The sequence below is a fragment of the Hordeum vulgare genome, chromosome 2H (assembly GCF_904849725.1).
Source record: "Hordeum vulgare subsp. vulgare chromosome 2H, MorexV3_pseudomolecules_assembly, whole genome shotgun sequence".
NCBI classification, from domain to species: domain Eukaryota; kingdom Viridiplantae; phylum Streptophyta; class Magnoliopsida; order Poales; family Poaceae; genus Hordeum; species Hordeum vulgare.
The window spans coordinates 119,947,299-120,019,387 of NC_058519.1; positions in this window are offsets into that span (position 1 = coordinate 119,947,299).

The following is a 72,089-nucleotide window of genomic DNA, read 5'->3' on the forward strand; positions in this document are numbered from 1 at the left end:
TGAGGGCTTTGGTGTAGATGCCATTGGTGCTGAGGGTTTTGGAACTGACGGTTTTGGAACCGAGGGTTTTGGAGCTGAGGGTTTGGTGACGGAAGTCTGTGCAAACTTCTCTTGGGGTTTTGAAGCTTTTGGCTTTGTTGGCACAGACTTTGGTTGAGGAATCTCGGAGCCTGAGGTTTCTGCTGCTGAGGAATGAGCAGCACCGGAGGCAGCAGCTGAGGATTCATGAAATTTCTTCACTGCTATTTCTGCTTGCTTCTTGAGCTTGGCCAGATGCCTTTCTTTTTCATCTGGGTAGTCATCAAGTGTCATTAGACTTGAGGGATGAGCTACTTGATGATCCTCAAGTGGGGCCCTTCTGCCAGGAGGCTTCAAAGCGAATTTCTTCGCATATTTTGGAGTCACAAACCTGTACTCCTTCCACTCCTTTGCCCATCTGCGTTCAATTTTCTGCAGCCTAATCTTTCTTTTAGGCATAGTCTCAGGTTCATCATCAGGCGTGCAATAGTCCAGGTATATGTCATCAGGAATATCAACAGCTGTGTTCTGCTCCAGTTTCTTTTCTCCCTTCTGTTTCCTTTCTTCCTCCATTTTCTTCAGACGAGGAACTTTCTGAGGATTTTGAACTCTTGAGGATTCTGATGAGCCTTGAAGAGTTTCTTCCAGAAACGCTGCAAATGAGTTAATGTGATGAGAACCGAGAGATTCATCAGCTGACATGTGTGTACCTGTGAACAGAGTATAGTTGCGAGGAATTTGGAGAGGTCATATGCGTTCTCAGATTTGAAGAAAATGGAAAAGTTTGACAGTTTGAGGAATATAACCAGTGGTTGAGGAATTTGCTTAAGCATTATGTTCTTGGGTTCCAGAGTTGTACAGATCCAAAAATTCGCACAATTGAGGAATCTCGTGAAAATCTTAGATGCTTAGCTAGTTCATCAATGATTGTGGTGATGGATAGTGTTTGAGAAATCATGTGCGCATCGTATCTTGAGGAAAAACAGATTTCACATGGGAGAGGTAAAATTTCAGATCTAATCTCTTGTAAAATGGGATATAATTACCCTGGAAGGTGCGAACGAAGAACACAAAAAGGTGGTGTTGGAGAGGCTCTTCGGTCAAGTGTCCAATGCACCCTAACTTGGCAGCAGAGGACGTCTACGGCGGCGGCGGACGTAGATGTTCCGACTCCGGCATGATCCTGGCGGCGAGAAGGTTGAGGCAGTGAAGCTCTTCCTTGCCGGCGACAAGACTACCAGCGGTGGCGCTAGGGTTCGGTGTGCTGTGGCAGGAGAGCGATGAGGCGAAGAAGATGATACTGAGGGGGTTAAGGACATATTTATAGCTCGAAAGTTACTGTTTGGCGCGAAAGTTTCGGACCGAATAGCCCTTGCCTCTACGTCTCCGCAGGACACGTGTAGCTCCCGTACGATGCGGTGGAGATAGTGGAGATCGTGGCTATCCAATCGTGGGAAGTGGGGGTTCAGTTACTGTTCCTTTGAAGAAAACAATTTTTCGAAGATTTGAGGATTTTCGTTACAAAATCATCAGCTGACAAGGATGCAGTGAGGATTTTGAACAAAGTTTCAAGTAGAACGCATATGAAGAATTAAATAGACTGGATAAGTATAGCATAGAGGGAAAATAGGGTCCGATCACATTCACTTAGGAGAAACATCAACTTGAAGAAATAGCAATAAGTGAATGCTGTTGAGGACTAGAAATCACAGTCTACCTAGGCAAATGAAAGTCATCAAGTGTTTTTGAAGATTTTGCAATAGATCATCACAATGAAGAACAACTGTTTTGAAGAAAAATGCATTGTGAGGAATTTCATCATTTGAAGAAAATCAACTTGAGGAATTTCACATTGGGCGGTGGCGTTGCCCACCATATAAGAATGTTGATTACAGACGCCGCGTACAATTGTCGTAGGGCCCTGAGAATCAATTTCTTCATTAATTTCTTCACATTCAGAGTGACTTTCTTCATCGGTTGAAGAAAATCGTTTCATCATGTGTTGCACATCTAAGTCATCAACTTTGCATAAGTGTTAGGATGTGTGCATGTTTTTACAAAACATTTGAAGACTCTAAGATATTTAGCTCACACCGCAACTTGCAAAACCTTTTCTCATCCAAGGGCTTAGTGAAGATATCAGCCAGTTGATCATCAGTCTTCACATGGTCGATGAGGATATTGCCCTTGAGGACATGATCCCGAAGAAAATGATGATGAATCTGGATGTGCTTGGTCTTAGAGTGATGTACTGGGTTGTAGGCAATCTTGATAGCACTCTCATTGTCACAGTAGAGAGGCACATTCTTCATGTTGATGCCGTAGTCCTTGAGGGTTTGCTTCATCCATAGTAATTGAGCACAGCAAGAACCAGCAGCAATGTACTCAACTTCGGCAGTGGAGAGTGATACGCAGTTCTGCTTCTTTGAGGACCAGCAAACCAGTGATCTTCCGAGGAAATGGCATGTGCCAGAAGTTGATTTGCGATCCACACGGTCACCAGCATAGTCTGAATCAGAATACCCTACCAGATGAAGATTGGAGCCCTTGGGATACCATAATCCTAGTGTTGGTGTGTGAGCTAGGTATCGAAGAATATGTTTCACAGCCTTATGGTGTGATTCCTTCGGTTTTGCTTGAAAACGTGCACACATGCAAACACTAAGCATTATGTCAGGCCTAGATGCACATAGATACAATAAAGAGCCAATCATAGAACGGTATACCTGCTGATCGAAATCTTTACCATTTTCATCAGTGCCGAGGTGACCGTTGGTAGGCATTGGAGTCTTGGCACCTTTGCATTCATGCATGTCGAATTTCCTCAGAACATCCTTGAGGTATTTCTCCTGTGATATGAAGATTCCATTGCTTTGTTGACGAATTTGAAGACCTAAGAAGAATTTCAGCTCCCCCATCATAGACATCTGATATTCTTCACTCATCATATAGGCAAATTCATCACTGTATCTTTTGTCACTACACCCAAATATGATATCATCAACATATATTTGACATACAAACAACTCATTATCATAAGATTTTGTGAAAAGAGTTGGATCGAGTGAACCAGGTTTGAAGCCTTTCTTTATGAGGAATTCCTTCAATGTATCATACCATGCCCGAGGGGCTTGCTTGAGATCATACAGAGCCTTTTTGAGTCTGAAGACTTTGTCTGGATTCTTTGGATCCTCAAAACCTGGGGGCTGAGCAACATATACTTCTTCCTCAAGCTTACCATTGAGGAATGCACTTTTCACATCCATTTGATATAAGATGATGTTATGATGATTAGCGTAAGCAAGTAGAATTCGAATAGCTTCAAGTCTAGCAACCGGTGCAAAAGTTTCATCGAAATCTATTCCTTCAACCTGGGTGTAGCCTTGGGCTACAAGTCGTGCCTTGTTCCTCACCACTTGACCGTCCTCATCTTGCTCGTTTCGGAAAATCCACTTGGTGCCGATGATGTTATGCTTGCGAGGATCTGGTCGCTTGACGAGCTCCCATACGCCATTCAGCTTGAATTGAAGAAGTTCGTCTTGCATGGCTTGGATCCACTCCGGTTCCAGAAAAGCCTCAGCTACTTTTGAGGGTTCTGTGATGGATACAAAAGAAAAATGTCCACAAAAGTTAACTAAGTGTGAAGCTTTTGAGCGAGTGAGAGGACCTGGCGCGTTGATGTCGTTGAGGATTTTGTCAAGTTCTACTTCATTTGCAATCCTCGGATGAGCTGGTTGAGGATTTTGTCTGGACTGAGGAAGTGGTGCTGTTGCAATTTCCTCAGGAGCATCTTCTTGACTTTCATCAGCGATGGGGATTGTTTCTTCACCAATTTCCTCAGTGGGAACAATGTCTTCAGTAGGCTTAAGATTTATTGCTTCCTCAGGAGACAGCTTATCTGGATTAGAAGGCAATTGCTCTCTTTGCGAGCCATTAGTTTCATCGAACCGCACATCTACAGTCTCAACAACTTTGTTGTGATAGTTGTTGAAGACTCTGTAGGTGTGCGAGTCCTTTCCATAACCGAGCATAAAACCTTCATGTGCCTTAGGTGCGAATTTTGAGCTATGATGAGGATCTCTAATCCAGCATTTTGCACCGAAGACTTTGAAATAACTTACATTGGGTTTCTTGTCAGTGAGGAGTTCATATGAGGTTTTCTTGAGGAATTTGTGAAGATATACCCTGTTGATGATATGACATGCAGTGTTGATTGCTTCAGGCCAGAAGCGACGAGGAGTGTGATATTCTTCAAGCATAGTTCTTGCCATTTCAACCAGAGTCCTGTTCTTTCTTTCGACGACGCCATTCTGCTGAGGAGTATAAGGAGCAGACAATTCGTGAGTAATACCAAGTTCATCAAGATAATCATCAAGACCAGTGTTTTTGAACTCGGTTCCATTATCACTCCTAATATGTTTGATCTTGATGCCGAAGTTCGTCGAGGCCCTTGAAGAAAATCGTTTGAAGATTTCCTGCACTTCAGTTTTATACACTATGATATGCACCCAAGTGTATCTGGAATAATCATCAACTATGACAAAGCCATATAGAGATGCTGCATTGGTTAGTGTTGCATAGTGAGTAGGTCCAAACAAATCCATATGAAGCAATTCAAATGGACGGGTAGTGGTCATGATGGTTTTGGAGGGATGCTTGGATCTGGTCATTTTCCCAGATTCACAAGCACCACATAGATGATCCTTGAGGAATTTGACTGTTTCGATGCCAATGACATGCTTCTTCTTTGCAAGTGTGTGCAAATTCCTCATGTCTGCATGACCTAGTCTTCGATGCCACATCCATCCTTCTAAGGTTTTTGCTAGTAAGCAAGTGGCTGGTTGAGGACCTGTAGAGAAGTCAACAATGTACAAATCCCCTCTTCTTACACCTTCGAAGACTTTGGATCTGTCAGATTCCATGATGACTACACATCTATATCTTTATCAGCATATGTGATTTGCTTCAGAGGTGATGGAGTTAGTGGCATATTCATCAGTAAGCTTTTATCACCAGTCATGTGATGTGTGCAGCCACTATCGAGAACCCACTCAGTATTTTTGGGTTTGTCATCCTGCAGATGAATTAGTGCAGCTTACCATCTCATATGCTTCAAATTTGAAGAATATGATACTAATTTCATCTTAACGGAAATGTAAGGACGTGTGAAATATTTCTATTTCATCAATCATTAGCTTGCGTCCTATCAAGCATTTCCTCAGGTCTCCAGCAAATTCTTCAGATGATGATATTCATCTGGAGACCTGACCTGCAGAAGTGATTAGTTTGATTTCTTCACCACCCACATCTGAAGGGGTGGCAAAGCGTTCATCATCCTGCGAGCACCATATGATAAAGGTGGCATTGAAGCTAATGCACTTCTCTTAACAGTAGGGGGGTTAAAGTACTCATATGAGTATGCAGAGAACTGGTTTGAGGATTTATGAACATAATGATTTGAAGAATAGGGCTCATAATCATATTCCTTGTAGTTTCCCTGCATGTTAGACGCATAAGCACGGGTATGAGCATAATTTTGACCAGTTGAGGATTTTGATCCTCTTGAAGACTTTGGTCCTCCTGAGGGATTTGATCTGGGGTTCAGATTCTTCAGAGGTGATGTCATGAGGACATTTACTTGAAGATTTTCAAGACAACTTTTGGGAACCCAGATTTTCCTCAGAGGAGGGCCATTCCTGCAGTTAGTTCCAACATATCGAGCAAATACTTCACCAGATTGATCTTTGAACAGTTTATAGTTGGAATCAAATGACTCATCCGAGGAATAGGATAATTCACATGAGAAGCCAGTTAGATTAGATGGATCAAAAGGAGCCCCGGTAGCAGCAACCATGAGGTTTTGGGATACTGCTCAGGTTTCCAATAAGATCCATCAGCATTCAATTTCCTCTCAAAGGCAATTCCTTCTTTCCTCGGGTTCCTGTTCAAGATCTGCTTTTTGAGCACATCACAAAGGATTTGATGTCCTTTGAGGCTTTTGTACATGCCTGTCACGTACAATTCCTTCAACCCTGCATTTTCATCAGTGACATTTGTGTTTTCCTCAAGTGAGGAATTAGACACAACAGGTGCAGTTGAAGTATTTGTAGCAGAGGTAGCATTTGAAGATTCTGGTGAAGAATTAGGAGTTTCACAATCAATGCATTTAAGACATGGAGGAATAAATTCAACTTGACTAGCGCTGATCTGTTGAGCTAGTAATGAATCATTTTCCATACGAAGATCATGATAAGACATCCTCACCTTCTCAAGATCAAGCTTCCTTTGAAGAAATTCGTAGGAAAGCTTCTCATGATCAGTGAGTAGTGTATCATAACGATCCTGAAGAATATCAAATCTAGACTGAAGATTTTTCATGTCATCAGCGAGGATTTGATTAAGATTCATTTCATCACTCAACAGATCATCACTTTTGTCTAGCAGTTTTTGAAGCTTTTCCAGAGCAGTTTGTTGTTTAGTGGCAATGATGGCAAGTTTACTGTAACTGGGTTTTTTGTAATCATCATGTTCACAGTCACTTGAATCAGATGAGGAGGTATTATGTGATACCTTTGAACCTTTTGCCATGAAGCAATAGGTTGGAGCGAAGTCATCAGCATAGTCATCAGTATGGATGGTGCACTCATTTTCTTCAAGATTGAAGATTGACTTGCTGACGAAATTGGTTGCTAGTGCAAGACTAGCCTGTCCAGATTCTGAATCTTCTCCAGAGCCTTCTTCATCATCACATTCTTCTGATTCTGCCTCGGAATCCATTTCCTTGCCAATAAGTGCCCGAGCTTTTCTGAAGCTAGTCTTCTTGTGTGAGGAGGACTTTGAAGATGAGGATTTTGAAGATTTCTTCTTCTTCTTTGAGTCATCAGAACTGTCATCCTTGTATTTCTTCTTCTTTGATTCCTTTCCCCAGCGAGGACAATCAGCAATGTAATGACCTGATTTCTTGCACTTGTGACATGTCCGTTTCTTGTAGTCCTCAGATGCAGATTCTGATTTCCTCATGTCTCTTCTTGATGATTTACCAAACTGGCCTCGTCATGTAGATCTCTGGAATTTCCTCACTAGCATTGCAAGTTCCTAACCAAATTCTTCAGGGTCACAGCTGCTGTCATCTGTGTCTTCTTCTTCAGATGAGGAAATTGCTCTTGCCTTCAGTGCACGTGGTCTGGAATAACTTTGTCCATATAGATCTCTCTTTTCTTCTAGCTGGAATTCATGAGTATTTAGCCTTTCGAGGATATCAGCAGGATCTAACATCTTGTAGTCTGGTCTTTCTTGTATCATCAGAACTAAAGTGTCAAATGAAGAATCCAAAGATCTCAGCAGTTTCTTCACAACTTCGTGATTAGTGATGTCTCGAGCTCCCAGTGCTTGCAGTTCATTTGATATGTCAGTGAGGCGATCAAAGGTGTCTTGTCATCTTTCATTATCATGTCTCTTGAAGCGATTGAAGAGATTGCAAAGAATATCAACACGAGAGTCGCGTTGAGTTGATACTCCTTCATTTACCTTGCACAGTCTCTCCCAGATCAGTGTTGCAGAGCCTAAGGCACTTACTCTTCCAAACTGGCCAGGGCTCAGATGACCACAGATGATGTTCTTCGCTTGAGAATCGAGTTGCTTGAATTTCTTCACATCAGCTGCAGTGACACTAGCAGAGATGATGGGGACACCATTTTCCACAATATACCAGAGATCATTGTCTATAGCTTGTAGATGCATTTGCATTTTGTTCTTCCAGAAGGGAAAATTCTTTCCCTCGTAGGTAGGACATGCTGCAGTCACCTTAAACATGCCTGCAGTCGACATAAGTAAAACTTCAGGTGGTTAAACCAAAATCACACAGAACAAGGGAGTACCTTGCTCTGATACCAATTGAAAGTGCGTTATATCGACTAGAGGGGGGGGTGAATAGGAGATTTTTCGAATTTCATCACTGAGGAAATTCCTCACTGATGACTAACTTACAGCGGAAACAGTTAAGGATCAGTCGTGCAATCGTTCACAACAGCAGTATTGCAGAGTGAAGATTATGAAAACAGATTGCACAGTAAGCAGGCACATAGAATACAGATGATGATTAACTCAAGTGAAGAATTTGGGGTTGAGGAAATTCAGAGAAAGTCTTCAGCAAATTCTTCAAACAGTCACAGTGAAAGTCATCAACACATAACACAGAGAAAGTAAAGAGTTGAGGAATTAGAACCCGATTCTTGGTGAAGACTGTTGTTGATGACCCAGTTCCAACTGCTGTGACAGTTGTACATCTGGTTTGGAGCGTCTTGGTATTGAAACCAAAGGACACCCAGTCCCGGGACACACAGTCCCTACCGTATTCTCCTTGAGCTAAGGACACACAGTCCTCGCCCAACACTCGTGGTAAGTCTTCAGGGCAGACTTCCAAACCCTCACAAACTCGGTCACCCGGCGATCCACAATTGACTGCTGGATTGCTCTAGACCATGACGCCTAACCGTCTGGAGGATGCACAGTCCTCAAAGGTAAAAGGCTTCAGTCCCACACATGAACAACTTCTTCAGTGATGCTCAATCACTAGGTTTGGTTTGTGGTTTCGGTGGGTGGTGTATTTCCTCATTGATGATTTACTCTCGAAAGCTCTGAGGAATTTGGGTTGCTCTTATGACAAGTGTCAGTTTCTAACGGAGCAGCCAACCAGCTAGTGGTTGTGGGCGCGGCAATTTATAGCCTGGGAGCATCCCGACATGATTTGACATTAATGCCCTTAAATAATATGACCGTTGGAGTGGATAAGACCAGTGACTTGGCGTGGCTATCGAAACGGTCGGGACCCTCAACTGTGAGAGTCCTCATGTCACTCATATTCCTCACTTGAGGCTTTTGATAGGATTTGGCTTGGGTTGAGCATCATGAGGAAATCCATTCCATAGTGTTACTTTGACCCCCTTTAACAGTACGGTGTTCCTATTCATCAAATGCGAAGAAAGTAAAACAGAAAACGTAAATCTTCATGCTTCAATTTCTTCAGAATGATTTTCTTCAGGATCCACCGATCTTCTCAATATCAATATCTTCATAAGGAATATCAATTTCATCGCAGATTCTTCGCGATTCATTTCTTCAGCTTCAGACCAATTTCTTCAACTGAAGACATATATTTTTAGGGGTCGATATTCTTCAAATATCTCAAACTCCTCAATGACTTATAGATCCTGTGTACACGTATAAACACATTAGATACTTAACCTATAAGTCTTCAAACCACCAAAATCACTAAGGGGCACTAGATGCACTTAGAGTCTATCACACCCGATCATCACGTGGTGTCTCGAAACGACGAACTGTCGCAACGGTGCACAGTCGGGGAGAACACAATTTCATATTGAAATTTTAGTGAGAGATCACCTTATAATGTTATCGTCGTTCTAAGCAAAATAAGGTGCATAAAAGGATTAACATCACATGCAATTCATAAGTGTCATGATATGGCCATCATCTTGTGCTTCTTGATCTCCATCACCTAAGCACCGGCATGATCTACTTGTCACCGGCGCCACACCATGATCTCCATCATCATGCCGCCATCGAGGTTGTCGTGCTATCTATGCTATTACTACTAAAGCTATGACCTAGCAATATAGTAAACCCATCCGCAAACACAAACATTATTTTAAAGACAACCCTATGGCTCCTGCCAGTTGCCGTAGCATTGAAGTGCAAGTCAATATTAACTATTACAACATGATCATATCAGACATCCAATATATCACATCACGTCATTGGCCATATCATATCACAAGCATACCCTGCAAAAACAAGTTAGACGCCCTCTAATTTGTTGTTGCGTGTTTTACGTGGCTGCTATGGGTATCTAGTATGATCGCATCTTACTTACGCAAAACCACAACAGAGATGTGCAAATTTCTATTTAACCTCTCTCCAAGGACCGCCTCGGTCAAAACATATTCAACTAAAGTTGAAGAAACCGACACCCGCTAGTCATCTTTAGGCAACGAGTTGCATGTCGGTCGATGAAACCAGTCTCTCGTAAGCGTACGAGTAATGTCGGTCCGGGCCGCTTCAATCCAACAATACCATCGAATCGAGAAAAGACTAAGGAGAGCAACAAATCAAACATCAACGTCCACAAAACCTTTTGTGTTCTACTCGAGATAACAACTACGCATGAACCTAGCTCATGATGCCACTGTTGAGGAACGTTGCATGGGAAACAAAAAATTTCCTATGCACATTAAGACCTATCATGGTGATGTCCATCTACGAGAGGAGATTAGATCTACGTAGCCTTGTAGATCGCTAAGCGGGAAGCGTTAAGAAACGCGGTTGATGTAGTGGTACAGCTTCGTGATTCAAATCACCATCGTCCCATGATCCGTCCCACGATCCGTTCCGATCTAGTGCCGAACGGACGTCACCTCCGCGTTCAGCACACGTACAGCTCGATGACGATCTCGGCTTTCTTGATCCAGCAAGCAAGACGGAGAAGTAGATGAGTTCTCCGGCAGCGTGACGGCGCTCCGGTGGTGGTGACAATCTACTCCTGCATGGCACCGCCCGAGCTCCGCAGAAATTCGATCTAGAGGTAAAACTGTGTGGAATAGGTTTGAGTTGCACGTGACAAAGTTGTGTCTCAAAAACCCCAAAACCACCAATATATATAGGAGAAGGGGAGGGTCTAGCCTTGGGGCACAAGGGCTCCAAGGGTGCGCCGGCCAAAGGTCGAGGAGGACTCGTCCTCCAATTCGGTTTGGGAAGGAGGAGTCCTCCTCTTCCTTCCCACCTCCCTCTTTCCTTTTTTTTCTTTCCTTTGGTTTTTCTACATGTGGAGCCATAGCCTTCTTGGGATGATTACACCAGCCCACTAAGGGTTGGTGCACCACCCTAAGGCTATGGGCTCACTCCTGGGTGGGTGGGCCCATCCCGGTGAACACCCGGAACCCATGCGTCACTCCCGGTACACTGCCGGAAATGCCCAAAACTTTCCAGTAACCAAATGAAACCATCCTATATATCAATCTTCGTTTCCGGACCATTCCGGAAAACCTCGTGACGTCCGTGATCTCATCTGGGACTCCGAACAACATTAGGTAACCACACATATAACTCAACTATACTAAAACATCATCGAACCTTAAGTGTGCAGACCCTGCGAGTTCGAGAACTATGCAGACATGACCCGAGACACTCCTCGGTAAATATCCAATAGCGGGACCTGGATGCCCATATGGGATTCTACATATTCTCCGAAGATATTATCGGTTGAATCTTAGTGCCAAGGATTCATATAATCCCGTATGTCATTCCCTTTGTCCTTCGGTATGTTACTTGCCCGAGATTCGATCGTCGGTATCCGCATACCTATTTCAATCTCGTTACCGGCAAGTCTCTTTACTCATTCCATAATACAAGATCACGTGACTTACACTTAGTCACATTGCTTGGAAGGCTTGTGTGTGATGTTGTATTACCGAGTGGGCCCTGAGATACCTCTCCATCACACGGAGTGACAAATCCCAGTCTTGATCCATACAAACTCAACGGACACCTTCGGAGATACCTGTAGAGCACCTTTATAGTCACCCACTTACGTTGCGACATTTGATACACACAAGGTATTCCTCCGGTACTAGTGAGTTATATGATCTCATGGTCATAGGAATAAATACTTGACACACAGAAAACAATAGCAATAAAATGAGACGATCAATATGCTACGTTCATAGTTTGGGTCTAGTCCATCACATGATTCTCCTAATGATGTGATCCAGCTATCAAGTGAGAACACTTGCATATAGTCAGAAAACCTTGACTATCCTTGAACAACTGGCTAGGCAACTAGAGGCTTGCTAGGGACATTGTTTTGTCTATGTATCCACACATGTATCTATGTTTTCATTCAATAGAATTATAGCATGGATAATAAACGATTATCTTGAAACAGGAAATATAATAATAACTATTTATCATTGCCTCTAGGGCATATTTCCAACTTCCATGTGATAACATGGGTTCCTTGTTATATCACTAATTAATGCTATTTAAATTAATGCACCTATACACTTGGTAAAAGGTGGAAGGCTCAACCTTTCTAGCCTCGTATTTTGTTCCACCTTTGCCGCCTTAGTTTCGGCTACCGGTGTTATATTCCATAATTGAGCGCTCCTAACACGCTCGGGGTTGTTATGGGGACCCCCTTGATAATTCGTCTTAAATTAAAACTGGTCTGGCAAGGCCCAACTTTGGTACTACATTTGCCTAATAACTAATAAAAATGCATAGGGACCCGCCGGCACCCGTGGAGTAATGAATCAACCCCGGGCCAGTGCTCCTCATGAGTGTTGGCCCAAACTGGGCGATGTCCAGCATCTCGTGGTCACCCGGGGTTTCAGCCAACCCGACGTCTAGCCCATCCGGTCGTGCCCTAAGAACGAGATACGTGGCTCCTATCGAGTCTGTCGGCATGCCGAGCGGCCTTGCTGGATTTGTTTTACCTTTTACGAAATATCTTGTGCATCTGAATTCCGGTGATGCTTTGGGCTATCTAAGAGTTGAAGTTTTCCACTAAGGAATTCGAGGAAATCATGAGTTTCGCGATCGAGGCTTTCTATGAGGCTTGTGGTAATTTGTGATGGACTAGTTGGAGCACCCCTGCAGGGTTAAATCTTTCAGAAAGTCGTGCCCGCAGTTATGTGGCAAACTTGGGAACTTTGTTTAACATTATGTTCTAGATAACTTGAAGTGGACTTAATAAAAAACTTGTCAACTGTGTGCTTAACCATGACCGTCTCTTTGGTGAGCTCCTTCTTCGACTGAGGACACGGTGGGGTTATGTCTGACGTAAGTAGGTGTTCAGGATCATTCATTTGGTCATCATTACTTTGCGTTCGTCATGCGTAGATCACCCCCTCTTATTTCTTGTACTCGTAAGTTAGCCACTCATATAAATGCTTAGTCGCTTGCTGCAGCCTCACCACTTAACCATACCTAACTTATTAAGCTTTGCTAGTCTTGATACCTTCGAAAATAAGATTGCCGAGTCTTCTGTGGCTCATAGATTACTACGACACCAGTTGTAGGTACATGTAAAGTGATATTATGACGTGAGCGCGATGATTGTGCTATTTGGAGTTTCTTCTTCTTCGGTCTAGGATGGGTTCCAGGCCGGCATCCTGGGATAGCAAGGATGGACGTCGTTCTTTTGTCGTTTGTTTTCATCTGTAGTCGGACCCTGCTCTTCTACATGATGATTGAACATGTTTAATGTATTGTTGTGAACTTGTTGTAGCCTATGGTGAGTGTAAGCCAATTCCATATACTCATCTATTCTATACATGTAGTTGTAACGATATCCATTCTTGCAAAACGACAAGATGCGCTTCTATCCCTGTTGAGGCCCTCGTGCCAAAATAAGGATAGGATCGCATCTTGGGCATTACATCGTTGCAAGTCAATCTACGAAAATATATACCAGAGCCCAACAGCGACTAATAGCTTCGTGCGATCATACCTGACTGAGCTTAGATACATCAAGCCATTTCCAACATCTTCGCAAACCTGCAGCCTCGGATAGGCCGGCGCGCTAGATTGCTCCGCCACTAGGTCTTGTGAAAATCAATGTGGATGATGTTGTGGGTAGAGGAGGTTCATATGGAGCTGTTGGGGCTGTTTGTAGGAATAGAGTTTGAGTTTTCCTTAGGGCGTCAGCGTTGGTGTTTCCTACAGTCTCTGATCCAACCACGCTTGAATCACTAGCAATCAGAGAAGTTCTTTCCTTAGCACATGATCTTTATGAGAACAATATTTAGGTGAATTCGGGTAGCAAAGTGGTTGCAGAAGATATCCACATGAACAACCTGACTGACTACGTAGTGATTTTACATGAAATCATACATCGTCAACTTCTTTTTAATACGTGTAATATTAGTCATGAGTTTAGGAGCTCGAATTTTGAAGCTCACAGACTCGCGAGGCATGCTTTATCCCTAGGGGCTCACCGCCATGCTTGGTTAGGTCAGCCCAATGGTCTTTATTTCGTCCGTGTAAACATTATGACGATTGAATAAAAAGCCTCGGAGTTTGTCTAAAAAAACTCATTGAAAAGTACCATTTTAAAGATCATTTCCATCTTCTTAGGTTGTGACATGTGGCGTACTACATGTCTCTCATTTGTCATTTTGAAAACATTTTATAGCATAAACCGCATCTGCAAAAATCGAACCGTTTTTATGGTTGGATTCCTCGTGTCGAAATCTTTAAAACTAGATCTCATGTTGATAGGTTTTGACGAACTTTTTCACGAAAAAACGGACGAAAAAACCATGCCTTTCGCGAAAGGAAAAAACGTGATTCTTTTTTCGTTTCCGGAGAGGCACGACTCTGCCTCTCCTGAAAGCAAACATGTGCCCCTTGCGGAAGCAAAATCGTACCTCTCGCGAATTTTTTATTTTAAAAAATATGTTTTTTATATCCGGGAAGCACGGTCGTGCCTCTTGCGAAAGAAAAAATAAATAAAAAACATGTTTTTTTATTTCCAAGAGGCAAGGTCATGCCTCTCGCGAAAGCAAATCCGTGCCTCTCGCGAAAGCAAAATCGTGCTTCTCGTGAATTTTTTTTTCGAGAGGCACGACCTTGCCTCTCGCGGAAGCAAAACTGTGCATCTCACGAAAGAAAAAACAGAAAACACAGTTTTTTTGTTTCTCGGTCGTGTCTCTCGCAAAAGCAAATTCGTGCCTCCTGCGGAATCAAAATCATGGTTCTCGCAAAAAAAACACGTTTCTTACAAAAAAGTTTTTTTTGTCCAAAAGCTAAGAAAGATCGATGGAAACCGGAACAACAAAAAAGCAATAAAAACACCTAAAAAGCCAAAAATGCATAAAAAAATCTAGAAAACAATCAAAACGTGACACATGATGGCGCTTGAGAATGCATCAAATGACGACGCGTGAAAGTAATCGTTGGAAGGCTTCCGAAGGAGCGCTTGCCAACTAGTTGTTCTCAAAGAAAGGCATTACTTTGTTTTTCGGAGGAAAGAATTGTTTTGACTGCCCTGCGGTCTTCAATGATTTTGCATGGTGATGGTGCTGGCAAAGTTTCTAACCTCCATTGCCTATTCAATCTTATTCTTAAAAAGTATATGTAGTGTACACCTTTCATTTCACAATATAAAAACGTTTTTATACCATATACTATTGTCAAAAATGTTTTATATTATGAAACAGAGATAGTATTTTTAAAGTTCTAGTAGACGACCTGCAAGCAAATGTTCGTTGTAACTTTATCTTTTACATGTGGTTTGTGTCTTGTTGTTCTTGATTGTACTGTCTAGATATTTTTCATGATAAATACTCCGTATCAGATATGAGATGCTCCTTTGGTGTATTTTCTATAAAAAAAATCATCTTGATCTAATGTCCTCCGGATCACTCGTACTATGTTCTTGTACATCCTAAACTTTTCAAAACTAGATTAATGAAGCCCCTATTAGCTTCATGTAACATCATAGGTGATCTTCGCTTGAAGAAGCAGACATGTCTAAATGCTTGGGGCGAGCCCACGTGGGGCGCCCTTTTTTTCTCATTGTTGTTTTTATTTATTCATTTTCTTTTTCCATTTTAAACATTATAGAATGTTCACGAATCCTAAAGTCAGCACAAAATGTTGGGATTTCAGTAAAAGTTCCAGATTTTCAAAAAAGTCCAGGATGTAGAAAATGTTCTAGAGTTTGAAATATGCTCAGGAAATTTGAAGGTTGTTCTTGGATTTAAAAAAATGACCCAAACTCAAAATAAATTTGGATTTTAAAAGGGGCATGCAACACGTACACCTACTGAGATCAACCGGGTCGCAAGCCGTCAGATTTCGTGCATCAAGCAGCCTAGGCGTCGTCCACCATTGCAACACATATCTTATTTCATCATGTTTTTTTTTGCAATAGACGTCTTCATGCATATTGTTTTTGCAACAAAAGTCTTGTTGTAATTCCTTTTCTTTGGAACAAAGGACTTGTTGCAAACACTCGTGTCGTAGTGCTTCACTCCATGGCATACATGCATCAAACTGCGACCGCGACGGATAGCACGCGTGCCGCATCCATAAAATCGCATGAAGTGTTGGTGTGCCCGCATAGAAAACATGGCATACGTGGAAGGTAACACACATGGGTGTTGATTTGAATCGTTTCCATCAATTTAAAACACGAAATTGAAAAATCTTCTTGAATTTTAAAAACATGTTCACATTTAGAATGTAAAGGAAACCGCTAATTTTAAAAATATTCTTGAATTTCAAGAAATGTTCATGAATAGAAAAACATTGCAAATTTCAGAAAAATATTCACAAATTTTAAATGAATATTCCTGGATAAAAAATGCAAATGTGGAAACAATTTAATGAATTTAAAATTATTCCAAATTCAAAATATATTCAGAAATTTGAGAAAATGTACCATAACTAATTTTTTTAAATACACATGGTTTAAAAATGTTTATGAATTTGGAAAATATTCTGATTTAAAAAAATATATGAAATGATAAAACAGAAAAACAAAAAAGTGAAATTTCAAAAGAAAAGAAAATACTAGAGGAATACTTAAAGAAACAGAAGAAAGAAACGAACCAGTTGATCGGGGCGGGAGTGCGCGTTTGATCGCCATACCCTGACTCGGGCGGGGAATTTGATCAGCGAGGCTGGGTACGTGAGGTTATGACTAAGTATTATCGGCCATTGCTTTAGCAGGCCTAGATATCCCGGCCGCATGCCAATAGCCCAACGATCAGGTTGATTATGTTTCATTTTCGTGAGGGCAATAAGACCATATTTGGGCGGCCCAGTTTGCTTAGCCTCCGGTTTTAGAACCTTCTAGAGGTTCCCTGAACCAGTTTTTTATTTTATCGTTTTTTTATCGTTTTTATGTTTCTGTTTCTTTTTTCATTTTTTTCGTTTATTTTCCCCTTTTTTCCCAAGGTTATTTTATCATTTATAAAATAAGATCATGCTCAATATTTGTTTTTAACATTCGTTTATTAAAAACAATGTCGTAAATTTTAAATAGTTGTCATTTTTTAAAAACATTCATAAATTCGAAAAATGTTCGGATATTTTAAAAATCTATGTTATTTTGAAAATTGTTTGGTATTTTCCAAAAATATTTGGTATTCTCAAAAAATGTTCAGTACTTTGAAAAAATGTTCAATTTTACACAAAATTCATGTTCGAAAATTGTTCATAAATTTCAAAAAAGTTCTTACTTTTAAAAAAAGTTTCAAATTTCAAAAAATGCCGTTTTTCAAACATTGTTCATAAATGAAAAACTGCTCTGGATATTCAAAAAAAAATCTCGTTTTTTAAAAATATTATTTTTTTCATAAAAATGTTTTTGCTTTTCAAAAAATGTTATGGCATTGACACATATGTTCATATTTTCAAAAAACAATTCACAAATTGGAGTCCTAAATAATGTTCCCTTTATCACAAAAGTGTTCACATTCACAAATTTGTTCTGGCATTAACAGGATTTTATTTGAAAATCCCGAACATTTTTTGAAGTTATGAATAGTTTTTTTTAGAACACAAACATTCTTTTAACTTTGGGAACACTTTTTGAAAACACAAACACTTTTTCAAATTGGTGAAGATTGTTTGTAAACACTGAACATATTTTCAAAATTTAAAACAATTTTGTAGAGTGATAAATTTTTTCAAACAATTTTGATTTCTGAACTTGTCGAAATGTCGAAAAGGAAACTGAAAAAAATAGAAGAGGTAAAAGCGAGAGTGAAAAGAAAAGAAACATAAATGAAATAAAATGAAAAAGGAAAAACCTGAAAGAAAAAAAATCGCACGCGCGACCCACTAGGCCCGCGAACCCTATCTTCCATGTGCGAAACCTCGACTACGTGACACAGAACGCGTCCGATAGGAGTTCCCAATAAGATGACGTGAGCATGGGAAGAAATCGCCGAAACCCTGAAGTACTACGCAATATGACGTGCATCGTCTGCCTCTTTTTGAAACTACGACGATAGATTTGGATGGACGGCGGGGCAAATCATCTGCGAGTCCAGTTTTGGAGCTCCGGGTCCAGCCTACAAGTGATAGCTCTAGCCCTCAACAAGCACCTCGCCGATGAAGCTCGTAAGAACAACAACAACCACATCTTCTCGTTGTTGTCCGTCTATGCGGCGCTGTTGCTGGTGGCCGTCGGTGCCCACGAGCGCACTCTCACGGAGATGCTTGGCGTCCTCGGCGCACGGTCCCGGGACAACCTCGCCGGGTCAGTGCATGCGCTAGCCGAGTGGGCCCTCGCTGACCTGTGATAGAATGGCGGACCGCATGTCAAGTTCGCATGCACCATGTGGCACCACAAGACAAGGCCTCTCAAGCCCGTCTACGGGCATGTTAGGACCTACTCCACCTCTTAAAATTCAGCTTCGCTCTACAAAATATAAGCCAAATGGGATAGGTGCACTATTTTCCGCTCCAAAAAAACTAGAATCTAGGGTAAAACTTCATATTTTTTGTGAAGCTCTTTAAGAGGTGCCTCAAAAATATATAGAAGCTGGAGTTGACAAGAAATTACCCACCACTGCCGTCACTAAGTGGATACCCCTTCGTTTCACCTTATTCATCCAATCAGATATATCCTTTTCACCAAATTTCTCATTCTTGAAGTTGGAGCTAGATGCATGTCAAACACTTTCTTTGGAAGAATGACAACTTCTGTATGAAACCACTTCAAAGTGGATTTGGTGAAGCGAAACTGAATTTTATGAAGTAAAATAGTCCCAAACAAGCCCTACATTGACTAAGCCGTCACTTCCTACAAAGTGCACACACATGTCGTGGACTTCCACGGGAAGGTCAATATCAACCTCTCCTTTGTCGTACGTCATCCATCTGTATACGGTGCATACACACATATCGATTGATGCTAAGAGCAACCCCACCCACGCCCCCAGGATGCCCCCATGATACCTTTTTAGGTTCGGTATTAGGTTCGTGGGCGCTTTTTGGCTGAAAAATGGCCCAGCCACGCCCCAGCCCCCCAAGGGCGTCAAAATAGCACAAGCATACCCAACCCGACTTGCTGGGGGCTCTTGGGGGCGTTGGCGGAAGTTTCGGCGATTCACATCTTCTCACATGTCTTTTTTTTGACCCACATTTCTTTCACAATTTTTTGATTGGGATGAGGGTGTGGTTAGGAAGATGTACCCATATTATCGTTGGATGAAGCATTTGACCTTTCAAAACATCAACTTTTTTAGTTCGGTGGTACTCTTGAAAGCTCCAACGGCTGGAGATGCTCTATGTTTACGTTGTGCTGCAGTCGGGGGAAGCAGTTGTGAAGATCAACGCATATATGTGTGCGTCAGTGCATGCATATATATGTTTATGTTGTGCTACAGCCGGAGGAAGCAGTGGTGAAGATCAACGCATGTGTGGCATCGTCGAGGAATAAGCTCATCCCCTCAATCGTTGATCCAAGCGATGTGTCCGATCTGACCGACCTCATGGTCGCCAACGCCATCTACTTCAAGGGCAAGTAGGGCGAGCCTTTCGACAGGAGACTCACTATGGAGGAAAAGTTCCATTGACTCGATGACAGCACGGTCGATGTGCCCTTCATGCGAGACGGCAACAAACAGCTCATTTCGTGCCACGACGGGCAGCACCAAGCGCCCCCAAGACGGGTTATGAAGCTCCAGCTTTATTACTAGAGAGGTCAGCCATTGCTCACCCAGCGGCTGGCGCGGAACTTGATGTGCATCTTCCTCCCTGACGCCCGCGACGGATTGTGGCGACTGACTAACAAAGATCTTGAGCAACCCCAACTTTTATGTGAGCACTTGCTGACGAGCACTGTTTTGGTCGGTGACTTGCCTGTGTCTAAGACCTGTGCCAATGCAATTCTCTTAGGTTGGTCGTAATCGTAGTATCATAGGTAGTATCATGCATGCCAACTAGACAGATCCGCCTAAACAGATCCGCCGAACTCGCCCGTGCCTCGAACAGTACGCGACCACCGATGGCGTGTTCCTCAACCTGCCTCGACCTGAACTCGCGTGTGCCTCGACTTTCTCGGCCCCTTGCGCGCCCCTGCTTCTGCCCTTGCGAGCCTCAGTCCGCCCTTGCTCCAAATCCATGGCACACGCGGCAGCACTGCCGCCCCCTAGCCGTTGTCGCTGTTCCGACTGGATCCCTGACCGCGATAGCCGCCGAGCGCGCGCCCGCAACACCACCTTACGCATCCTCGCCTAGCCGCCCGACACGACCCACCGTGAGCCGCCGCGGCCTCTATAGCACCGGATTTGTAAATGCATCTAGTGCCCCTTGGTGATTTTGGTGTATTGAAGATTTATAGGTTAAAAGACTGGTATGTCTGTGAGTGTACACATGTTCTATAAGTCTTCGAGGAGTTTGAATTATTCAATGAATATCAACTCCTAAAAATGTATGTCTTTGGCTGAAGAGTTTGCTATTTTCTGTGAAGGCTTTGAAAGTGAGGAAATTGGTGTGTCCGTGAAGAAATCAATGTGAAGACTATAAAGCGTGAAGATTTACTTTTTTGTTTCATTTTCTTCTTTCTTGAGTCATAGGAACACCGTACTGTTAAAGGGATTGGGGTAATACTAAGGAAAAGTTTCCTCATGATGCTCATCTCAAAGCCTACAAATACCTAATTCTTTGAGTGAAGCATTTGAAAATGTCTCACAGTTTAGTCAAAGTCTTTAGTGACAGAGACGAAGATCTTCTGGTCTCTCAGGAATTTTCTCTAACAAAGGAGTTAGGTCTTCGCAAGTGCGAATCACCTACCTGTGAGGAACATGAGTGACATGAGGACTTTCATAGTTGAAAGGTTCCGATCGTCGTTGTGCTGCGTGCTAGCTGTCCCCAACCTTATCCACCTAACGGTCATATCATTGGGGCATTAATGTCAATTCATGTTGGAATTGCACCCCAACTATAAATAGTCACTCCCCATAACCACTAGTTGGTTGGCTGTGTTGGGGAACGTTGCATGGGAAACAAAAACTTTCCTACGCACACGAAGACCTATCTGTTGGAAATATGCCCTAGAGACAATAATAAATTAGTTATTATTGTATTTCTTTGTCCGTGATAATCGTTTATTATCCATGCTATAATTGTATTGAATGAAAACATAGATACATGTGTGGATCAATAGACAAAACAATATTCCTAGCAAGCCTCTAGTTGGGTGACCAGGTGATCAAGGATAGTCAAGGTTTTCTAACTATGTGCAAAGCTTTGTTGCTTGATAACTGGATCACATCATTAGGAGAACCATGTCATGGACTAGACCCAAACTATGAACGTAGCATATTGATCGTGTCGTTTTATTGCTATTGTTTTCTGCGTGTCAAGTATTTATTCCTATGACCATGAGATCATATAACTCACTGGCACCGGAGGAATACCTTGTGTGCATCAAACATCACAACGTAACTAGGTGACTATAAAGGTGTTCTACAGGTATCTCCGAAGGTGTCCGTTGAGTTAGTATGGATCAAGACTAGGATTTGTCACTCCGTGTGACGGAGAGGTATCTCTGGGCCCACTCGGTAATACAACATCACACACAAGCCTTCCAAGCAATGTGACTAAGTGTAAGTCACGTGATCTTGTATTACATAATGAGTAAAGAGACTTGCCGGTAACGAGATTGAAATAGGTATGTGGATAATGACATACGGGATTATATGAATCCTTGACACTTAGGTTCAACCGATGAGATCTTCGGAGAATATGTAGGATCCAATATGGGCATCCAGGTCCCACTATTGGATATTGACCGAGGAGTGCGTCGGGGCATGTCTAAATAGTTCTCGAACCCGCAGGATCTGCACACTTAAGGTTCGGCGATGTTTTAGTATAGTTGAGTTATATGTGTGGTTACCGAATGTTGTTCGGAGTCCCAGATGAGATCACGGACGTCACGAGGGTTTCCGGAATGGTCCGAAAACGAAGATTGATATATAGGATGGTTTCATTTGGTTACCGGAAAGTTTCGGGCAATTCCGGCAGTGTACCGGGAGTGACGAATGGGTTTCGGAAGTTCACCGGGAGGGGGGCAACCCACCGGGAGGGAGCCCAATGGCTTTCGGGTGGCGCATCAGCCCTTAGTGGGATGGTGGGACAGCCCAAGAAGGCCTTGGCACCAAGAGAAGAAAAACCAAAGAGAAAGAAAAAAAGGGAGGTGAGAAGGAAGAGAAGGACTCCACTTTCCAACCCTAATTGGAGTAGGATTCATCCTCTCCTCCTGGCCGGCGCACCCTTGAGGGCTTGGCCCTCAAGGCAAGCCTCCTCCCCCTCCCTCCTATATATAGTGGTCTTTTCGGGCTGATTGGAGGCAACTTTTGCCACGTGCAACTCAAGCCTAGACCACATAGTTCTACCTCTAGATCAGATTTCTGCGGAGCTCGGGCGGAGTCCTGCATGAGTAGATCATCCCCACCACCGGAGCGCCGTCACACTGCCGGAGAACTCATCTACTTCTCCGTCTTGCTTGTCGGATCAAGAAGGCCGAGATCATCGTCGAGCTGTATGTGTGCTGAACGCGGAGGTGCCGTCCATTCGGCACTAGATCGGGATGGATCGCGAGACGGTTCGTGGGGAGGATCGAGGGACGTGAAGACGTTCCACTACATCAACTGCGTTTCTTAACGCTTCCTGCTGTGCGATCTACAAGGGTAAGTAGATCCAAATCTCCTCTCATAGATGGACATCACCGTGATAGGTATTCGTGTGCGTAGGAAATTTTTTGTTTCCCATGCGACATTCCCCAACAGTGGCATTATGAGCTAGGTTCATGCGTAGATGTTATCTCGAGTAGAACACAAAGGGTTTTGTGGACGGTGATGTTCGATTTGCTGCCCTCCGTAGTCTTTTCTCGATTCGGCGGTATTGTTGGATGGAAGCGGCCCGGACCGACATTATTCATACGCTTACGAAAGACTAGTTTCATCGATTGACATGCAACCTCGTTGCATAAAGATGACTGGCGGGTATCGGTTTCTTCAACTTTAGTTGAATTGGTTTTGACCGAGGCGGTCCTTGCAGAGGTTAAATAGCAATTTGCACATCTCCGTTGTGGTTTTTGCGTAAGTAAGATGCGATCATACTAGATACCCATAACAGCCACGTAAAACATGCAACAACAAATTATAGGACGTCTAACTTGTTTTTGCAGGGTATGCTTGTGATATGATATGGCCAATGACGTGATGTGATATATTGAATGTAGGATATGATCATGTTGTAATAGTTAATATCGACTTGCACGTTGATGGTACGGCAACCGGCAGGAGCCATAGGGTTGTCTCTAAACTAACGTTTGTGTTTGCAGATGCGTTTACTATATTGCTAGGACGTAGCTTTAGTAGCAATAGCATAAGTAGCACGACAACCTCGATGGCAACACATTGATGGAGATCATGGTGTGGCGCCGGTGACAAGAAGATCGTGCCGGTGCTTTGATGATGGAGATCAAGATGCACAAGATGATGGCCATATCATGTCACTTATGAATTGCATGTGATGTTAATCCTTTTATGCACCTTATTTTGCTTAGAACGGCGGTAGCATTATGATGTGATCTCTCACTAAAATTTCAAGACGAAATTGTGTTCTCCCCGACTGTGCACCATTGCCACAGTTCGTCGTTTCGAGATACCACGTGGTGATCGGGTGTGATAGACTCAACGTTCACATACAACGGGTGCAAAAAAGTTGCACACGCAGAACACTCGGGTTAAGCTTGACGAGCCTAGCATGTGCAGACATGGCCTTGGAACACATGAGACCGAAAGGTCGAGCATGAATCGTATAGTTGATATGATTAGCATGGAGATGCTTACCACTGAAGCTATTCTCAACTCACGTGGTGATCGGAGTTGAGTTAGTGAATTTGGATCATGTACCACTCAAATGACTAGAGAGATGTACTTTTTGAGTGGGAGTTTAGCAAGTAATTTGATTAGTTAAACTCCAATTATCAGGAACATAGTCAAAAGGTCTTTGCGAGTTAAGATGTAGCTTGCACTATAGCTCTACTGTTTTATATGTTCCTAGAGAGAATTTAGTTGAAAGATGAAAGTAGCAACTTTGCGGACTCAGTCCGTAAAACTGAGGATTGTCCTCATTGCAGCGCAGAAGGCTTATGTCCTTAATGCACCACTCGGTGTGCTGCACCTCGAGCATCGTCTGTGGATGTTGCGAACATCTGACATACACGTTTTTGATGACTACGTGATAGTTCAGCGCGTAATACTTAAAGGCTTAGAAGCAAGGCGCCGAAGACGTTTTGAAAACGTCGCGGAATATAAGAGATGTTCTAAGAGATGAAATTGAGATCTCATGCTCGTGCCCCTTGTTGAGAGGTATGAGACCTCCAACAAGATTCTTTGTCTACAAAAGTAAAGGAGAAAAGATCAATCATTGAGCATATGCTCAGATTGTCTGAGTACAACAATCGCTTGAATCAAGTGGGAGTTAATCTTCCAGATGAGATAGTGATGGTTCTCCAAAGTCACTGCCACCAAGCTGCTAGAGCTTCGTGATGAACTATAACATATCAAGGATAGATATGATGATCCTTGAGCGATTCACGATGTTTGACACTGCGAAAGTAGAAATCAAGAAGGAGCATCAATTGTTGATGGTTAGTAAAACCACTAGTTTCAAGAAGGGCAAGGGCTAGAAGGGATACTTCATGAAACAACAAACTAGTTGCTGCTCTAATGAAGAAACCCAAGATTGAAGCTGTCGTGGTTTTGTCACGGCAGATGTCCTCGTGAAAGGACTTAAAGATGGAGCCATCACACCTTGGTGGCGACTCAAAGGGGGTGAGCGAAAGCGAGACTCAGATTTACCCAGGTTCGGTCCCTCGTGAGGAGGTAAAAGCCTATGTCCTGTTTTGTGTAGATTGATGATGGTTTCGATTACAAGGAGGGCGTAACTCGCCTAACCTAGATCTCAATTCTCTCTAACTCGCCTGACCTTTCCCTGGGACTCGCCTTTATATACAAGTCGAGGCCCTAGGGTTTACAAAGTCCTGCCATCCTACACTTGGTAGTTTTCCTTATCTCTAAGTCGCCGTGCTCCCCACGACCAAGAGCTTCCTTGACGTTCCATCATCCGCATGATCTTCTTGAACCGCCCCACAACTCCTAGGCCACTAGACACATGGCCAAAGGTGAGTCATCCCTTTGGTGACCCGACCCATTAAGGGAGGGTTACCCACAGGAAACATCCCCAACATTAGGCCCCAGATTGTCATGAATTCATTCGTGTCAATAAACCCTCCTTCAATCTTGGGGGCGACCCTCCTTACTTCCAGCCTTCGACAAACGTTGAGTCGCCATTCGTGGCGCTCTAACCTGAGTCGCCGTACAGTATTAAAGGGTGTCTCCTCATCTCCTCGGTTCCAGTCCCCAAACACTGTAACTGTCAGCGAATCTTTCGCCCATAATTGTTTATCCCGAAAATCTAGGCGCCATCATTGCGTTTACTGAATTGTCGCCTCGATTCCCGCATTGATAGCCTCGTTTCCCCGTTCCTGCTCCTTAAATAGCGAGAGAAATGGGGGAAGGGAAACCTCATCACCTACCCCCACTCTATCTTCGTCTCCGCCTTCGACTCCGCGCACCGTCCCCCCGACACCGTCTTCGAGCTCCAGCGTCCCGACATCATCCTCGGCTCCAGCGCCTGGCATCATCCTTGGCTCCCAGAGTCTTTCTCCATCGACCGCGGCTCTCTCGGTGGCAAGGAACACGAAGGCCCGAGCCTCCGTTCCCGGCGGCGATCCCCTATTGTCAGGTACGCTTCTTCCCTTTCTCAGGTGTAGACCAAGAACTCCATGGCCGTAGCTCTCAACTCCATAGCAGGATGAACACCTCGAGACATGTTAGATCTGCTCCCCGCTGCCATGATTAGCTTTAGATTGCAATAGGCATCGGCCATTTTAATCTCAACCTCCTGCTAGTTCAAACCCATGCTCTGTTGACCAACTCTGTAGTTGCACTATGCGCGCAGTTCATCGCCATTACCTCGGATGATATTTCCTTATTTTTTACCTATCCGTAGATCCATAGCTTTCCGCCTGTCCATAGGAACATGTTTTTTTACCCATTGAGAATATCTCTAAGGACAAGAACATTTCCGAGAGTTGCCTTTTAACTTCAGCCTTCATGGCGACTCAGTTTAATTACTGTAGTCAGGATGCCCCTTTTCTTTCAGTCTGGTGGGCGAGTTACTAAACCCTTTTGTGAACACCATGGACCCGTACCAGCGGGTTAGAATACTTTCCAATCTTTGCTGAGTTGCCTCATACTCCGTGTTTTTTTGTAGTCATGACCATCACGAAGTGTGATTGGTTGCCAACCAAAGTCGATGATGCCACACTCGAGAAATACGTCGAAGCGGGTCTCCTTGATAGTAAAGAGATTATTGGTTGGAGAACCGCCCCGGGAGAGTTGATTCCCAACCCGGGGCCAGGAGAAATGGTGATCTTTACCGACTACCTCGAGCGTGGATTCAAGCCGCCTGGATCAAAGTTCTTCCTAGACGCCCTACACTTCCTCAACCTTCATCCTCAAGACCTAGGACCCAATTCCATCACCAATCTATGCCAATTCCAGGTCTTCTGTGAAGTGTACTTACAGAAAGAACCCTCGATCCCTTTGTTCTGGAACTTCTTCCACTTAAACCACCAGACCGAGTTTTCCAACGGTCCTAACCATGAGCTTGGAGGAGTCAATGTTCAGAGACGCCGCGAGCGTGGATTCCCGGCAGTTCTTTTGCCCAGCCACCCCAAAGGATGGGCCGAGTCATGGTTCTACTGCCAGAACCCTGCTCCACCACGCGAGAACCCTCTTCCGGGTTTCAGAGCAGACCGCTTGCCTATAGTTTCAAATTCCCTGACAAGCTTACTGAAGAAGAAGAGTCGGAGTTCATTCCACTTTTTTTAGATATGAAATTCTTGTACAACAACGGGCTCATCGGGATTGACCTGTTCTGCTGCTGGATAGAGTGGAATATCCTTCCCTTGAGCCGCCGCGACGGGTTGATGTATGACTATGATGGCACCTTAGAGCATCCAGAGCGCGCCAGTCGCCGCCAACTTTCAGAGAGCGAAATCGTCGGAGTTATCAAGAGATTAACCGGTGAGTCACTAGAAGAATGTGCCAAGATCGGCCTTAGAGGCTTTTGCCGTGCCAACCCGGTGCCTCCAGTAAGAATCTAAGCTGCCACTTGTCTTGTTTATACTTAGCAACTTTCATGGTTAAAGATCTGCCTTTGTCTGTCAGAAAACCGATGTGTTTTGGCGGAGGGGTCCCAAAGTCATCCCCCTAAAGTCCACCAAGGCGCCAACCAAGAAGAAGAAGACGGTGAGCAGGAAGAAAACCGCCATCGATGATTCATCTTTTGTTGGCGACTCTCATGCAGACGAGGCAAATTCTGAGGTAAGGCTTTTTCCTTGTCCCTTCTCTATATGTTTCGACTTAAGTTTATTCCATATATCTTTTCATGTAGGGTGATGACGATGAGAGCAAGAACGATGCAGTCGAGGTAATTTCCATTTCTTCCGACTCACCTTCTTCTTCCCCTAGACCAGCCAGGCGGATCTGCGGAAAAGTAACCATGTCTCATCTTCATGCTTATATGGACCCTGATTTCCTTTTGAAGAAAGCAAGATTCACCCCCTCTCGCAAGACCCACAGTCGCTCTGGCGACTTGGTCACTGGACTGCCCGAGAAGACGACCGGCCGCAAACGGACCAGTGAGGTACGCCTGTCTTGTTGTATATTTTGACGTGTGAAATGTAACCCGCCATTTTTGTGACTTTCAAATCTTTGTCCTATCAGACTTCTCCTCCCGCATCTGGTGACTCGGCCATCTCTACTCTCTCGCCGATGGTTCGCGTGCAAGGGTAAGTTTACATTGTTAACCCAAGATTTTTAAACAATAACATGTGCTTTTAACCTTGGCGCTTTACCGCAGGGCACAAGCAAAGAAGAGGAAAACCGACAACTCTCCTTCTGTACGACAAATATCTGATGCCTTAGGCGCGAGCACATCTATTCCTGAGGCTGAAGGGGAGCAAAAGGCGGCTTGCGACATTCCTGCAGGCGACATTCCCGATGCCCGGGATGACTCGACTGTCATTTTGAAAGAAACTGCTGGCCAGAGTAACCTGCCAAGCCCTCTCAAGGCGACTGACGATTCAGACATCGTGGTTACCGGCTTTGGCTACTCCACTCCTCCAACTGCCGTGCTCTCCAAACATACATCAAAGGGAAGTCGCCTTTCCCCTGCCGGCGACTCAGAACACCTCAAACTTCCTCAATACGAGAAGCTGGAATTCGACCAGCTATGCTCCGGCTTCACAACTCACCTGGAGAAGGATTTTGAGCTGAACAAAAGCCTGCTCCGACTTATGAAGACCAAACACGAGGTATGCAGATATATATTCCTATACTCATTAGCCTTCCAAGGGCCGGGTCATATTTTTGAAGATGAGCCGGGTCTTTGCAGTAGAAAACTTCAACCTGTAGCCCCCAAGGTCCGGGTCATCTTTTTAGAAGATGAGCCGGGTCTTGTAATAGAAAACTTCAACCTGTAGCCCCCAAGGGCCAGGTCATTTTTTTTGAAGATGAGCTGGGTCTTGTAATAGAAAACTTCAACCTGTAGCCCCCAAGGGTCGGGTCATCTTTTTTGAAGATGAGCCGGGTCTTGTATGTGGTATGACTTTTTGATAAAGAATCATACATTAGCCCCCAAGTGTCAGGAGTATTGCTTGCAAAAACTCTGAGACTTGTCCCCCCAAATATTATGTGCACGAGTCTATAGCCCAGAGTGAGGCGGCGGTAGCCGACTTAAAGAAGAATTTGACTGGTCAATAGGATGCTTACTCTGGGCTGGAGGCTAAATTCCGCTTGCTGCAGGACGAGTTAGAAAAAATGAAGGCTGACCAGGAGAAGTTCGAGAAGAAAGACAACGCTGACCAGACCGCCATCTTGAAGCGTGCTGAACAAGCAGAAGAAAAACTAAAAGCCGCCCAACAGGAGCTGTCTGGCTTGAAAAAGCATATATCCAACATGACAGTCGCTATGTTTGGTAAGTTTCATCGGTGAACTTCTTTTGACTAACCGGGTTGGGTTCAAAAATCTCCAAATACTTATGCCTCTGTTGCAGGTGCCCGAGCCGTCAAGCTACCAGACGATTGTATGACTAAATTGAGAGCCATATACACCTTTGCTGAGCAGCTATACACGGGAGGCGTGCTATCAATCAAGGCGGTGATGGGCAATAAGGAACCAATAATGACCATCAAGCAAATGCTCGGCTTTTTGTCCACGCTGCCCCCTCAAATTGAAGAATTAAAGAGATCAGCCGCCCGAACAGGTGTGTTGAACACCCTAAGTCGGTGCCTTGCGTATGCCCCAGAGCTCAAAACCGAGGAAATAGTCGCCGGCTACCATGAGCTGAAGGTTGATGGGTCCGAATTCACCGAAGTGGATTATAAGTGGACCATCGTAGAATCTCGCTATGCGGCGACTCAACTGGCGGCGAGTTTTGACCTGAAGAAGTATCAAGCCGCCTATGATGAAGACAAGAAGAAAGTGACGCCTCCTTCTTATCAAATTGCTAGCCTGGTTCCCAGCCGCCCCAGGAATCCTTTCAATCTTGATTTGGACCTGTCTTAGTTCCTGGCTGAGGAAGATGAGTTCATCGCCTTATCCAAGTGTAACTGGAAACTGGGCGATTTACAAATTGAAGGTGGAGAAAGCTCAAGGCAAGGCGACTCGGCGTCGGCTTAACTCGCCCATAGATTCTTCTTTTGCTGGGGAATGATGCCCATTTTGGCCATGAGAGCCATCTAATTATCTTGCTAGTGTGTGTGAAACACCAAACATGCCATATTGTATTTTGGACGGAACCATTTGTAGTCCCTGAACCTTTTCATGACTCGCCTGCAACTTTTTCATGAACCAAGTAATGGCTCCAAATTTGTCCTGGTCTGTTAGGAAAACAATAGCTTTATTTCAGCAAGTGTATGTCCAGGAATAAACTAGCCCCCTGAATAATGGCGAGAGATAAATTAGCCCCTGGGTTAGAAAAACATGAACCAGGGCGAGTTATGATCAAGACCAGTTCAAAAGAAAATTTTATCGACTCAATGAGTTTTGATAGGATAAGACGAGTCTGCATAACTCTAGTGTTACCCTTAGGAAGCTTTTTCAAAAAAGCTTTGTTATTTTAGACCAGCTGATCAGGCGCAAGTCAAGCTTCTGTGAAGCGGGTTCAATGAACCAATGGGTTCTCTATTTTCCATGTGTGACTCTGGCCGGTACCTTTTATGTTTTAACCAAGACGAGTTCAGGGTACAAATAACAGATTGACTCGCCTTGAGTACATAGGTCCATGTGGCGACTTGTTCAACAAATAGTCCAGTATAACCATTTGTAATGCGGTAATTTTTCGCTAGCCAAGAGGGTATTCAGGCTGAACTCAATGAGTGGAAGCCCCCAAGTGACCTACGGTTTAGGAAGAAACCAGGCATAGGATTACAGAAGCGTATACGCTCTTACTGCAAAACGACTTGGGGACTAGTAGCCCCCAAGTAAGCTGGTTTACTTCTCAAAAACCATATAAGGCGCCTATGTTTGAACAGCGCGACATGGCAACTTATGGCTCTGTTTGGCTTACCAGCATCCAGTTTTGAAATAAGTGCAGCATGGCGACTTATGCTCTCTGATGCTGATAGCGTTCATGTTTGGGCGACTTATATAACAATAAAGACTCGTGCTTTCAAAAGCTGAAACGGCAAAGGACCCCGAAATTCATGGGTGCCGGCTTTATTGCTTTCATAATTCATGGATTACAAAAACTTGATAAAAGAGGAAAAGGGAGCTCATGGCTCTATGTGTAATAAGGCCGCAGATGGGCTATGTTCCAGGGGCGAGTTGTCTCAACCTCCGTGGTTGGTCGATCTGGACGAAGATCCATCAAATAGTAGGAGCCGTTCCGGAGATTATTGCTGATGACAAACGGTCCTTCCCATGGCGGTGACAACTTGTGCATACCGGTATGATCTTGAATCAAATGGAGCACTAAGTCACCTTCTTGAAAAGCTTGGCTCTTGACCCGGCGGCTATGATAACGACGTAAATCCTGTTGGTAAATCGCCGACCATGATGCGGCCAAGTCACGTTCCTCCTCCAAGGCGTCCAACGAGTCCTGGCATGCTGACTCATTGTCCTGCTCTACGTAAGCGGCGACTCGCGGAGAATCATGTTTGATGTCGCTTGGTAACACCGCCTCTGCCCCATAGACCAGGAAGAAGGGAGTAAAACCCATGGAGCGGTTTGGAGTCGTCCTGATACTCCACAGAACTGATGGCAATTCCTCAACCCAACATCCCGGTGTGCATTCCAAGGGCACCATGAGTCGGGGCTTAATCCCTCGTAATATTTCCTGATTCACCCTCTCTGCCTGTCCATTAGACTGGGGGTGCGCCACCGCAGAAACATCAAGTCAGATATGCTCTCGTGAGCAGAACTCTTGCATTGAACCTTTGGAAAGGTTGGTACCATTATCTGTAATGATACTATGTGGATATCCAAACCGGAAAATTAGTTTTTTCAAGAATTTGACAGCCGTCTCGGCGTCACAACTGCTAACAGACGAGTCTTTTTATCAACCGCCACCAACATATGAGTCTTTTTATTAGACGACATTTTGAAAGGGCCGACCATATCGAGCCCCCAGACTGCAAACGGCCAAGTGATTGGTATCATCCGCAATTCCTGAGCCGGCACATGCGTTTGTCGCCCAAACTTTTGGCAGCCATCACATCGGCGAACGATTTCCTCCGCGTCTGCGTGAGCCATCAACCAATAGAACCCATGCCTTAAGGCTTTAGAAACCAAGGATCGGGATCCAGCATGATGACCACAGTCGCCCGCATGAATCTCATTGAGGATCATACGACCCTCCTCACAAGAAACACATCTTTGGAATACTCCTGAGGTGCTACGCTTATGTAACTCGCCATTATGTATGACCATAGATTTTCACCGACGGATAACTTGGCGAGCTAGCAACTCATCGGCAGGTCTTCTTCCGAAGGCAGTTTTACTGACGGGTTATATAATATATCCAAAAAGACATTGGGAGGAACCGGCTTACGCTGTGAACCGAGGTGGGAAAGAGCGTCCGCTGCTTCATTAAGCCGTCGATCGATGTGATCCACTTGGTAGCCACTGAAATGACCCGCCACGTCCGACAAAGCTCGTCTGTAAGCCGCCATCAAAGGGTCTCGTGAATCCCAAGTGCCAGAAACCTGATGCGCCACCTGATCGGAATCGCCCAAGCATCTCACTCTCGTGAGGTTCATCTCCTTGGCGAGTCGCAAACCATGAAGCAAAGCTTTGTATTCTACTGCATTGTTAGTACATGGAAACATGAGTCGGAGGACATAGCAGAACTTGTCACCGTGAGGCAAAGTTATCACTACGCCAGCCCCCGAGCCTTCCAACTGTCTGGGCCCGTCAAAGTAGATGGTCCAATATGTAAGATCTGGTCTTTCCTCAGGGATTTGTAACTCGGTCCAATCATTGATGAAGTCCACGAGCGCTTGAGACTTGATAGCCGTCCGAGGTGTATACCGAATCTGATGAGGACCCAGCTCGATGGCCCATTTAGCAATCCGTCCAGTAGCCTCTCGGTTATGTATGATGTCGCCGAGGGGAGCGGAGCTTACTACCGTGACCGGATGTTCCTGAAAGTAATACTTCAACTTTCGACTCGCCATGAGCACCCCAAAAACCAACTTTTGCCAATGTGGGTAACGTTGCTTGGAGAGGGTAAGGACTTCGCTGATGAAATACACCGGCCTTTGAACGGGGTATTCCTTCCCTTCCTCCTTTCGCTCGACAACTATTGCTACGCTGACGGCTGTGGAATTGGCCGCAATGTACAAGAGCATAGGCTCTTTGTCTGTCGGAGCTGATAGCACCGGCGGGTTAGCTAATTGCTGCTTCAAGGCTTCGAAAGCATCGTTGGCCTCATCTGTCCACACGAAACGATCGGTCTTCTTGAGTAGATGATAGAGAGGGATGGCCTTCTCCCCAAGGCGACTTATGAAGCGGCTCAAAGCCGTGATTCGACCCGCCATGCGCTGTACTTGGTTGACATTGGCTGGTTTCCCAAGCGAAGTAATCGCGACAATCTTCTTGGGGTTGGCCTCGATTCCTCATTTTGATACTAAGAAACCCAACAGCTTTCCCGTCGGGACACCAAACACGCACTTGGTGGGGTTAAGCCTCATTTGGTAAACACGCAGGTTGTCGAATGTTTCTTTGAGATCCTCCAACAGCGACTCCTTGCGATGAGATTTGACCATGATGTCGTCCACGTAAGCATGGGCGTTATGACCTATCTAGCTGTGTAGGCAGTTATGGATGCAACGCTGATAAGTTGCCCCGGCGCTCTTAAGCCCAAATGGCATGGACACATAACAAAAAGCTCCGAAAGGGGTTATGAAGGATGTCTTTTCCTGATCCGCCACCGCCATTTTTATCTGGTGGTATCCTGAGTAAGCGTCCAAGAAGCACAGACATTCGCAACCCATCGTCGAGTCAATGATTTGATCAATGCGAGGAAGGGCGAACGAATCCTTTGGGCAGGCTCTATTAAGGTCCGTGTAATCGATGCACATGCGGAAAGTGCCGTTATTCTTGAATACTAAGACCGGGTTAGCCAGCCACTCCGGGTGAAAAACCTTGATGTTGAACCCGACGGTAAGGAGCCGGGCCACTTCTTCTCCAATCACCTTACGACACTCTTCGTTAAACCGACGGAGGTACTGCCGCACCAGCTTAACCTTGGGGTCAGTATTGAGATGGTGCTCAGCGAATTCTCTCGGCACACCCGGCATGTCAGAAGGTTTCCATGCAAAGATGTCCCGATTCTCACGGATGAATTCGATGAGCGCGCTTTCCTATTTGGGGTCAAGACCCGCCCCAATGGTGAACTGCTTGGTTGAATCGCCTGGCGTAAAATCAATGACCTTGGTGTCGTCTGCTGGTTTGAACTTGAGGGGCGGCTCAGAATCGATAGTCGGCTTTTTGAGCGGCGTCATGTCTGCCGGGTCGACGCGGGATTGGTGAAACTTAAGCTCCTCGGCCGCGTAGGCTGACTCGGCATAGGCGGCATCTCCTTCCTCGCATTCTTGGGCTATTTTCCTGTCGCCGTGGACGGTGATGGGACCACTGGGTCCAGGCATCTTGATCTTGAGATAAACATAACATGGGCGGGCCATGAACTTAGCGTAAGCCGGTCGTCCAAACAGCGCATGGTAGGGGCTTTTGATCTTGACCACCTCGAACAAGAGGGACTCGCTCCTGTAGTTTGATTTCGTGCCAAAAGCCACATTAAGTTTGATCCGCCCAATGGGATATGCCGACTTATCAGGCACAATACCGTGGAAAACCGTGGACGATGGCATCAGGTCCTTCTCGAGGAGGTTCATCCGTCGGAAAGTGTCAAAGTATAAGATGTTGATGCTGCTGCCCCCGTCCATAAGCACTTTGGAGAGGGTATATCCTCCAACTTGAGGAGCCACGACCCGGGGCGGATGGTCTTCCCGGCTCCACGTTATGGGTTGCTCTGACCAGTGAAGGTATCGAGGAAGCGCCGTCTTAGCTACGAAAGTTCTATGCTTTACCTTGCGATCCCGTTTACAGGTGTTAGTGGTGAACACGTGGTACTGCCCACTATTCAACTGCTTGGGTTTGTTTTGGAACCCGCCCCGGTCCTCCTGTCGCTGGAGGTCTCCTTGCGGGGGAGGTTGTTGGAATATTCCCGGTGGGTGATATTGCTGGTTGTGAACTTGGTATTGACCGGCATTATGCTGCGATCCGCCGTGTGGTCCTTGGTTGGGGAACCCCCGAATGTGACTTGTCGTGACCCGAACGAGCCGGGTTGCTCCTGCCGCTGACCCTGCTCGCCGCCTTGGCTCCTTTTGAGTGCCTCAGCCGGAACTCTTGCATCACATAGCAATCCTCCCATGAGTGAGTCGCCGGTCCATCAGCTGTGGCGTGCTGTGGGCACGGGCCCTTAAGCATTTCATGGTAGTTACGCGGTTTCTTCCCACTGAAGCCCCGTTTCTTCTGACGCGGGTTTGAATTGCCAGTATTAGTATTAGCCACAAATTCCACAGGACCCTCCTGCTGCCGCTTCTTGCCATGCCCGCCATGGTGGTTATTTCCCCGGTTCTGGAACTGGGATTGGCCCTTTTGTAACTCGCCCTTGCGGGTAGCTCTGGTTTTATCGTCGCCCTCCCCGAGATACTTAGTGTCATCCGACTCAGCATATCTGGTAAGGGCGTCCATCAGTTCGCCCATGTCCTGTACCTTTCGCTTGAGTCTCCCTAGTTTCAGCACCAGAGGCTCGTAGTGTCAATTTTTCTCCAAGATCAACACCGCCTGAGCCGCCGAAATACCTTCCGACGAATGAATAACTTCCGCAACTCGCCGGGTCCAGTGGTGGGCCGACTCATCCGGCCGCTGAACACAGTGTTGTAAGTCGACGATGGTCATCGGGCGTTTGCAGGTCCCTCTGAAGTTCTTGATGAAGCGCTCCTTCAGTTCCGCCCAGGTGTTGATAGAGTTGGGCGGCAGATTTTTCAACCAAGTGCGTGCCGTCCCTTCGAGCATCATGGTGAAGTACTTCGCGCAAACCGCCTCGCTAACGTCGAGCATATCCATCTCAGGCTCATAGCTCTTGATCCATGACCCCGGCTCGAGATCTGGCAAGTAATTGGGAACCTTCCTGGGTCCTTTGAAGTCATTTGGCATGCGCTCGTTGCGCAAAGCTGGTGCGAGACACAACACTCCGATGTGCTTGCCTCCACCATCCAGGGGCACGGGCGTCGGTGGTACGTAGGCCGGATAGACCCCACCCGCCATGGCCGTTGGCTCCATGTGCCGCGCGGCTCGTGATGCGTCCACAATATCCTGGGCTCGTGTATCATGCATCCCAAGCAGATCATGTTGGGGGAGCCGCCGCGGCCCGCTGGTCACTGCGGGGAAATCCTCGTGGCGACTTCTGGTGTGACTCGCCTGAGGCGTAGACTGGAGCCGATCAAGGCTATGGGAATACTGCGCGTGCTGGACGATGGCCGTTTTCAGCATCTCGATGGCGTTTCTAGCTTCTATCTCGGCCGGGGTGTTTCCGTAAATCGGAAGAGACTCCAGATGGCGGGTTGCGGCCAACACGTTGTCGACGGGGTTTGAGAAGTGACCCTGCGGTGTCAGGAATCGATTCGCATGAGCGTCCATGGGCTGATCCGGCGACGGATTGGGTGGTGGAATCGTTCCTCCCCTCGGGGCGGCTTGAAGAGGCTGATCAGGACCCGCCCCAGGGGTGCGTGGGGGTGTCAAAGAGGCGAGCTGGGTGTAAGTCGACCGGGACGCGCCCGCCGTGTCTTTTTTGATGGACGGCGTCGGACGTGCGTTGCTGTATCCCGAGACGCCAGCCTTCGGTGTTCAGTCGATCGGTCTCTGCGGTGACCGCAGCTCGCTGTGTCTCGATCGTGGCGGCTTCTGCTTCCATGTCGCGTTGTGCTTTGGCCATTGCCTCCCGCAGCTTGGCCAGCTCAGCATTGACCGACTCTTGATTCTCAGACGTGACCGGGGTTGCCATAAGGTTGGCTATCTCCGTTGCCAGTTCCGTCATGGTTTGCGCCGGAGGTTTGGACGTTCCTCCGGTCTCGTTGTTGCCAGTCGGGTTCTGAGGAGGCTGTGTTGATCCCGCCATGTAGATGGTGATTTGCCGGCGAGATCTCTCAAGGACTTCGGGATCCATCGCCAGCGATAGCCCCCCGAGCTACCCTTCCTCAAGGGGGTGGATCTATGCCATCTCGCCCATGGATGACTCGCCATCGGAATTGACGAGGGTGACGTCCTGGCCCGCCTCTTCGTCTTGCGAGTCGCCTCCCTGCGTAAAGCCGACGAAAACATGGCGGCTCTTATTCCGCCGTGTGACGGGGAGGACGTACCTAGCCGGCTCGACGATGTCGATGGAGGTGTCCGGCTCAGGAACAGGCGTCCCGATCATGCCGATGAAGATGTTGATCTTGCCGAAGGGGACTCGGTAGCCAGATTCAACGGAATCGGTCCGATTTCCATAGTGAGTTGTCGATGTAGTACTTCCCACGGTGACTCTTGGTCATGATGCCAACAGCGTAGCTTTCTAACCCGGATAGGGCTCCCTTAGAGAACTCAACTCCATCGTGCGCTAGCCCCACGGTGGGCGCCAACTGTCGTGGTTTTGTCACGGCAGATGTCCTCGTAAAAGGACTTAAAGATGGAGCCATCGCACCTTGGTGGCGACTCAAAGGGGGTGAGCGAAAGCGAGACTCAAGTTTACCCAGGTTCGGTCCCTCGTGAGGAGGTAAAAGCCTACATCCTGCCTTGTGTAGATTGATGATGGTTTCGGTTACAAGGAGGGCGTAACTCGCCTGACCTAGCTCTCGATTCTCTCTAACTCGCCTGACCTTTCCCTGAGACTCGCCTTTATATACAGGTCGAGGCCCTAGGGTTGACAAAGTCCTTCCATCCTACACTTGGTAGTTTTCCTTATCTCTAAGTCGCCGTGCTCCCCACGACTAAGAGCTTCCTTGACGTTCCATCATCCGCACGATCTTCTTGAACCGCCCCACAACTCCTGGGCCACTAGACACATGGCCAAAGTTGAGTCGCCCCTTTGGTGACCCGGCCCATTAAGGGCGGGTTACCCACAGGCAACATCCCCAACAGAACCCAAACCCGAGACTAAGTGCTTTTGTTATGAGGGGAACGGTCACTGAGGCGGAGCTACCCTAGATACTTGGTAGATAAAAAGGTTTGCAAAGTCGAGATAAGTATATTTGATATACATGATATTGATGTGTACTTTACTAGTACTCCTAGTAGCACGAGGGTATTGGATACCGGTTCAGTTGCTAAGTGACTAGTAACTCGAAATGAAAGCTACGGAATAAACAGAGACTAGCTAAAGGTGAGGTGACGATAGGTGTTGGAAGTATTTCCAAGGTTGATGTGATCAAAAAACATCACACGCTCCCTCTACCATCAGGATTGGTGTTAAACCTAAATAATTGTTATTTGGTGTTTGCGTTGAGCATGAACATGATTGGATCATGTTTATTGCAATACGATTATTCATTTAAGGAGAATAATAGTTATTCTATTTGCTTGAATAATTACCCTCAATGGTTTGTTGAATCTCGATCATAGTGTTACACACGTTCATAATATTGGTGCCAAAAGATACAAAGTAATAATGATAGTACCACTTACTTGTGGCACTGCCGCTTGAGTCCTGACGGTATAAAATGCATGAAGAAGCTCCATGTTGATGGATCTTTGTACTCACTCATTTTTGAAACGTTTGAGACATGCAAACCATACCTGTTGGTATAAACGCATGAAGAAACTTCATGCAGATGGATCCTTTGGACTCACTTGATTTTGAATCACTTGAGACATGCAAAATCATACCACATGGAAAAAGAAAGTAACTTGTTGGATGCAATGCATTTTTGATGTGTGCAGTCCAATGAGTGCCGAGGCACGCAATGGATATCGTTATGTTCTTACTTCACTGACGATTTGAGTAGATACAGGAGTATTTACCTGATGAATCACAAGTCTGAAATATTGAAAGGTTCATAGCTATTTCAGAGTGAAGATCGTCGTGACAAGAGGATAAACTGTCTACGATATGATCATAGAGATGAATATCTGAGTTGCGAGTTTTGGTACACACTTGAGACAATGTGGAAATTGCTTCACAAGTCATGCCACCTGGAACACCACAGACGATGATGGTGTGTGTGAACGTCATAGCCACGCCCTATTTGATATGGTGCATACTAAGATGTCTCTTATCGAATTACCACTATCGTTTATGGGTTATGCATTAGAGACAAACCGCATTCACTTTAAATAGGGCACCGCGTATTTCCGTTGAGATGACACATTATAGACTATGGTTTGGAGAAACCTAAGCTGTCATTTCTTAAAAGTTTGGGGCTGTGATGCTTATGTGAAAAAAGGTTCAGTCTGATAAGCTCGAACCCAAAGCGGATAAATGCATCTTCATAGGATATCCAAAACAGTTGGTACATCTCCTATCTCAGATTAGGAAGCAAAGTGTTTTCTTTCTAGAAACGGGTCCTTTCTCGACGAAAGGTTTCTCTCGAAAGAGTTGAGTGGGAGGGTGGTGGAACTTGATGAGGTTAGTGCACCGTCACTTCAACCAGTGTATAGCAGGGCGCAGGAAGATGTTCCTGTGGCGCCTACACCAATTGAAGTGGAAACTGATGATGGTGATCGTTGAGCTTCGGATCAAATTACTACAAACCTCTTAGGTCGACAAGGTCACGTACTACTGCAGAGTGGTATGGTAACCCTTTCTTGGAGGTCATGTTGTTGAACAAAAATGAACCTACGAGCTATGGAGAAGCGATGGTGGGCCCAGATTCCGACAAATGGCTGGAGGCCATGAAATCCGAGAGAGGATCCATGTATGAAAACAAAGTGTAGACTTTGGAATAACGACTTGATGGTCATAGGACTGTTAAGTAAAGATGTATCTTTAAAAAGAAGACAGACGATGATGGTGACTATTCACCATTAAGAAAAGCTTGACTTATCGCAAAATGTTTCCGACAAGTTCAAAGAGTTGACTATGATGAGACTTTCTCACTCGTAGCGATGCTAAAAGTCAGTTTGAAGGATGTTAGCAGTTGCTGCATTATTTATGAAATATTGCACAAAGGATGTCAAAACATTGTTTCCTCGACGGTTTCCTTGAGGAAAGGTTGTATGCGATACAACCAGAAGGTTTTCTCGATCCTAAGGATGCTAACAAGTATGCAAGCTCTAGCGATCCTTCTATGGACTGGTGCAAGCATCTCGGAGTTGGAATATACGCTTTGATGAGATGAACAAAGCTTTTGAGTTTGTACAAGGTTTATGAGAAACTTGTATTTCCAAAGAAGTGAGTGGGAGCACTATAGAATTTATGATAAGTATATCTGGTTGACATATTGTTGATCGGAAGTAATGTAGAATTTCTGTGAAGCATAAAGGGTTGTTTGAAAGGAGTTTTTCAAAGGAAAACCTGGATAGAGCTATTTGAAAATTGAGCATCAAGATCTATAGAGATAGATCAAAACGCTTAATAGAACTTTCAAATGAAATGCATGCCTTGACAAGTTTTTGAAGGAGTTCAAAATAGATCGGCAAAGAAGGAGTTCTTGGCTGTGTTGTAAGGTGTGAATTTGAGTAAGACTAAAAGCCTGACCACGGCAGAAGAAAGAGAAAGGACGAAGGCCATCCCCTATGCCTTAGCCATAGACTCTAAAGTATGCCAAGCTATGTACAGGACCTGATGTGTGCCTTGCCATGAGTCTGTCAAGGGGTACAAAAGGTGATCCAAGATTGAATCACTAAAATAGTGGTCAAAGTTATCCTTAGTTACTAGTGGACTAAGGATTTTTTCTCGATTATGGAGGTGATTAAAGAGTTCGTCGTAAATGGTTACGTTGATGCAAGCTTTGACACTAATCCGAATAACTCTGAGTAGTAAAACGGTTTCGTATAGTAGAGTAGATATTTGGAGTATTTCCGAATAGCACATAGTAGCAGCATCTATAAGATGACATAAATATTTGTAAAGCACACACGGATCTGAAAGATTCAGAACCATTGACTAAAACCTCTCTCATGAGCAAGGCGTGATCAAACCCCAGAACTATAAGGGTGTTGGATTCGTTAAAATCAGATGGTGATGTGAACTAGATTATTGACTCTAGTGCAAGTGGGAGACTGTTGGAAATATGCCCTAGAGGCAATAATAAATTAGTTATTATTATATTTCTTTGTCCGTGATAATCTTTTATTATCCATTCTATAATTATATTGAATGAAAACATAGATACATGTGTGGATACATAGACAAAACAATGTCCCTAGCAAGCCTCTAGTTGGCTGGCCAGTTGATCAAGGATAGTCAAGGTTTTCTGACTATGTGCAAAGTGTTGTTGCTTCATAACTGGATCACATCATTAGGAGAATCATGTGATGGACTAGACCCAAACTATGAATGTAGCATATTGATTGTGTCGTTTTATTGCTATTGTTTTCTGCGTGTCAAGCATTTATTCCTATGACTATGAGATCATATAACTCACTGGCACCGGAGGAATACCTTGTGTGCATCAAACGTCACAACGTAACTGGGTGACTATAAAGGTGTTCTACAGGTATCTCCGAAGGTGTCCGTTGAGTTAGTATGGATCAAGACTGGGATTTGTCACTCCGTGTGACGGAGAGGTATCTCGGGGCCCACTCGGTAATACAACATCACACACAAGCCGTGCAAGCAATGTAACTAAGTGTAAGTCACGGGATCTTGTATTATAGAACGAGTAAAGAGACTTGCCGGTAACGAGATTGAAATAGGTATGCGGATACCGACGATCGAATCTCGGGCAAGTAACATACCGAAGGACAAAGGGAATGACATATGGGATTATATGAATCCTTGACACTGAGGTTAAACCGATGAGATATTCGGAGAATATGTAGGATCCAATATGGGCATCCAGGTCCCATTATTGGATATTGACCGAGGAGTGCCTTGGGGCATGTCTACATTGTTCTCGAACCTGCAGGGTCTGCACACTTAAGGTTCGACGATGTTTTAATATAGGAGTATCAAGCATAGCACCATCAGGCATAGTATCAAGCATAGCATCATCAGGCATAGCATTATCGTAAGCATCATGGGCAGCAGAAGTAGCATCATCAAGCACATGCGACATATCAATATTTCTAGCAGGAGGTGATGTTGCAAACTTACTCATAACTGAAGGTGAATCAAGTGTAGAGCTAGATGGAAGTTCCTTACCTGTCCTCGTAGTGGAAGGCAAGATTTCAGTTCTTGGATCTCTCAGATTCTTCATAGTGACCAGCAGACATAAATCCCAAGTGACTAAGAGAATATAGCTGTGCTTCCCCGGCAACGGTGCCAGAAAATAGTCTTGATAACCCACAAGTGTAGGGGATCGCAACAGTTTTCGAGGGTAGAGTATTCAACCCAAATTTATTGATTCGACACAAGGGGAAGCGAAAGAATATTCTCAAGTATTAGTAGCTGAGTTTGTCAGTTTCAACCACACCTGAAAGATTAGTGTCTACAAGCAAAGTATCAGTAGCAAAGTAGTATGATAGCAACGGTGCCAGAAAAGGGTCTGTTGACGGCAGGCTATTCCTAACTTGTTGTATCAATGGCGCCTAGCTAGAAAATAGCACGTTGACGGGGGACTATTCTTCCCCGACAATGGCTCTAGAAAAAGTCTTGCAACAGGTAACAACAAAGTATCAAGTAATAACAGTAGTGACAACATCAGCAAGTAACTATAGTAGCAAGGAACAATAGTAACCAGTAGCAGCAGAGTAACAACAGTAGCAACAGTAGTAGCGACAAAGGAACGTAGCAAGGACCAGTAGTAAAAGACTCGTAGGCAGTGGATCGGTGATGGATGAGTATGACGGATGTGATTCATCATGTAACATCTATAACACGGAGAGATATGTAACTAGCTCCCGTTCGTCAATCTAATGTAGGCATGTATTCCGTATGTAGTCATACGTGCTTAGGGAAAAGAACTTGCATGACATCTATTGTCAATCCCTCCCGTGGCAGTGGGGTGCTAATGGAAACTACATGATATTAAGGCTCTCCTTTTAATAAAGAACCGGACCAACGCATTAACACTTGGTGAATACATGAACTCCTCATACTATGGTCATCTCCGGGAGTGGTTCCGGCTATTGTCACTCCGGGGTTGCCGGGTCATAACACATAGTAGGTGACTACAACTTGCAAGATAGGATCTAAAACACACATATATTGGCGACAACATAATAGGGTCAGATCTGAAATCATGGCACTCGGGCCCTAGTGACAAGCATTAAGCATGGCAAAGTAGTAGCAACATTAATCTCAGAACATAGTGGATACTAGGGATCAATCCCCGTCAAAACTAACTCGATTACATGATAGATCTCATCCAACTCATCACCGTCCAGCAAGCCTACGATGAGTTTACTCACGAACGGTGAAGAGCATCATGGAATTGTCGATGGAGGAAGGTTGATGATGACGATGGCGACGATTTCCCCTCTCCGGAGCCCAAAACGGACTCCAGATCTGCCCTCCAGATTAAGAACAGGAGGTGGTGGCGCCTCCGTATCGTAAAACGCTATGAATCCTTCTCTCTGATTTTTTTCCGGGCGAAACGGAATATATAGAGCTGAGTTTGGAGGCTGTGGTGCCACATGGGCCCCACAAGACCTCACGGCGCGGCCAGGGGGGTGGCCGCGGCCCCCAGGCTTGTGGCCCACTGGCACACCTCCTCCGGTGGATCTTTGCGCAGGTATTTTTCATTTATTCCAGAAAAGTTCTCCGTAAATTTTTAGGACATTCCGAGAACTTCTATTTCTGCACAAAAACAACACCATAGAAATTCTGCTAAAAACAGCGTCAGTCCGGGTTAGTTCCATTCAAATCATCAAATTAGAGTCCAAAACAAGGGCAAAAGAGTTCGGAGAAGTAGATACAACGGAGACGTATCAACTGCCCCAAGCTTAAAGCCTTGCTTGTCCTCAAGCAATTCAGTTGGCAAACTAAAAGAGACAAAAGAAAAACTTTGACAAACTCTGTTTGATCTTGTTGTTGCAACTATGTCTAACAACATGAGGTTCTCTCTCATTTGTGCTTTTGTAAGAGGAGGATGACTCAACATGAATATAAATAGTCAGGCCCTTCGCAGAGGGAAGCATTGATTTGCAAAGGTGCCAGAGCTCAAGCTTTGAAAACAGAGATAATAATTTTGGGTGGCATGCTTTCATTGTCAACGCAATGACTAAGAGTTTTCAACATCTTCCACACTACACATGCTATAGGCGGTTCCCAAACAGAAAAGTAAAGTTTTGACTCCCCCACCACCAATCAATCACACTCCACGGCTAGCCGAATCCTCGGGTACCGTCCATACCAACATCAATCCTGGGGGAGTTTTGTTTGCAATTATCTTTTCGATTTGAGCATGGAACTGGGAATTCCAATTACCGGCCCCTTTATCGTTTATGATAGTGAATAAACACATATCGACGATAACACGCGTAGCATGGAAGATACCAATAGCCTCCTGTCACCACATGAGCGGTTCGGGCATGCAAAACAGATTATTTCTTGAAGATTTAGAGAGTGGCACATGCAAATTTACTTGGAACGGCAGGTAGATACCGCACATAGGTAGGTATGGTGGACTTATATGGAACAACTTTGGGTTTATGGAAGTGGATGCATAAGCAGTATTCCCGCTTAATACAAGTGAAGGCGACCAACTAGAGAGCGACACCACTCATCAAAATGCATTGAGATTAACTAACATTGAGTGCAAGCATGAGTAGGACATAAATCACCATGAACATGAACATCATAGAGGCTATGTTGATTTTGTTTCAACTACATGCGTGAACATGCGCCAAGTCAAGCCACTTGAAACATTCAAAGGAGGATACCATCCTATCATACTACATCATAGTCATCTCAACATTCATGTTGGCAACCAAGACAAACCATTATAAGCACCTATCTAAGTAAGCATGACATAAGCAACTATGATATCTAAGTTGTCATTGCAAACATGTTTCTCTCACAACAAAGCTGAATCAGGCATGATGAGCTAGTCATATTTACAAAAACAAAATAGATCGAGTTCATACCAGCTTTTCCAGGCTCAGTCACTTCATCGTATATCGTCATTATTGCCTTTCACTTGCACGACCGAATGATGTGAACAATAATAAGAGTGCTCGTGCATTGGACTAAAGCTGGAATCTGAAGGCAAACACAAAGGAGAAGACAAAGTAATATGGCTCTATGAAAGCTAAACAGGTATGCATGCAAGAGCCACTAAACATTGTAAACATGGTCTTCTACCTTGACCCAAAGAAAAAGAAAACTATCTACACGGGAAAGCTCCCGACAAGCAAAAAAGAAAAGAAAATCTTTTTGGGTTTTTCTCAAACTAGACAGACAAACGAAAAGAAAACGAGAAAAAAATAAACTAGCATGGATGATACACTGGCAAAGTGTGAACACCGACGAACAAAGTGAAAGCATAAGCAAGAATGTAAAGTCGGTGAGAACACGTACCCCCCAAGCTTAGGCTTTTGGCCTAAGTTGGTCTACTCCCAAGGAGGTAAATAACCAGCTCCGGGGTACTCCAGAGTGGACTGAGGATACCACTACTGTGTGAGCTCGTCTGGCTCCCACTGATAAACTGGCGTCTAGTACTCGACTGGCGGCTCGGGCACGGGCACCTGTGGTTGGGCTAAGCCCCAATATGCATAGATGTCCGAGGGCATAATAATGTACGTGCCTGCATGAAGATTGAACAAAGAAGGAGCAGGCAAAGTAATAGTCTCACAAGTAACCTGACTAAATACCAGGTTATAGATCATCCTTCTATTTATATCTCTATCAAGAAAGTCATGGCGAACCATGCTATCGTAATCTAGATATCTCTCGGGAAGAAGAATGTCTTCTTCCTCGTCCAGTCTAATAGGTATCTCAAAATGTCTGGCAAGACGAGTAGCGTAGATACCTCCATAGACAACACCTTTAGAACGGTTCATGTTCAACCGTTGAGCTACTATAGCGCCCAAGCTATAAATTTTATCATTATAAAGGGCTTCGCGCAAGACCGCAAGATCTGGGGAACTAAGTGACCCAGCCTTCCCACGGCCAATCAAACATTTTCCCACAAATAATGAGAAGTACCGAAGCATGGGAAAATGTATGCTAGCAGCTCTAGCGCAAGACACTCCTCTCTCCTCTCCTACAACAATTGTATCGATGAAAGCTTCCAAGTCCCGTGGACGAGGTTCATGAATATCCCCAACAAACGCAATTTGCAAACATTGCAAAAAACCTGGAGTGACATGCGCTGGGGGATATCATAAAGTTTGAACTCAACCATGGGAGGATTTTTCCTCGGATAGAAGTTAAAGCTTTGTATGAAGATATTAGTGAGGAGGAGGTATTGCAGACACTTATCTTCAACGAAGGCGGTAAGGCCTGCGTTCTCCACCAAGTGATAAAAATCCTCATAAAGTCCAGCGGCGCGTAAGAACACATCGCTTGACCATTCGCACACTCGAACTTCCGTGACTCGAGGGACCGGATACTTGGGCTTCTTCTCACTCCCATCATCCTTGGGGTCACGGCTTGATGAGCCTCTTAAGAACCTCCTCATCTTTTCCTTTTCCTATCTCTGAAAATTTCAGAAATTTTTAGTGATTCTAAAGAAAAGTGAATAAGGCTTCAACAAAACTCAGAGCAACTACTCCCACAAGTGCCTAGAGGCCATATTACGCATCAAAACTACTTGGGACCAGCTAAAATTAGCATGCAAAGATCAAGAACAGGGTCACTTCAATCAAAGCAACATGAAGCAGTGCGAACAGATGGTATCTCGCTAGCTCTTTCTGAAACCGCAGAACATAAATGCAGAGCACTTTCAAAGACCAAGGGCTGACTAAACATTGTAATTCATGGCAAAGAAGATCCAGTCACAGTCATACTCAACACAGTTAAAAGCAAAGCATAAAAATGACAGAGGTTCTCTCTAATTGGTGCTTTTGTTAGAGGAGGATGACTCAACATGAATATAAATAGTCAGGCCCTTCGCAGAGGGAAGCATTGATTTGCAGAGGTGCCAGAGCTCAAGCTTTGAAAACAGAGATAATAATTTTGGGTGGCATGCTTTCATTGTCAACGCAATGACTAAGAGTTTTCAACATCTTCCACACTACACATGCTATAGGCGGTTCCCAAACAGAAAAGTAAAGTTTTGACTCCCCCACCACCAATCAATCACACTCCACGGCTAGCCGAATCCTCGGGTACCGTCCATACCAACATCAATCCTGGGGGAGTTTTGTTTGCAATTATCTTTTTGATTTGAGCATGGAACTGGGAATTCCAATTACCGGCCCCTTTCTCGTGAATGATAGTGAATAAACACATATCAACGATAACACGCCTAGCATGGAAGATACCAATAGCCTCCTCTCACCACATGAGCGGTTCGGGCATGCAAAACAGATTATTTCTTGAAGATTTAGAGAGTGGCACATGAAAATTTACTTGGAACGGCAGGTAGATACCGCACATAGGTAGGTATGGTGGACTCATATGGAACAACTTTGGGTTTATGGAAGTGGATGCATAAGCAGTATTCCCGCTTAATACAAGTGAAGGCGACCAACTAGAGAGCGACACCACTCATCAAAATGCATTGAGATTAACTAACATTGAGTGCAAGCATGAGTAGGACATAAATCACCATGAACATGAACATCATAGAGCTATGTTGATTTTGTTTCAACTACATGCGTGAACATGCGCCAAGTCAAGCCACTTGAAACATTCAAAGGAGGATACCATATACTACATCATAGTCATCTCAACATTCATGTTGGCAACCAAGACAAACCATTATAAGCACCTATCTAAGTAAGCATGACATAAGCAACTATGATATCTAAGTTGTCATTGCAAAAATGTTTCTCTCACAACAAAGCTGAATCAGGCATGATGAGCTAGTCATATTTACAAAAACAAAATAGATCGAGTTCATACCAGCTTTTCCAGGCTCAGTCACTTCATCGTATATCGTCATTATTGCCTTTCACTTGCACGACCGAATGATGTGAACAATAATAAGAGTGCTCGTGCATTGGACTAAAGCTGGAATCTGAAGGCAAACACAAAGGAGAAGACAAAGTAATATGGCTCTATGAAAGCTAAACAGGTATGCATGCAAGAGCCACTAAACATTGTAAACATGGTCTTCTACCTTGACCCAAAGAAAAAGAAAACTATCTACACGGGAAAGCTCCCGACAAGCAAAAAAGAAAATCTTTTTGGGTTTTTCTCAAACTAGACAGACAAACGAAAAGAAAACGAGAAAAAAAATAAACTAGCATGGATGATACAGTGGCAAAGTGTGAACACCGACGAACAAAGTGAAAGCATAAGCAAGAATGTAAAGTCGGTGAGAACACGTACCCCCCAAGCTTAGGCTTTTGGCCTAAGTTGGTCTACTCCCAAGGAGGTAAATAACCAGCTCCGGGGTACTCCAGAGTGGACTGAGGATGCCACTATTGTGTGAGCTCCTCTGGCTCCCACTGATAAACTGGCGTCTAGTACTCGACTGGCGGCTCGGGCACGGGCACCTGTGGTTGGGCTAAGCCCCAATATGCGTAGATGTCCGAGGGCATAATAATGTACGTGCCTGCATGAAGATTGAACAAAGAAGGAGCAGGCAAATTAATAGTCTCACGAGTAACCTGACTAAATACCAGGTTATAGATCATCCTTCTATTTATATCTCTATCAAGAAAGTCATGGCGAACCATGCTATCGTAATCTAGATATCTCTTGGGAAGAAGAATCTCTTCTTCCTCGTCCAGTCTAATAGGTATCTCAAAATATCTTGCAAGACGAGTAGCGTATATACCTCCATAGACAACACCTTTAGAACGGTTCATGTTCAACCGTTGAGCTACTATAGCGCCCAAGCTATAAATTTTATCATTATAAAGGGCTTCGCGCAAGACCGCAAGATCTGGGGAACTAAGTGACCCAGCCTTCCCACGGCCAATCAAACATTTTCCCACAAATAATGAGAAGTAGCGAAGCACGGGAAAATGTATGCTAGCAGCTCTAGCGTAAGACACTCCTCTCTCCTCTCCTACAACAATTGTATCGATGAAAGCTTCCAAGTCCCGTGGACGAGGTTCATGAATATCCCCAACAAACGGCAATCTGCAAACATTGCAAAAAACCTGGAGTGACATGCGCTGGGGGATATCATAAAGTTTGAACTCAACCATGGGAGGATTCTTCGGATAGAGGTTAAAGCTTTGTATGAAGATATTAGTGAGGAGTAGGTATTGCGGACACTTATCTTCAACGAAGGCGGTAAGGCCTGCGTTCTCCACCAAGTGATAAAAATCCTCATAAAGTCCAGCGGCGCGTAAGAACACATCGCATGACTATTCGCACACTCGAACTTCCGCGACTCGAGGGACCGGATACTTGGGCTTCTTCTCACTCCCATCATCCTTGGGGTCACGGCTTGACGAGCCTCTTAAGAACCTCCTCATCTTTTCCTTTTCCTATCTCTGAAAATTTCTGAAATTTTTAGTGATTCTAAAGAAAAGTGAATAAGGCTTCAACAAAACTCAGAGCAACTACTCCCACAAGTGCCTAGAGGCCATATTACGCATCAAAACTACTTGGGACCAGCTAAAATTAGCATGCAAAGCTCCAGAACAGGGTCACCAAGGTAGCAAAAATACGCGAAGTATAAGGCATTAGAGCAAAAACTAATTGGACCAATGGAGGAGTCACTTACCAAGGAGTAATTTCCCCAAAACAGTTCAGAGAATGGTGATTTGAGCAAAGAGATCGAAAATCCCAGCAAGAGGAGCAAGAACACGGGTTTGAGCTGCGACACGATTTTTTCTGGAGGTAAGAGAACCAGATGAGAGCAAGAATGAGTGGAGGGAGTGCCTGTGGGCCCCACAAGCCTGGGTAGCATGGCCAGGGGGTGCCCGTGCCGTCGGGGCTTGTGGCCCACTGGTGCAGCCCTCAGACAAGCTCTCTGTCTCAGAATTTTTCAAAAAATCCAGAAAAAATCATACTTGATTTTAGGACGTTCGGAGAACTTTTATTTTCGGGGTACTTTTCTTCCGGACGCTAAAACAGAAAACAGGGAAAACTAAACTAAATCTATCATTTTTCTTCTAAGCAACCTAAAGTGAAAGCTTGGAACAGAAGTTTGTGACTCCTTGATTCATCCATCTCATGGTCATTGGAAGAAATCCGTCAATGGGGTTGATCAAGTCTCCTTGACAAACTTTCTCGAATCGCAAAAGAGAATGGAGAATTTTTGAATAGTTACTAGGTCACCTCAATGGGGATGTGTATCTCCCCAACAAGCAAATCATACTTCATCTTGACACGAGGAATAGGGCATTCAAAGCTCCCAATAAGAATCGATGAAGTCTTTTTGATAGCATTGATGCAATGTACTCGATATTGTTTCTTCGGAAAGTGCACCGTGTGCTCATTACCATTGATATGGAAAGTGAAATTTCCTTTGTTGCAATCTATAACAGCCCCTGCGGTGTTTAAAAAGCGTCTGCCCAGGATGACCGCCATGGCATCGTCCTCAGGAATATCCAAGATAATGAAGTCTGTCAAGATAGTGACGTTAGCAACCACAACAGACACATCCTTGCAGATGCCGATAGGGAAAGCAGTTGATTTGTCGGCCATTTGCAGAGAGATTTTAGTGGGTGTCAACTTATCCTGTTCAAGCCTACGATAAAGAGAGAGAGGCATAACACTAACACCGGCTCCAAGGTCGCATAACACAGTTCTAACGTAGTTGCCTTTAATGGAGCAAGGTATAGTGGGCACACCGGGATCACCTAGTTTCTTAGGAGTTCCACCCTTGAAGGTATAGTTAGCAAGCATGGTGGAAATCTCAACCTCAGGTATCCTCCTCTTATTAGTCACAATATCTTTCATGTACTTAGCATACAGAGACATCTTGAGCATATCCGTCAAACGCATTTGCAGAAAGACAGGTCTGATCATCTCAACGAATCGCTCAAAATCCTCATCGTCCTTTTTCTTGGATGTTTGGGAGGAAAGTGCATAGATTTCTGAACCCATGGTTCCCTTTCTTTACCATGCTTCCTAGCAGCGAAGTCGTTCTAATCGTATCTTCTATTCTTAGGCTGTGGGTTATCAAGATCAACAGGTTCAATCTCCACACCCTTATCATTGCTAGGCTAAGCATCTTCATGAACATCACTATTGATATTATCATTAGGCTCATGTTCATCACCAGATTGTGTTTCAGCATCAGAGACAGAGGCATCGTTTGGACTCTCAGGTGTACCAGCAATAGGGTTGCTAGCGTGCAGGTTCCTATCATCTTTCTTCTTCTCTCTAGGATGACTAGGTGCATCAGTGCTAACTCCTTGAGAATCTTGTTCAATTCTCTTTGGATGACCCTCAGGATACAAAGGTTCCCGAGTCATTCTACCGCCTCTAGTGACGAATCTGGCAGAATTGTCATTCAACTCATCGAGCAAGTCATTTTGAGCTTTAAGTACTTGTTCTACCTGAGTAGTAACCATAGAAGCGTGTTTACTCAGAAGTTTAAGATCATTCACGTTTATGTCCACACAAGCACTTAAATGACTAAGCATACGAGAATTCTGTTCCAATTGTCTCCTAACATAATCATTGAAACTTTGTTGTTTGGCAACAAAGTTATCAAATTCATCCATGCATAAGCTAGCAGGTTTATCAAAAGGAATATCACTCTCATCAAACCTACGCAGAGAATTTACTTCTACTACCTGTATCGGGTTATCAAGACCATGGATCTCTTAGATAGGTGGTAGATTTTTGACATCCTTAGATTTAATGCCTTTCTCTCGCATAAATTTCTTGGCTTCTTGCATATCTTCAGGACTGAGGAATAGAATACCTCTTTTCTTCGAAGTTCGCTTAGGAGGTGGTTCGGGAATAGTCCAAGAATTCTCATTGCACAAGATGTTATTCAATAGAATCTCAGCTTGTTCTACAGTTCGTTCCCTAAAAACACAACCGACACAACTATCTAGGTGGTCTTTGGAAGCATTAGTAAGTCCATTATAGAAGATATCAAGTATTTCATTTTTCTCAAGAGGGTGATCATGCAAAGCATTCAGTAGCTGGATGAGCCTCCCCAAGCTTGTGGGAGACTCTCTTCCTCAGCTTGAGCAAAGTTGTATATTTCCTGCAAGGCAGCTTGCTTCTTATGGGCAGGGAAATATTTTTTAGAGAAGTAGTAGACCATGTACTGGGGGCTACGCACACAACCAGGAGCAAGAGAAGTGAACCAGGTCTTAGCATCATCCTTTAGTGAGAAAGGAAACAACTTGAGTATATAATAGTGGCGGATCTTTTCCTCACTAGTGAATAGGGTGTCTATATCATGCAGTTTGGTAAGATGGGCTACAACCGTTTCAGACTCATAACCGTGAAAAGGATCAGATTCGACCAGAGCGATTAACTCAAGGTCGACAGAGAATTCATAATCCTTATCGGTCACTGATACGTCTCAAACGTATCTATAATTTTTGATGGTTCCATGCTGTTATCTTGTCATCTTTGGATGTTTTATGTACCTTTTATATCTTTTTTGGGACTAAATTATTATTTCAGTGCCAAGTGCGAGTTCCTTTTTTGTGTGTTTTTGGCTCTTTTCAGATCTGATTTTGGAACGGAGTCCAAACGGAATAAAAACCCTAAAATGATTTTTTCCCGAAAGGAAGAAGATCACGGGGCCTCTGGGCCAAGCCAGGTGGGCTCCAGGGAGCCCACAAGCTCCCACCACGCCACCAGGGGGGAGGCGGCGGTGTCAGGGCTTGTGGCCTCCCTGGCCACCCCCTGACCTAGATCTTTGGCCTATAAATTCCTAAATATTCTGCGAAAAATCCGAAGATCCTCGAAAATACTTTTCCGCCGTCGCAAGCTTCCGTTTCCGTGAGATCTCGTTCGGGATATTACCTATTGATAACCCGCCCTAGTTGGGTCGGGTCACCAAATCAGGCGATTCATTTAAGCGTGGTTCGGGACTTGGCCTGTCAAGATCGAAGGTTGTATGGCGGTTTACAACTTCCAGAAGGACTCCAAGCTTTGGAAGATGGCGACTTAGAGATCGTAAAAGTCACGGTTTGTAGAAAGGAAAGTACCCTTGTAAACCCTAGGGACTCGACCTATATATAAAGGCGAGTCCCAGGGAAGGAGAGGGCAGGTTAGAAATCGTCGATTGCTAGGTCTGGCGAGTTACGCCCTCCTTGTAATCGAAACTCCATCAATACAACTCAAAGCAGGTCGTAGGCCTTTACCTCCTCACGAGGGGACGAACCTGGGTAAATCGCCGTCTGTCTCCCGTTCAACCCCTTTGAGTCGCCACCAAAGTGCGATGGCTCCAGTACTAAGTCCTTTGACGAGGACATCTGCCGTGACAAAACCACGGCAGTTGGCGCCCACCGTGGGGCCTGCGCACGGTGGAGTTGAGTTCTCAAAGGGAGCCCTACCACGTCTTGGGAGCTACGTGATGGGGCTCATGACCCGGAGCCGCCGTGGGAAGTACTACATCGACAACCTGCAATGGGGACCCGAGGCGGATTCGATGGAATCTGGTTACAGGGTCCCCTTCGGCAAGATCAACGTCTTCATCCGCATGATCGGATCATCCGTGCCTGAGCCGGACATCTCCACCGACATCGTCGAGCCGGCCAGGTACGTCCGCCCAGTAGTGACGCCAAATCTAACTCGCCCGGTCTTTGTTGGGTTAACGCAGGGATCAGAGGAACCAGAACACTCAGCATCCTAGGAAACTACACTAGTCAACACTGATGACGAATCATCCATGGGCGATTCAGATTCAATCCGGTCTCTACATGGGGATTGTCTTGGGGCTTGTCGCTGGCCATGGACCCCGAAGTTCTTGACCGAACCCGCCGCCAGATCGCCATTTATATGGCTGGGGCGACTCAACCCACGCAAAACCCGACTGGAGGCGACGGTACTGGCGAGACATCTAGAAGCCCGGCCGCCGTCTTGGTAGATTTGGCAGCAGAAATTACAAGGATTATGGCGACTCCCCTCACACTGGAAAACTAGGAGGCAGTAAACGCGGAATTGGCGAAACTCAGAGAAGCGGTGACAAAGGCTCATCGGGATGCCGAGGTGGAGTCCGCTAGGATTGAGACCCGGCAAGCTCAAATTACAGCCGAAAGAACTCGCTTAAATACTGACAACTGGCGGCTCGAAAGACACCAGCGCGCATCCAACACCGTCCATCAGCGGAGGCACCTGGGTCGCCTGCCCCCTGATCTCAACCCGACCCACCTGTTCGATACTCCGCGAACTCCTGGGGCCGGAGTCGCCCCAGGCGGAGGAGCGGGCCAGCCACCTAACCTGCCGGCTCAGCCAATTGAGGATCGCATTCCCCGATTCCGAACACCTCAAGGTCACTTTTCCAACCTAGTGGATAACGCCCTTGCTGCAACTCGCCATTTGGAATCTCTTCCGATTCACGGCAATACTCCTGCCGAGATAGAAGCAAGGAACGCCATTGAGATGTTGAAGACGGCGGTGGTTCAAAATGCCCAGTTCTCACATAGCCTAGATAGGCTGCATTCCACTCCCCAGGCGAGTCACACCAGGAGTCGGCCAGAGGACCAGCCCGCTGTAAACAGCGGACCGCGACTCATCCCCCAGGACAACCCGCCTGATCATCAAAACCCGCCGGGCTGGGATCTCCCGAACGTCCAAGTCACCCCAGCTCCTCTCGCCGGGAGCGGTGGACGAGTGGGGGGTTCCATGCTTGGCCCCCGCCCTTCGCAACGAATGAATGCCCAAGGACTTTAAGGGACCAAGAAAGGTGCCTAACTACACCCCGGACCTTGAGCCGGCATATGGGTCGAGAGTTATGAAATCGCTATGGACATGCTCGATGTAAACGAAGCAGTTTGCGCCAGATACTTCTCTATGATGCTCGAGGGGTCAGCACGTACTTGGTTAAAAAACTTACCTCCAACTCCAACCAGACCTGGGCTGAATTAAAGGAGCGCTTCATCAAAAACTTCCGGGGAACCTGCAAACATCCAATGACAATTGTCGATCTGCAGCACTACGTTCAGCGTCCTGATGAGTCGGCCCACCATTGGTCACGGTGGGTCGCGGAAATTATCCATTCATCAGACGGCATTACGGCGGCTCAGGCTGTGTTGATCCTCGAGCAGAATTGCCATTACGAACCCCTGGTGCAGAAGCTGGGGCGACTCAAGCGAAAGGTCCAAGACATGGGGGAGCTAATGGATACCCTCACTAGATATGCTGAAGCGGACGACACCAAAGATCCCGGTGAGGACGGTAAAGCTAATTCACCAAAGAAGGGCGAGTCATCCAAAAATCATACCCGGTTCCAGGGACGTAACCGCCACGATCAGGGAGCCAATGGCAAGAGAAGGCAGCAAGAAGAATCTTCGGATTTAGTCGCCAATACCAACACCAACAATGGCAACCAACGCCAGAAGAAAAACAGGGGATACAACACTAAGAAGCCGCGCAACTATGAAGAGTTACTCAAGGGCCCTTCCCCGCACCATGCCATGGCAGACGGCCCGACGACTCACTCCTGGGAGAACTGTTTCGTGATGCGGGAGTTTTGGGCGGAGGCGATCAAGAAAAGCCAAAATGATGAACCGGACCAACGGCAGGAGCAGTTTGCTGCACCCAACCAATGCCAGAACCCCTTTGGCGGTTTTCCAGAACCGGGGGCTCAGGGAGGCCCGCAGCCGAGCAGCAGCCAGTATCCGGTGCATCACCAGTGGCGATATAACCCGCCCGGAGCTTTTCAGCAGCCGCCCCCACACGGGGCTTCGCAGGGTTAGGATGACAATGGGGGCTTTCGCAACAACCCCCAAACAGTTAAGCAATGGGCAGTACCACGTTTTCACCACCAATGCTTGCAGACGTGATAAGAAGGTGAGTCACCGGGCGTACAGTGTGTCTGAGCCGGCACTTCCCAGGTACCTCCACTGGTCTGAGCAGACCATATCATGGAGTAGGGAGGATCACCCGCCAAGAGTTGACAATCCTGGCGACTTAGCGTTGGTCGTAGCTCCCCAAGTTGGGGGGTACACCCTGTCAAAAGTGCTAATGGAGGGCGGCAGCAGCATTAATATCTTGTACTTCGACACTTTCCAAAGGATGAACCTATTGGAAAAGGATTTGATGCCTTCAACCATGGTTTTCCACGGAATCGTCCTGGGTAAGTCGGCATACCCCATAGGCCGAGTCAGACTCACAGTTGCATTTGGAACGGCACATAACTACAGGAGTGAGTCACTGATGTTTGAGGTGGTCAAATTGAAAAGCCCCTACCATGCGCTATTTGGGTGGCCGACTTATGCCCGGTTCATGGCTCGCCCATGCTATGTTTACCTTAAGCTCAAGATGCCTGGCCCTAAGGGACCCATTACGGTTGATGGTGATAGAAGGATTGCAAAGGAATGTGAAGAAGGGGACGCGGCTTATGCGGAAGTTGCATGCGTTGTAGAGGAGCTCAAACATCATCAGGCCAATGTTGACCCGATTGACATGTCACCCTTAAAGAAGCCAACGACAGATGCTGAGTCGCCCCTCAAGTTCAAACCAATGGATGACACCAAGACGGTTGATTTCTTTCCTGGCGATTCATCCAAGCAGTTCACCATTGGGACGGGTCTGGATCCCAAATAGGAAAGCACGCTCATCGAATTCATCCGTGAGAATCGGGACATCTTCACATGGAAACCTTCTGACATGCCTGGTGTGCCGAGAGAATTCGCTGAGCACCATCTTAATGTTTACCCAAAGGCAAAATCTATCCAACAGTATCTTCGTAGGTTTAACGAGGAGCGGCACAAGGCAATCAGGGAAGAGGTTGCCCGTCTCTTAGCCGCCGGATTCATCGTGGAAGATTTCCACCCCAAATGGTTGGCTAACCCGGTCCTGGTACTAAAAAAGAATGGTACCTTCCGTACGTGCATTGATTACACGGACCTCAACAGAGCTTGTCCGAAAGACCCTTTCGCTCTTCCCCGCATCGACCAGATTATTGACTCGGTGGCGGGATGCGAACGTTTGTGCTTTTTGGACGCCTACTCTGGATATCACCAGATCAAAATGGCTGTGGAGGATCAAGAGAAAACAACTTTTATAACCCCTTTTGGGGCTTTTTGCTATGTGTCCATGCCGTTTGGGCTCAAGAGTGCAGGGGGGACTTATCAGCGCTGCATCCAGAATTGCCTCCGCAGCCAAATCGGGCGCAACGTCCACGCCTACGTTGACGACATTGTGATCAAAACCCGCCAGGGGTAGACGCTACTCGAGGATCTCAAGGAAACTTTCGATAATCTGCGGGTATATCAGATGAAGCCGAATCCCACCAAGTGTGTTTTTGGTGTTCCTGTAGGGAAATTGTTGGGCTTCCTGGTGTCTGAGCGTGGCATTGAAGCTAACCCAGACAAGATCGAAGCAGTTACATCCCTTGGAAAACCAGCAAATGTTAACCAAGTTCAACGAATGGCGGGTCGCATTGCGGCTTTAAGTCGTTTCGTAAGCCGCCTGTGAGAAAAGGCGATTCCTCTTTATCAACTACTAAAGAAATCTGACCATTTTGTTTGGACAGATGAAGCTTTCGAAGCCTTGAAACGGCAACTAGTCAACCCGCCGGTCTTGGCCGTCCCGACTGAGAAAGAACCCATGCTTCTGTATATTGCGGCAAATTCCCAAGCGGTGAGTGTGGCGGTGGTCGTTGAAAGAAAGGAGGCAGGGAAGGAGTACCCAATGCAGCGCCCGGTGTATTTTATCAACGAAGTACTAACCCTTTCCAAGCAACGGTACCCACATTGGCAGAAGTTAGTGTATGGGGTGTTTATGGCGAGTCGCAAACTTAAGCTTTATTTCCAAGAGCATCCCATCACGGTGGTTAGTTCCGCCCCCTCGGGGACATCATCCAGAATCGGGAGGCAACAGGGCGGATTGCCAAGTGGGCGATTGAACTTGGGCCGCATCACGTACGATACACCCCTCGCACAGCCATCAAGTCTCAAGCCTTAGCTGATTTTGTCAATGACTGGACGGAGTTGCAGGCCCCGGAGGACAGGCCTGATCTTACATACTGGACCATTTACTTTGATGGATCCAGACAGCTGGAAGGCTCGGGGGCTAGTGTGGTACTGGTATCCCCTCAAGGAGATAAATTCTGTTATGTCCTCCGACTCATGTTTCCGTGCACTAATAATGCCACGAAATATGAAGCCTTGCTTCACGGCTTGTGACTTTCCAAGGAGATGAACCTTACGCGAGTCAGATGTTTTGCGACTCTGATCTGGTGGCGTAGCAAGTTTCAAGCACTTGGGATTCTCGAGACCCTGTGATGGCGGCTTACAGAAGAGCTGTATCTGATGTGGCAGGTCATTTCCATGGCTATCAGGTTGATCACATTGACCGACGCCTCAACGAGGCAGCTGACGCCCTTTCACGTCTTGGTTCTCAGCGAAAGCCGGTTCCCCCAATGTTTTTCTGGATATTTTGCATAATCCCTCCGCGAGTTTGCCGTCGGAGGAGGAGTTGGCAATACCAGATCCTGAGTCTCAACTCGTGGCGGCTCTCCACGTCACACCGGATTGGGTTCTTCCCTATCTGGCCTATCTCGCCCGGGGCGAGTTACCAACAGACGAAATTTTAGCCCGCCAAATTGTTCGACATTGTCGGGACCCCGATCCTAAGCCATAGGAATCCAGCCTGTAACACATCGCATCCCTTTGCGGTCTCACGCACGGTTAACCCCACGGCTGCAGCCTTACCTTAGCCGGGACCGTTTGTGCCTTTTGACTCACGTATGCATTTGTGTCGCAAGCATGCCAATGACAAAGAACCCGGATCGACATGTCTAGTCATAAACTAAAGTGGCAGTTCCGCACAGGGACAGGCATACATGACCCAGCAAAGCATGTGTTGGTCACCAGCGAATGTAGACGAGTCGTAGCAAGCTACAAGGACTCCATTACATCACGTGACATTTCCCCAAAGGGGACAGACACAGCAGCTAAGAAGGACACACGCCGGTCAACCAATGTGTCCGTAGCAGTAGCGAGCTACCATGGCTCGTTGGATCACAAAGGGGCATTTCCCTGTAAGGAGTGCTACTAAAGTTTACGGCTAGGTAATTGAACCCCATACATATCAAATATGACACACGTATGCATGGCATACCGATATGTATAGATACATCGATGGCATCACAACATAACCATAAACATACAAGCTTTATTTAAGAGGCTCGGAAGAGCCACACACATAATATTACACAGTAAGAGTCTCACGACCCATCATAGCAGTCATTCAGTTACAAGCTAGCGGAAGTGTTTAAAACTGTCTGAGTACAGATAGATGAAACTAGAAGGCACAAGGCCTGACTATACTACAGACCCAACCTAGGTCCAGATCGTAGCTGGGACACCAGCTACTCGTCGTTGTCGATGTCTAGGAAGAACCCTCCGTTAGGGTCGTGAACAACCTCTGCAACAATTATTAAACAAACATGAGTACGGAGGTACTCAGCAAGACTTTAGGATAACTATCTACTCATGCAATGTATCAATAAGGTATTGTGGGGTTTCATGCGGAAAGCCAACATTTGACTCGTGGCTAGACAACTTACATTTTAAAACAATTTTTGACAACTTGATTTCTCGCACACGAGTCCACTAACACCACAACAATACTCCATCGTGGAATCATTCCGTCTCCATACGGAAATGCCGTCCATGACACTCACGCTTATCTTGACAATTTTATGAGTAGCCATTGAAGTTATCTATGAACAACATATGTCTCCAAGTAGTCCATATCCGCGGACGCGACTATTCGAATAGATCATAACCCTGCAGGGGTGTACTTCGTCACACACGCTCTCGCCACTTATCGCCATGTGCACGTCATGCACCTCGGCAACCTTCAAGCGGAAGCCCAGCGAGGGAGTCGGCCACGACCGTTAACCACACTAATACCTAGTCCAGGTCTATCTCCTATCTGAGGGTAACCCGCACGGAAGTCCGGCCGAAGTTTTCGCCACGGCCCCAAATGATGTGCGCAGGGTTCCCAAGCCCACCATCCGGGTGCCACTTGGTACACCGTGCCACTGCCTACCGCATCACAGCCCACCTCTCAGGTCAGCGCTATGCACGGCCTCTAGCATGACTATAAACACCAGAAACTACTTGCAACTCCTGGACCGAGTACTAAGCGATTAATAAGTCGAGAGGGTCAATTAAGTATCCCAACGTGTGGTAGTATCTAGTCTTGGATTACATACACGGAACTCAGTTCCTAAGGACGGTTCCAATGAAACAATCCGCCATGTACTCCTACATAGCCTTTCACGGGTACCTTTACCAAATCCGGTTCAACACACCGCCTTTACTTACTAAACGCATTCTCACAATTCTGTTCATCTCCCAGATGACAGACCAAACACAACTCTAAGCATTGCATGCATAGCAGGATAAGGCACATCATGGCTCAAGCAACTACCAGGTATGCTAGGTTGCAAGGTTCAGCTATTTACTGTGACAAGGATAGGTCATGCAAAGGAAGTGGGTTCAACTAACGTGGCAAAAGCATTTGAAGGATTTGATCCTAATGCAATAAGTAAGTGCAGGAGCGAGAACATGGGATTTGTCGGGATGATCAAAATGGTTGCTTGCCTTGTTGCTCAGAGGAGGGACAATATCCGTCAATCGGATATTCGGTGGAATCCGGAGGAGCGGAGCCTACCGAAAAGAGTGACAACAATCAACCACAAGCATATGCAACAAGATGATGCATGGGCATGGCATGAGGATGCAAAGTGGTATACTATTATAGCTAACATTTATTAGGTTTGAAGTTGATTTGAATCAAATTCAAATATTACTTCAAACGAGGTATTCTCGAATACCATTTTAATTGATTCGACCTGATGCTCTGATCAAGTTGCTTTTAACATGCATGGAGATGGCATGTTAGGTTGCTGGTTTGTGATTTGGACAATGTTTGATCATAACATTTGAAGTGGAATTTAAATAATTTCCAAAGTCCATCTCCAAAGTATTTATGAAAGTTAACTTATTCATTAATCTATATGTTTGGGTTCAATAACATTTTCAAACATGTTTGAAAATGACATATTCAGATTCCTTCAATTTTTCTGATACTTTTTCATATATAAATTATTTCCATTGGACTTACAGATTATTTTCTATGATTTTTTAGAAGTTTTAAACATTTCTGGAATTTTGTTTTAATATTAGAAAATCCCTTTATTGCGTCATAACTACATCATCATGGCGTGAGCAGGTTAACTGACCTGATCAGGTCAAACCTGACAGGGGGGACCCACTGGTCAGCGTCTCAGGAGCTAATCCCGCGCTGACCAGCCCCTAAGTGGGTTTGACTTGGCGTGGGGCCCATTGTCAGCGAGTGATTAGTGCTAAACTACTGGGGTTAGGCCGGCCACGTCGTTCCCTACTGGAGTCTGACCGGCGGCGACCACGGGCGCGGCGGAGGACTCGCCGGAGTTAATCAAAACGGCGCTACAGGCATTGGTTTTGGGCGCGGTTTAGTGCTACGGCTAGCTGTTGAAGCGACGCATCTAAAGAGGGAGGAGCTGAACCCAGTGGTCACCGGAATCCACACCGGCGATGAGGTCAGCGGCGGCTGCGGCTCGGGCATCATCGGGTGTGGCGTTGCGGGGCACTAGCGAGCTGGGGAAAAGGCCCTACGGCATCTACAGAGCTCCAGGAGCTCATTTGTGAGGTCAGTCTCGCGAGCGGGGTACCACAACAACAACAACGACATGGCCGGCGATGAGGACCTTCGGGCTCCGGCGGCTAACGGGGTTAGAGGAGGAGAATGGCCTCGGGAAGAGGGGGAACGGGAAGAGGAGCTCACGGCGGTTCTTGTGAAGCTGCCGGTAGGGTCGGGGAGGACCGGGAGGCGACGGATTGACGGCGACCGGAGCTTCGGGGAGAGAGATATCCGAGAGGGGAAAGGGGAACCAGAGGCCGAGGGGAGGAGATAGGGCCGCGAGGAGGAGGAGAAGTAGGCTCGGGGCGTCGCGCTGGCGCTCTTGGGGGCCTCCAGCGGCGAGCAGGCAGGCAGGAGGTGGTCGGGACTTGGCCGCCGTGCTCATCTTCTCCTCTGCCTACTGGCAGGAGGAGGAAGATGACCTGGGAGCCCCTGGTGGGCTGGGCCGGCGATAGATAACAGGTAAGCCTCTCTTTTCTCTTTTCCTTCTATTTTGTTTCTGTTTTATTTCCTCACATTGTTTCCCATTTATTTTGGCTTTACCAGCAAACTATAAATAGTTTGAAAAATGTTGGGGTGTTAGTTGGAATATTTCCAATCACCCATAAAGTTTTCAGCATTTTTGGAAACTATATATTTTTGAACTCAAATTTAAAACTTGAAACCAATAGTCTTTTGCATTTATTTAAAATGCCAAAAGTATTAAGAAAATGTTTTTCTTCATTGCTTATTTCTTTTCAAGAATTAGCAGAAAAGTTGAACTTTTCTTGAGGCCATTTTGGGTTCATTGATTTGAATAAGTTTGTAATTCCTTTGAATTTGAGAAGTGGCTAGGGTTTTGAGTTTCCCTTCACCACTTACTTTGATCTTGTTGCCATTTTCTTGGATGCAATGCAAAGAAAATATGAGCACAATGCTAAACCTTGGTTAGGGTTCCAGGGATGTGACAACTCACCCCCACTCAAAAGAATCTCGTCCCGAGATTTAGAAGTCGTCGGGAATAATGCAGGATACTCAAGTCGGAGACGATCCTCTCTTTCCCAAGTTGCCTCCTTCTCAGAAAGATTTGACCATTGAACTTTAAGAAACTTGAGGTTTCGACATCGAGTAGTACGCTCAGCTTGGTCGAGAATACGAACAGGGTATTCTCGATAAGAAAGGTTATCTTGGAGATCAAGTGTTTCGTGGTCCACTTCACGGATAGGATCCGAAAAGCAACGCCTAAGTTGCGAGACGTGGAAGACATCATGAACCTTGGAAAGATGCAGAGGAAGTTCCAACTGGTAGGCAACTTCTCCTCGTTTGGCAAGAATGCGAAAAGGACCAATGTAACGAGGAGCCAACTTGCCCTTGATACCGAATCGATGGGTACCCTTCAAAGGTGTAACCCGAAGGTAAGCCTTCTCGTCAACTTCAAAGGCTCTTTTGACGAGACTGGGCTGTTTTCAACTTTTCACGAATAATGCGAACCTGCTCTTCTGCATCCTAGATCATATCCGGGACAAAGAGTTGCCTCTCTCCGGTTTCTGACCAATTAAGAGGTGTTCGACATCTTCGTCCATAGAGAACTTCAAAAGGAGCTTTGCCCAAGCTTGATTGATAACTATTGTTATAAGCAAATTCGGTGAATGGAAGACACTTCTCCCAATTCATACCGAATGATATAACACAAGCTCGGAGCATATCTTCTAAGATTTGATTCACTCTTTCTACTTGACCACTTGATTGGGGATGGAAAGCAGTGCTAAAAGATAAGTGAGTCCCCATGGCATTCTGAAAACTTTCCCAGAAGCGAGAAGTAAAGATACTCCCACGGTCTGAGTTAATCTCTAGGGGAACACCATGAAGAGACACTATTCGAGAGATATATAACTCCGCTAGCTGGCTAGCTGTTATGCTCTCACGAACGGGAAGAAAATGAGCTACTTTGGAAAGACGGTCAATGACCACAAAGATAGCCTTATTTCCTTTCTTGGTCTTGGGGAATCCGATAGTGAAATCCATACTAACTTTATCTCATTTCCATTTAGGAATAGCTAAAGGTTGAAGGGTGCCAGCAGGCCTTTGATGTTCTGCCTTAACTTGACGATAAACGTCGCAGTTAGCAAAGAACTCAGCAATTTCTCTCTTCATCCTAGTCCACCAGAACCTCTGGCGTAGGTCCTGATACATCTTAGTACTACCAAGATGAATGGTGAGAGGAGAATCATGAGCCTCCTTAAGGATCAATTGCCGCAAACGTTTGCTCTTAGGAACCACTGAACGGTTCTTAAAGAACACAACACCTTTCTCATTGATGGAGAAATCCCTAGCGTTACCGCTAGCAATATTCTCCTTGATCCGGGATATACCCTTATCATAAGCCTGCACGGCTATGATTTGATCCCTAAGAGTAGGCTTCGCCACCAGGGTAGAAAGGAATCCTTGAGGAACAATATGAAGATTCAACTTCCGAAATTCCTCATAGAGATGTGGTTGACCTTGTTGTAGCATCAAATTGTTACAATAAGATTTACGAATTAGTGCATCAGCCATAACATTGGCCTTCCCCGGGGTGTAAGTTATCCCTAAGTCGTAATCCGAGATCAACTCAACCCACCGTCTTTGCCTAAGATTCAAATCCGGCTGGGTGAAGATATATTTCAGACTTTGGTGATCAGTGAATATTTCGCAACGATTACCCAGAAGGTAATGTCGCCAGGTTTTTAGTGCATGGACCACAGCTGCAAGCTCAAGGTCATGTGTGGGATAATTATCCTCATGTGGACGCAACTGTCGAGATGCGTATGCGATCACATGACGATCTTGCATAAGAATGCAACCTAATCCTTGTCACGAGGCGTCGCAATAGATAACAAAGTCCTTAGAAAAATCTGGTGGTAGCAACACAGGTGCGGAAGTCAGGCGTCTTTTCAGTTCCTGAAAACTATGCTCACACTGTGGTGTCCACTCGAACTTTTTATCCTTCTTGAGGAGTTCAGTTAGAGGCTTCGCAACCTTGGAGAAATTCTCGACAAAGCGGCGACAATAGCTCGCTAGACCAAGAAAACTCCTAACTTGCTTAACCGATTCAGGTGGAGTCCAATCAAGGACGGCTTGAGCTCGCTCGGGATTGAAAGCAATACCCTTACCAGAGATTACGTGACCTAGATAGGTCACTTCTGGTAACCAAAATTCACATTTTGAAAACTTGGCATAAAGGCGATGCTCTCGAGGTTTCATCAATACCAGCCTTAGATGCTCGACATGTTCTTATTCGTTCTTCGAGTAAATGAGAATATCATCGAGGTATACCACGACGAATTTATCCAAATACTCCATGAAGATTGAATTCATCAGACGAGAGAAAGTGGCTGGGGCATTGGTTAACCCGAAGGACATGACGGTGTACTCGTATTGGCCATAACGAGTAACAAAAGCCGTTTTGAGAATGTCCCCGTTCTTGATCTTGATTTGATGGTATCCCAACCTCAAATCCATTTTGGAGAAGACTGATGATCCAGCGAGCTGATCGTACAGGTCGTTGATCCTAGGGAGCGGATACTTGTTCTTTATGGTGACCATATTAACTGGTCGATAATCTACAACCATCCGATCCGTTCCGTCTTTCTTCTTGACGAAGAGGACGGGGCAAGCCCAAGGAGAAGAGCTAGGACGAATGAAACCTTTATTCAAAGCCTCATCTAGTAGCTTCTTAAGTTCGGCTAGCTCCAGGGGTGCCATCTTATATGGTCTTCTGGCTATTGGGACAGTTCCCGGAACAAGATCTATCACAAACTCTACATCTCTGTCAGGTGGAATTCCTGGCAGTTCCTCTGGAAAAACATCCGGGAAGTCACGGAAAATCGGGATGTCTTCTAGTTCCGGAAGAGGGTTGGCATTTAGGGAATAGAGTTGGCATTTGGCAACTCGAGTAGAGACATTGACTATCTCACCCGAGGGATGGGTAAGCTAAACATTTCTAGAATGAGTATCAATCTTGGCATAGTGAGCTGACATCCAGTCCATACCCAAGATGATATTGATATCCGAAGATTTCAAGGCTATCAATGAGGCTAGAAAAACTAGCCTGTTTACTAGAATTTCATTGTCATAGGTTATCCTAGAGGTTTGCCATTTACTACCAGTAGTTTGGACAACCAATGGAATTGGTATATCACAAAAAGACATGTTATGCAACTGTGCATAACTTTCTGAAATGAAGGAATGAGAAGACCCAGTGTCAAAGAGAACAAACGCTGGGTGATGATTAACAAGAAGCGTACCCAGTATGACGTCGAGATTCTCTGCAGCTTCTTCTGCTGAGACATAGTTCACACGGCCACGTGCAGGAGTTGGCTTCACATAGTAAGCTTTGCCCGACTTGCCTTGCCCGACGGACTTTCCGGGTTGCTTGGCACCCACATTTTGAGGACACTCATGGAAATAGTGCCCTGGTTCTCCACACTTGTAGCATATCACTTGGTTGGCACGTGGTGCAGCATTGCTAGCTGGACCACCATAAGTTTTTGCTGGAGAGTTGGTCTGATTCGTCTGAGGCGCCACGTAGGATGGCCTCGGAGTGTATCTTGGCGGTAGAGAACTGTTTGGAACCCACAACCTGCATTTTGGAAACGCGGAACCAGATGCCGAGCCAAAGTCACAGGAGTGCTTCCTTGTGGCTTCAAAGTCGGTATGGCCAGTCTCGGCACTGATCGCTTTGTTGACCAGGGCTTGGAAACTTGCACACTCGTGGAGGCGCAGATCACGACGAAGCTCAGGACTCAGACCCTTACGGAATCTTTCTTGCTTCTTGGTGTCAGTAGACACCTCCTCTGTTGCATAGCGGGCGAGGTTACCGAACTCGCGGCTATAGGCATCCACGGTCATCTTGCCCTGGGTGAAAGCATAGAACTCCTCTCTCTTTCTGTCCATCAGGCCCTCTGGAATATGGTGCAGACGAAAGGCTGCACTAAAGTCTGCCCATGTGGCTGCTGGCTCAGTAGGGCGCATAGCTTCAAAGTTCTCCCACCACAGATTGGCGGGTCCTTCCAGAAAATACGCCGCAAAGGTCATGTTGTCGGCCTCAGAAACATTCGCAGAGCGAATCTTGCGTGAGATGCTGCACAACTAGTCCTCAGCGTCGAGGGGATCGACGGAGTGATGGAACTTTGGAGGATTTAGCTTCACAAAGTCGTTGAGGGACACTACAGCATTCCTAGGCTGGCGAGCCGTATTCTGCTCAATACGCTCTAACAGTCGGTTGGTCTCTCTTTTGTTCCTCTCTGCCTCAAGCATAACTTCCGCCAGAGAGGGCGGGTGAGGCAGGTCTTCCTGCGTAGCTTGACTACCCTCGCCTTGCTCATGAGCAGAGGCACGGTTCAACTTGGTAAACACCATCCTGGCAAACAAACTCACAGCTTAGACCAATATCATATCAATACTAGCTATGGATTAAGAATGTACTAAACACAAGGAATGCGGAAATGAATATCCGAACAACATGGTAACACGCATCTGCTATAAATACACCATGGTTCATACACACCCTTACATAGTTCAGTACAACCTTAACCGAAGAGCAAACTACTAAAATTATGAAACTACTCATCAGAGGCTTACAAGCTTCCTATACATTATTTATTTAGGCCTCCGGAATTCATTTCACATCACAGGCATACTTCACAAGTCACGCAGGACTGTGAACGTACGGCTACCACCATACTATCCCTCCACACACAGCTCAGGCATCCGCATAGAACATCTCATAGAGATTGCCTCCATGGCCTGGAAGATCAACCTGCGGATCAGGAAACACTCTGGCCTAAGATCCCTGGGATCCATAAGGACACGGATGTGGCCTCGGTCCTCTGACTAGTGGTAATAGGGGTCCCCGAAGAGGGGTGACTCCTCCTATAGCTGGCCAGTCAACGTGAGTCGGAAGATGGGTCCTAACAGGGTTCAGCATCTCCATATCTCCGTACCCTGTCTGGACTACCGGTGCTAGCTGCGTCAAAGCCGTCCACAGACGGGCACGGGTAGCATAAAGCTCCATGCGGAGAGCATGAGCATCCCTGTCTCTGTTCTCTAGCATCTCAGCAGTGGACTGCAGTAGTGGATCCTCCATAGAAGAATCAAAATAGACTCCGCTGAGGTATCCCTCTTCACCAGGCTGAGAGGTAGGAACATAGCAGAACTCTGAATTCTGCAACAGTGCATGTCTCGCTCTCATAATGGTCAAGATTGAATAGGCAGCATCTTGTACTGCCATGTCAACAGTGACTCCCAACCCATAGGACCAATGGATTGGCTCCTCAGCTCCAGGGTAGTCTGGAAATACCCTAACAGTACAGATATACTGGCTCTGGTTGAAGTCTCGGTACTGTTCCTCCACTATGTACTCGGGGTACCAGCGGTAACCGCACACCGACATCACCCTGACCAGCATGGCCGTATGACCCGGCACATCAATGCACCTGGTCAGACGTACCACCTGTTGAGAAGGACGGCCAGGCATCTGAAAATAGAGAGTAATGCAAAAGCATTAGAGCTCTGAATGCAAAATTGGGCAGCATAACGGCTGTAAATGCTCAAAAACAAATTTTGAGACAACCCAAAATGGAATAACATAACCACTCAACTATCAAGTTCAAGTCTCTGATCATCAAACTTACTTCCTTTTTCCTAGGAATAAAAGAAACCCAATATAACTCTCGACCCGTAGTCTTGTAATCTACCGATCAGAAACACGAGCCTATAAGAAGATGGGTAACCTAGTCCTTAATTCCCACAGAAAAGACGAGGATGACCAGAATAGAATAACTTGAGAAGAGAACAAGAGTCTTACGTTCCCTTCCACAAACAATTCCCTTATATATAACTAAAGAAATTCTAGACTCAACTTCGACCAGTTTGGCTTAGTAGTCCTACAGTCAGTGAGGCTCTGATACCAACGCTGTCGGGACCCCGATCCTAAGCCATAGGAATCCAGCCTGTAACACATCGCATCCCTTTGCGGTCTCACGCACGGTTAACCCCACGGCTGCAGCCTTACCTTAGCCGGGACCGTTTGCGCCTTTTGACTCACGTATGCATTTGTGTCGCTAGCATTCCAATGACAAAGAACCCGGATCGACATGTCTAGTCATAAACCAAAGTGGCAGTTCCGCACAGGGATAGGCATACATGACCCAACAAAGCAGGTGTCGGTCACCAGCGAATGTAGACGAGTCGTAGCAAGCTACAAGGACTCCATTACATCGCGTGACATTTCCCCAAAGGGGACAGACACATCAGCTAAGAAGGACACACGCCGGTCAACCAATGTGTCCGGAGGAGTAGCGAGCTACCATGGCTCGTTGGATCACAAAGGGGCATTTCCCTATAAGGACTGCTACTAAAGTTTACGGCTAGGTAATCGAACCCCATACATATCAAGTATGACACACGTACGCATGGCATACCGATATGTATAGATACATCGATGGCATCACAACATAACTATAAACATACAAGCTTTATTTAAGAGGCTCGGAAGAGCCACACACATACTATTACACAGTAAGAGTCTCACGACCCATCATAGTAGTCATTCAGTTACAAGCCAGTGGAAGTGTTTAAAACTGTCTGAGTACAGACAGGTGAAACTAGAAGGCACAAGGCCTGACTATACTACAGACCCAACCTAGGTCCAGATCGTAGCTGGGACACCAGCTACTCGTCGTCGTCGATGTCTAGCAAGAACCCTCCGTTAGGTTCTTTAACAACCTCTGCAACAATTATTAAACAAACATGAGTACGGAGGTACTCAGCAAGACTTTAGGATAACTATCTACTCATGCAATGTATCAATAAGGTATTGTGGGGTTTCATGCGGAAAGCCAGCATTTGACTCGTGGCTAGAAAACTTACATTTTAAAACAATTTTTGACAACTTGATTTCTTGCACACGAGTCCACTAACACCACAACAATACTCCATCATGGAATCATTCCGTCTTCATACGGAAATGCCGTCCACGACACTCACGCTTCTCTTGACAATTTTATGAGTAGCCATTGAAGTTATCTATGAACAACATATGTCTCCAAGTAGTCCATATCCGCGGACGCGGCTATTCGAATAGATCATAACCCTGCAGGGGTGTACTTCGTCACACACGCTCTCGCCACTTATCGCCATGTGCACGTCATGCACATCGGCAACCTTCAAGCGGAAGCCCAGCGAGGGAGTCAGCCACGACCGTTAACCACACTAATACCTAGTCCAGGTCTATCGCCTATCTGAGGGTAACCCGCGCGGAAGTCCGGCCGAAGTTTCTGCCACGGCCCCAAATGATGTGCGCAGGGTTCCCAAGCCCACCATCCGGGTGCCACTTGGTACACCGTGCCACTGCCTACCGCATCACAGCCCACCTCTCAGGTTAGCGCTATGCACGGCCTCTAGCATGACTATAAACACCAGAAACTACTTGCAACTCCTGGACCGAGTACTAAGCGATTAATAAGTCGAGAGGGTCAATTAAGTATCCCAACGTGTGGTAGTATCTAGTCTTGGATTACATACACGGAACTCAGTTCCTAAGGACGGTTCCAATGAAACAATCCGCCATGTACTCCTACATAGCCTTTCACCGGTACCTTTACCAAATCAGGTTCAACACACCGCCTTTACTTACTGAACGCATTCTCACAATTCTGTTCATCTCCCAGATGACAGACCAAACACAACTCTAAGCATAGCATGCATAGCAGGAAAAGGCACATCATGGCTCAAGCAACTACCAGGTATGCTAGGTTGCAAGGTTCAGCTATTTACTGTGACAAGGATAGGTCATGCAAAGGAAGTGGGTTCAACTAACGTGGCAAAAGCATTTGAAGCATTTGATCCTAATGCAATAAGTAAGTGCAGGAGCGGGAACATGGGATTTATCGGGATGATCAAAATGGTTGCTTGCCTTGTTGCTCAGAGGAGGGACAATATCCGTCAATCGGATATTCGGTGGAATCCGTAGGAGCGGAGCCTACCGAAAAGAGTGACAACAATCAATCATAAGCATATGCAACAAGATGATGCATGGGCATGGCATGATGATGCAAAGTGGTATACTATTATAGCTAACATTTATTAGGTTTGAAGTTGATTTGAATGAAATTCAAATATTACTTCAAACGAGGTATTCTCGAATACCATTTTAATTGATTCGACCTGATGCTCAAATCAACTTGCTTTTAACATGCATGGAGATGGCATGTTAGGTTGCTGGTTTGTGATTTGGACAATGTTTGATCATAACATTTGAAGTGGAATTTAAATAATTTCCAAATTCCATCTCCAAAGTATTTATGAAAGTTAACTTATTCATTAATCTATATGTTTGGGTTCAGTAACATTTTCAAACATGTTTGAAAATGACATATTCAGATTCCTTGAATTTTTCTGATACTATTTCATATATAAATTATTTTCATTGGACTTACAGATTATTTTCTATGATTTTTTATAAGTTTTAAACATTTCTGGAATTATTTTTATACTAGAAAATCCCTTTATTGCGACATAATTACATCATCATGGCGTCAGCAGGTCAACTGACCTGATCAGGTCAAACCTGACAGGGGGGACCCACTGGTCAGCGTCTTAGGAGCTAATCTCGCGCTGACCAGCCCCTAAGTGGGTTTGACTTGGCCTGGGGCCCACTCTCAGCGAGTGATTAGTGCTAAACTACTGGGGTTAGGCCGGCCACGTCGTTCCTCGCCAGAGTCTGACCGGCCGCGACCACGGGCGCGGCGGAGGACTCGCCGGAGTTGATCAAAACGGCGCTACATGCATCGGTTTTGGGCGCGGTTTAGTGCTACGACTAGCTGGTGAAGCGACACATCTAAAGGGGGAGGAGCTGGACCCAGTGGTCACCGGAATCCACGCCGGCGACGAGGTCAGCGGCGGCTGCGGCTCGGGCATCGTCGGGTGTGGCGTTGCGGGGCACTAGCGAGCTAGGGAAAAGGCCCTACGACATCTACAGAGCTCCAGGAGCTCATTTCTGAGCTCGGTCTCGCGAGCGGGGTACCACAGCGACAGCAACGACATGGCCGGCGACGAGGACCTTCGGGCTCCGGCGGCTAACGGGGTTAGAGGAGGGGAATGGCCTCGGGAAGAGGGGGAACGGGAAGAGGAGCTCACGGCGGTTCTTGTGAAGCTGCCGGCAGGGTCGGGGAGGACCGGGAGGCGACGGATCGACGGCGATCGGAGCTTCGGGGAGAGAGAGATCCGAGAGGGGAAAGGGGAACCAAAGGCTGGTGCTCCTGGGGGCCTCCAGCGGCGAGCAGGCAGGCAGGAGGTGGCCGGGGCTTGGCCGCCGTGCTCATCTTCTCCTCTGCCTACTGGGAGGAGGAGGAAGATGACCGGGGAGCCCCTGGTGGGCT